A 71,879-nucleotide genomic window follows, 5' to 3' on the forward strand; every position below is an offset into this window, starting at 1 on the left:
TTACCAGGACGACGTTGGCTAGCCATAGTGGGTACTTGACTTCCCTTATGAATCATGCTTCTAGTAGAGCTTGTACCTGGTCTTCCACAGCTTGGGATCTTTCCGGTCCGAGCTTTTTACGCCTCTGCTGTACTGGCTGAGATCCTGGATATACTGCCAGTTTGTGGCACATTAGTTTAGGGTCTATACCCGGCATGTCTGCGGCCTTCCATGCAAAGAGGTCGATGTTATCTTTTAAGAACTGTATCAGGGACTCCTTTACATCTCTTTTTAGGATTGCGCCAATATTGGTTGTTTTATGTGGGACATCTCCGATCTGGACTTTTTCTATCTCGCCTTCAGGTTGTGGACGAAGTTCTTCCCGACCTCAAATTCCCCCAAGTTCGATGGTGTGGATTTATTATCCTTTGCCTCTGAGGTTTAGACTTTCGTTGTAACAGCGGCGCGCTATTTTCTGGTCTTCTTTTATCGTAGCAATTCCTTCTGTAGTTGGGAACTTCATGCATAGATATGAAGTTGAGACTACTGCAGCGAGCTGATTTAGCATTGTCCGACCTATTAGGGCATTGTAAGATGAACTCATGTCATTCACGATGTAGTCTATGTTGAGTGTCCTTGACCGGTTTCCTTTTCCAAAGGTTGTGTGTAGTGAGATGTATCCAAGTGGTTGGATTGGAGTGTCACCTAGTCCAAATAAGTTGTTCGGGTATGCTCTGAGCTCTTTTTCCTCTAGGCCAAGTTTGTCGAAGGCGGTTTTAAACAAGATATCAGCCAAGCTTCCTTGATCCACCAGTGTGCGGTAAAGGTTAGCGTTGGCCAATATGATAGTGATGACCATGGGATCGTCGTGTCCCGAGATGATACCAGCCGCGTCCTCTTTAGTGAAAGTTATAGTAGGGATGTCGGGTGCTTTTTCTCCTTCCTTGACGTGATATACTTCTTTTAGGTGTCTTTTGCGAGATGATTTGGAGATTTCTCCTCCTGTAAATCCTCCATGTATCATGTGGACATGTCTCTCTGGGGTACGAAGTGGCCGTTTAGTTCATCCAACTTCTTCATCTCTTCTTCTTTTTCTGGGTTCATCTGTTTTGCTAGCTAAGTACCGATCTAGTCTCCCTTCTCTCACCAATTTTTCTATGACATTCTTCAAGTCGAAGCACTCGTTGGTGGGATGTCCATAGATTCGATGGTATTCACAATATTCTGTCCGATTTTTGCCTCTTTTTTTGCTTTTAATTGCTCGAGGTGGTGAAATCTTCTCAGTGTGGCATACTTCTCGGTAAACTTCCACAAGAGACACCCGAAGGGAGGGTGTAATTGTGGTATTTCTTAATCTTCTCTCCGTGTTGGTCTTCTTTTTTCTTGGACTCTTTATCCTTATCCCGAGATGAGTAGGAGAATCCGGATTTTGAGGTCTCTCCTATTCGGGAGTTTTCCTCCATGTTGATGTATTTCTCTGCTTGTTCTTGCACTTCATTTAGAGATGTGGGATGTTTCTTTGATATGGAGTGACTAAAAGGTCCCTCTCGTAGGCCATTGATGAGGCCCATAATGGCTGCTTCTGTTGGCAGACTCTGTATGTCCAAACATGCTTTGTTGAATCTTTCCATATAGTTGCGAAGACTTTCCCGATCTCCTTGCTTGATCCCCAATAAGCTTGGGGAGTGGTTGGTTTTGTCCTTCTGTATGGAGAATCTGGCAAGAAATTTTTTGGCTAGGTCATCGAAACTTGTGATGGATCTTGGGGGCAGACTGTCGAATCACTTAATTTCTGTTTTTGTTAGGGTTGTTGGGAAGGCTTTGCATCGAATAGCGTCTGATGCATCGGTGAGGTACATTCTGCTTTTGAAATTACTGAGATGATGGCTTGGATCTGATGTGCCGTCGTAGGGGTCAGGAGCTTTGAAGTCCTTTGGGACTTTGGCTTTCATAATCTCTTTAGTGAATGGGTTGTGATCTTTGCAGGGGTTATCTGCATGACTGGATTGTGTAGTCTTGGTTTTTAGATCGGCTTCGAGTTTTAGGAGTTTATCCTCCAACTCTCGGCGTCGCCTAGTTTCTCTCTGGAGGTATCTTTCAGCTTCCCATTGATGTTCGGCCTCTTTTTCGAGCTGTTTGAGGTAATCTTGTTGAGCTTGTAGGGCCTCCATAATTTCTGTGTTTGGAGATTTCTTGTCTTTGTTTGGTTGAGGCGTATCCTTTGGTGTGGTGTCCGCGTTCTTGTGCGGCATCCTGTCTTCTAGATCAGAGTCGTGGTCATTGTCAAGGTTGTCCGCCATGATGGTGGGATAACTTCTAGGTTCCCCGGCAATGGTGCCAATGTTCCGAGGGTTACCTGAAACTGGAGGTCGATCTCGGACGAGATCTTCTGTGCTGGTCGGTGCTGATGTGTCCGACTTGTGGGTGGTGCTGATCCTTCGTCACCGGAGGGTGGTGGTACCTGCAAGGGACTCCGATGCTTAAGTTAGCAAGGGTATTAAGTAGGTTTTTAGTAGAATCAGAGTATGAGTTATACCTGGGTACTCCAGTGTATTTATAGTAGAGTGGGCTGACCTTTCTAGATAAGATAAGTTAGTTATCTTATCTTTATCTTTAAGGGAAGTCATCTTATCTTCAGGGGAACCGCCCTTATTTTTCTAGGCTTTAATTGCCTTTAGGTTGGGCTGTGTCCCTTAGTTTGGGCCTTCTTGGGCCCTTGTAGCGATTTGGCCGACCTCTTTTAGAGAAGAGGTCGGGAAGCTGACCTGAAGAGGTCGGTTGCTTTGCCTTCGATCTCCTCAGGTCGGATAGCTCGACCCAGGGTATGAACAGTGCTAGTCCCTTAGACTTTTTTCTTAAATTTGTTTGGGAAAAGTCTATGTTTGCATTGTATCATTTTTCAGAGTTAACTATGTTTGATTATAATAATATAAAAATATTTTTTATTTATTACATAAAAATATTTTTTTAAAATCTTAAAAAATTTTAAATTATAGCCTTTACTAAAAATTTATTAACTACACTAAAAAGTAAATTTTTTTATAAACTTAATAACGTCCAAACACCCACTTATACACATTATGAAGTAAAGTTACTAAAGTGTGTTGCACCTTCATTATTTATAAAAATATTAAATTAGCATGCGAATTTGACTAACAGCAGACCGTGGGGACTGGCGTGAAAAAATGGTTTAAAATGGCATTTATGCCATAATTAATTTGCATAAAATGGCAATTTTGAGAGATTTGGGCGTTTTTAACCGCCATTATTGGTGCCCATTATTTAAAATAATCCAAACTCTTATTCAACCCTAAAATTACACACCAAAACAAAAACGACACCGCCATTGTGTTAGAGGAAGGACGAAAATAACGTTGTCACTGCGATCTGCTCCGGCGACGATCTGCTCTAATGCTGATCTTCTCAGCGGCGTTCTCCTCCGACTAGAATCTCCTTTCCATCGAGATTCTGTTTTGTGAACCGAAACTCTCTCCTTATCTCCTTTAGTGACGATCTCTCCAGCGATGATCTCCTACGGCGATGTTCTCCTCCGGCGGCGCGTTCTCCTCCTCTGTCAAGATTTTTTCCAGATTTGTGAGCTTCTCCTCCTTTTTCGAGCTTATGCTTTGCTAGCTTCTCCTCATGCATTAACGTGCCTTCTCCTCCTCGATCTATTTCTCAGTTTGCGTTCTAACTTCTCGCCTCTAGATCTGTAACTAAATTCACATCCTCTTGTTCTAATTACTTCAATGATTGCAGGAATGATGCATAGGACGGATCAATGGCGGTGTGAATTTGATTCACAAACATTTAGAAATAATGCACTGATTGCACTCTATGTGTTTGTTATTTTGCTTCTTAGAAATTATTTCTGTTAGTACTATATTTGGTTGTATCTCCTGGTTTAAGGCTTGGAGTTTGTTCTTTGTTGCAATTGAGTTTCAAGGATTTCGTGATTTAACTTGAATTCTGCTTGTTTAAAACTGGATACGTTATTGGTTGCTTGAATTTTTTCTATGTTTCAATTATTGATTGCATTTGGTGCTTCTTGGAAGAAGGATCAAACATTGTTAACGCTGTTGGTCGCCAAGGTTGCCTAGGTAAATACTTAACTTTCTATTTGCCTGTGTATGTCTAGTTAAGTTTTAATTCTCATGTTAAACAAGTATTCATTAATACTGCTACTTCATATGATGAGGAACACATAGATTCTTTGTATTGCTCAGAACCACATTATTTTGATGATGAGGAACATGATCATGTGTTTCTAGAACAAGACATGTTGTGTGATGATTCAGAGTTGAAAACTCTTGTATCAAAATAACAAGAACAAGAGAATAATGGAAGAAGAAGCAACCATGGTTGAAAACTTTTTCATTCTCTACTCTCACAGCTTCTCTTGCTATTAACTACCTTCACAGATTCCTCTTCACCTTCACCGTGAAGAAGAAGCAGTCATGGTTGACTTATCTTGCTACAGTTGCTTGCATCTCTCTTGCTGCTAAAATGGAAGAGACACAAGTTTCACTTCCTCTTGATTTACAAGTATGATTAATAATAATAATAATAATAATAATAATAATAATAATAATAATAATAATAATAATAATAATAATAATAATAATAATAATAATAATACATTTTATTAATAATAAAATTTGATTTATGAAAATATGTGTAGGTGGAAGACAACAAATATGTGTTTGAGGCAAAAATAATAAAGAAAATGGAGATTTTGGTACTTTCAACTCTTGAGTGAAAGATGAATCCACCAACACCTCTCTCTTTCATTGTTCATATCACAAGAAGACTTAAATGTTTTTAGTTCCTCAACACATGTCAATCTCTTATTCTTTTTCTCTTACCAGGTAATAATTAATCTCTTTCTTTAATTTCTATATATACATTTCTTCAACTTTTGATATTTATTTATTTATTTTTAATGCAGATTTCAGGTTTATTGGTTATCTTCCTTCTGTGTTGGCAACTGCTACAATGATGCATGTAGTTAACAATAATATGGAGCCTTGTTGCATCTGATTACCAAAATCAGTTCTTGGGTATTCTTGTTTAAAGACCTGCTTATTACTTCAACACACTTTTGAAAATTTCTATAAATGATAAAGGAGTCAATTAGAGGTTAGTTAGGAAGCTATATATGTTATATCACTACTACATTTTGAGCATTTGGTAACATTTATTGCTTAACATTTGTTAAAGTATTAGTGATTATTATAAAATTATATATAAAGTAACATTTATAATGAAATGCTAGTAAATATATATAATTTTTTAAAAAAACTTAAAAAATGTTACCTATTCTAATCCTGGAAATCAAAATCGGAGACTACCCTAATTGCTGAACGGAAGAAAGATTAGGGAACCTGCTCCAAATCTCGTTCTCCTTCACACTCTCGCTCTCAATCTCTGCTTCACACTCTCGCTCTCCTCTGCTCCTTGAATCTCTCTCTCATTTCAACAAATTCTAGGGTTGGGTTTGTTATTCTCTGTTTTAAGGTGAGTGATAAACCCATATTTCATGAGTTATTTTGTGCTTAGTTTGAGTGATTTATTCAATCCTTCACCCACTTATTCATATTAATTGCATGGTTTTACTTTCCCTTCCTTATTATGTGATGTATGTGAAAAACATGTTTCCTAAGCTTTAAAATTAATTATTTTAATTACATTTACTTCCATTCGATGTCGTGATTAGTGTGTTGAGTAGTTTCAGATTTTCTAAGGCAGAATGACTAAAAGGATGGAAAAGGAAACGTACAAAAATGGAAGAAAAGTGCGAAACGGAGTTTTGAAGAAACTGGCATCCACGCGATCGCATGGACGACGCGATCGCGTGCCAGAAGCGAAGAAGCAGCGACACGGCCGCATGACTGACGTGACCGCGCGCCTTAAGTAGAACGCATACGACGCAGACGCGTGACTGACGCGACTGCGTGGCAAGGAAAAGCTCCAAATGACGCGACCGCGTGACCCACGCGGACGCGTGACAGAGGCCACGTATCAGAATCAGAATACGCCCCCAGCGATTTCTGAAGCCCTTTTGGCCCATATCCAAGTGCAGAACACACAGACTAGAGGCTATAAAAGTGGGGGAATGCATCCATTCAAAAGGGAGCTCGCATCCTTACTACTTTCCATGATTTAGATTTAGTTTGAGAGAGGTTCTCTCCCCTCTCTCTTAGGATTAGGATTTAGGACTTCTCTTAGTTTTTAAGAGTGACTCTCGATCCAGGTTTTATGTTTCTTGTTTTAAGCTTCCCTTTTCACTTTTATTTATTTATTCCAGCACTTAAGTTGATCATTTACTTTTATAATTTAATTTATGAATTATTCCATGTTACAGATTGTTATTTGAATTAATGATATTTGAGGTATTTCAGTTATTGATTGCTTTCTCTTTAATTTGTGTTACCATTGCTTTCCATCTAAGGATATTTTTATTCCAGCAATTTTACTTTTTCCCCTTTTGGTCTTGGTTAAGAAATCAGTAACTCAACATTATCAAACTCAACATAACTGATAATCGCTATCTTGCTAATTGAACAGAACTTCAATAATCCCAACTTTTCTTAGGAATTAAATAGGATTCGAAGGACAAACTAATTAGTCCCTTGACTTTCCTTTGCTTTAGTAAAGGTTAACTAAATGGAATTTAGATTCAACTTTCATTATTGTTGAGAGAGATAATTAAGTTGGACTTCCAATTTCTCTTACCTTGCCAGAAGTTTGTTTTACAGTATTTATTTATTTTAATTGCCATCTACTTTACTTGTCATTTAAATCACTTGCTTCTCACCTTCTAAACCCCGATTACAACCTTTATAGCCAATAATAAGAACATACTTCCTTGCAGTTCCTTGAGAAGACGACCCGAGGTTTGAATACTCGGTTAACAATTTTTAAAGGGGTTTGTTACTTGTGACACCCAAAACGTTTGTACGAAGAGATTTCTGTCGATTTAGAGACTATATCTACAATGCGACTGTTTTTATGAACTTCTTTACTGGCAAAAATCCTAACGTCAAAATGGCGCCGTTGCCGGGGAACTGCTAACGTGTGCCTTATTATTGGTTATTGTAAATATTTTTCTTTTACCTGTTTATTTATTTCTGTTTTTCCTTTTTTTTATTTTTCATTTGTTATCATGAACTCTCACCCCTCTCGCTTTGAGTTTGGTTCTAACTTTGTTGAAGGAAATAGAAGTTACAGCAGGAATATGCATCAAGGTCAGACCAATCAAGGATGGATGGAGCCAAGAGGATCTAATCAACCCTTTAGGCAGCAACACCCTCCGAGATATCCTGGACAAAGACCATTCTACCGTGCATACCCAGCTAAAAGATGTGGTGGACAACCTTGTAACTACCGACAAGCCCCACCCCGTGCATATAAACCATCCTTTCAACATAACCTCGAACCACCACACTCACAAGCTTCTCTTCACCATTCGCTACCATATGATCCTTCCTTACCCCAGTACCAATCCAATCACTCCCAATCACCACCACTTTCCTATGTATCATGCCCAAGTCCAGCAACCCGAGAAGCAGAGGTTCGCCTAAACGAAACAGTAAATAAACTTCAAACAACCATTCGACAACTGGAGCAAACAATAATTCAATGGGTTTCTAGGCGCTCAAATACACAAGGATCAGCCACAGCCCCATGTGAACAGTCTAACGAAGAGCGTAGCATGAAGGAGATACCAGAAACTCCAGTGGACAAGACAGAGAATGAATTCGTACTAGAACAAGTAGAAGAAGCTGTCATTGTTCAAGAAGAAGAGTTGGTTGAAGATCTAGGAGATGCTGAACCTCCATGGGAATCCAGAACTGAGGAGAACTCCGTCATGGACGCTACAGTTGATGCTAAGGAGGATATTGTACAATCTCCAAGGCAAGTTGTTTATGAAGAATCAGACGGAATAACCCAGGACACAGATTCCCTTGATGATGATAGTCACAAGTCTAGCTCTCTTAGTAATAAACTTGCATCCGCAAGTGAATTCTCTGAAATTGAAGAATCTTCCCCAGATGAATATGAAGATGATGCAGAGGTAGATTTCTCTCAACCTCCAATCTATGACTCAAGTGATGAGGAAGACATAGAAGACTTTGACCAGGACACAGATACAATTGTAGAACCTTGCAAGGAAGTGGAGGAATTCACGGAAGAGCACAAGGGAGTAGAACTTGCAGAACCACCGGAAACACCTATTCCAAGGCCATTACCACCTAATACAAGCTTCAAGTGGGTACAATTCTTAACCTATAACTTTACTTATTCACTTGAATATGGTTTGCTTGAAACAGATGGCCAGCTTAGAGCTCTCTGCGGCTTTAAGAGTAAGAGGGAAATGGCTCCTACTCAGAGTTGGTGCACAAGGTTCAATAAGGTTCCACGCTTCACCTCGAAGTACACGGATTGGTATCATGCTCAATTGCATGGATCACAGAGAACGTTTGGTCACCATGGTGAGATTCTACTCTTTAAACCGCCCGGATGGAGACATGTAGATCAAAACGGAGGCGGATTTAATAGCAAAGCTTGGGATCCTAGAATCTATTCTGACATTCGTCACCCCGGGAGCCTGAAAATTTGTCTGAAGCTGCTCAGATGCTTTATATGCCTAGTATGGGACCCCAGAGGCTATTGGCATTCCAAGCACTGGTGGAGATTTTTGGACGAATTTAAACATAAGCCGCCATAGCAGGAAGCTCCTCCAATGTCCAACTTAAGGACTTTAACTAAAAGTGCTAGGTGGGAGACAACCCACCATGGTATGGTCGCTTCTTTTTCAATTTATTTCTTGTTAATTGCTTTCATTTTTATTTCCTTTTCATTTTACTTCATTGAACCTGGAATCATGCATAGCATTCATGTTAATCATTGCATTCTGCATTTATCATACATATAAAAAAAAGGGGTGCACGACGCAACCGCATGCCCCGTGCGATCGCGTCATATGGCGAAAACACTATCCACGCGGCCGCGTGACCTGGAGATCGGTGTAAACATCCAACGTCCAGAAAGTTAGGCTGGAATCGTGCGGCCCTTGTGCGTTTTGCACAAATTGGCCCACGCGATCGCATGCCCCATGCGATCGCGTCACTTGCACAATACCAATCCCACGCGACCGCGTGAGCGACGCGATCGCGTTGCATGGATTGCACATCACCCCAAAAGGAGACAGAGAGTTGCGCTGAAACGGTGCTGGAGTTGTGCGTTTAGCACAAATTCCAGCGACGCGATCGCGCGACCCACGCGATCGCGTCATCCCCTTTCCCACTCCTTTCATGCGATCGCGCGACCCACGCGATCGCGTCACCCCCATTTTCACACCCACCACGCGACCGCGTCCCCCATGCGATCGCGTGGATTTGAAAATATAACCCCCCAACCACGCAAACCCTATCAGTCGCGCAGCCCCTACCCCCTAACAGCAGCAACCGTCGTGCCCACCGTCGCCAGCTGCCGGCCGGACGTCACCGCCAACCACCGTGCTAACCACTGGATGCCACCATCACCACCACCCAACCACCTTCCTGCCTACTCTCCTTATTCAGCCTTCCAGGTTCCGCAACACGCAATCCCTTTTATCCGTTCGTAGTTTATTCTTATTTTTCCGTTTTTGTTCATGTTAGGATAGTTAGATATGCATGTTGTAGTGGATTTTAGGTTGTTAGGTAGATTAGACTGTGGTTAGTGGCTCTAGGTCTGTTTATTTGCACTGTTCTTGCTTCTGTTTTATCATATTTGCAAATCTGCTGTTGCTGTAATCTTGTTCATATGCTGTATTTCTGGTATATTGCTGCTCTTTACATTGAATTTTCATGTTTATCTTATATATATGTACCTGCAGCTTGACTTTTTAATTCATATGAACTGCCTTGTTAAGATTTGTTGGCCATGAATTGATTAAATTCCTAATGTTAAGATCTACTTAATTCAATCCCGAGAATCCCGAAGAGGATACTGGTGATTTCAGAATTGCATCTCCAGTTGCTAAGGCGCTCCTTTTTCTTTCCCGGCTTCATTTCCGAAATTCATTTAGTTATCCTAGCAATATTTTGCACTAGAAAGCAAAGTGTTAGTAGTTAGTAACTAGAATGAGAGAAGCAAGACTTGGATATGATGTGACATGTTACGACTATTGTGATATGATATTGTCATGCCTGTTCTATTTCTGTTTCTGTGTGTTTGTAAACTTAACTAGTTAACTAACCAATTTTGAGTTTTTGCTATGGAGACAGCAATGACATGAATAATGTTCAGCTAAATGATGATGTTCTTGGCCTGATTGTGTTCAAATCAGACCTCCATGACCCTTCTTCATCTCTTGCTTCATGGAAAGATGATTCAAGTGCTTGTTCATGGAACCGGGTTCAATGCAATCCAGCAACAGGAAGAGTCACTGAGATCAATCTTGCTGGGTTGGGATTATCTGGAAGAATTGGAAAAGGCCTTGAGAAATTGCAGCATCTAATGGTATTGTCTCTTTCTCATAACAATTTCAACTTACTCCTTCACTTACACTTTCCAACACCATTCAGAATCTTAATCTAAGTCACAATGACTTCTCTGTCAAATACCAACTTCATTTCTCAACATGAGTTCAATTAGGTCTCTTGATCTTTCTCACAACTCATTCTCAGGACATATCCCTCAAAGTTTCTTTGATAGTTATAATTTTCTTCACTACTTTTCTTTTTCCAATAACATGTTTGAAGGAGGAATCTTTAGATGTTCTTCATTGAATAGCATTGATCTTTCGAATAACCGTTTCGCTGGCTATATTGATTTTGCTGTTGTTTGGTCATTGAGTAGGCTTAGGCAACTGGATTTTTCCAGCAATGCCTTATCAGTTTCGAATTGAAGGTTAATGACCCAATATTTTTGAGATTCTTTTCATGAGTTTTCTTTTTATCTAATTTTTTCTGCTCAAGCATGCAGGACAAAAATAAAGGCCAAAAGTTTAAAATAAAGTAAGTTTGAACTACTAATTCACAAGCTCATATGTTGCTCTTTTTATGCTCGTACCTTAGATTAGATTATATATTTATCTCTTTCAATGTTGCTGATTTGTAGCAAGGATGAAGAAGACGAGATCATTGTAAATGTGAAGTGCCACTATGCTTAAGCAGAAACTGGTAATTGCATTTTTAATCTTGGTAATTGTGCAATTACAAAAGTAAATGTATAGAGTTGAAGACATCAATCTTTATCCTATTAAAATTTGTTGTGACTTTTAATTGAACTGTGTAACATCCTTTTTTTTAATTGGCATATTTGCATCCTTTTTAAGCTTAACGGTGTTTGTTGCGCCTCCGTGTTCTGTTCTTGTTTCCCTCCATTGCTGATTTACTTTTGAGGTGCTATAAATGGCAATTCCATAACGGAAGCTCAACAAATTGTAGGAGAATCTACACAGATTATAAGGGGAATCCTGATAAAAACCCGTTACTCATCAACACAAGAAGTAACAGTCTTCCTTTTGTCAGTTTTCTCTCTATGTTTCAAATATTCATTTCAATTTCTATGCTTTGTTCCACTAGAAATAAGTTTACTTCACGGCACGGTCACAATCTGATGAGCTTTATAGTTTGCCCTTTTTCTTTCTTACTCATGCTAAAAAGATGTATCTTTTATTTTTATTTTTATTTTGAAGAAGTATAAGGGTCTCTTGTTGGATTTTCGCTCTCAAATTTTGTATACAACTTATCTATTTGTATATATGAGTTTTAGACTTGAGTTCTGTTGGGTTTGAATTTTTCTTGTGTTTTAGATTGTAATAAGTGTAAGTACTAGCATAGAAATTACATTTTCAGTATATAACTCATGCTAAATGAATGAAGTTCTTGTTTGAAATAATTAAATTAAATTTGGGTTCTAAATCTCATGTCATGCCATTTCAAGGTTCATTTATTGCTCTTCTGCTGGTGTCTATCTCAAATCTGATCTATTGCCTCATGTCGAGGTCAGTTTACACTTTACAAACATTCTGTATTAGTGCAAGATCCAGAAAAGGATCACACCTGAAGGATGTTAATTGAATACTAATACTTTTTAAGAAAAAATGATAGGTTGATGCAGTTGATCCAAAGAGCAGGCATAAGGGAAAGCTTGAGACAGAGAACTTGCTGCAATCAAGAGGTGTTAACTGGACTTCATTAAGGCTCTCATTTCTAAGGTAGCATCCTCATCCTCCATATTTACTATTAGTATTTAGTACTACTACACTACCCTGTATCTGATTTGCAACTTACAACTACATTTCGACTCCATTCTAGTGCTAAGTGCTAACTTACTTTAATTACAGTAATTAATTAATAATTAATTGTTAGTACTCCTTATATAATTGAGCTGCTCCATTTTCATTGAATATTATATATATGCTATTGTTTGTGGTAATCAAAATTGATTTTGTCATTTTATGGTTTGTATTTGGTTCTACTCATCACGTGCACGGCAACACCTTAACTGCAACTGTGATTTTTGATGAAATTCCAGAAGACATTAAAAAGGTTTTCTTAACGGGTGCTACTTCCAAGCTCGGCAGAGCTATTACGTTTTATCTCTGTCGAAAGAAAGTTAAAGTTTTGGTAATAAGCTTTTTCATTTATTCTCAATCTGTTACTGCCTCACATCTTACAATTTTCATTATTAGTGTTTTAAATAAAGGTAAATTAAATTTATAATATCAATATGTCATTAATTAGTTGTACCTCTTAGTAATCAAAATATGGTAATTAAATAAAATGAAGTTATTAACATACACTCACAAGAATTTGAGTGTATATGTTTAGAGCAACGCTGATTGATTTTCATAATTTAGCACAATATAGGATATGCTAAGTTATATATTTTGTGTTTATTTTGTTAGTAAATATATTTTATATAAAAACATTCATAATATAAAAAAATAAATATATCTATTTTATGGAAAATAAATAGTATTTAAGTGTTATATACAAAAAATAAATATTTATGAAATGTGTTGAAATGAGAAGGAACTGAAACTGAAAGTTTTTATTGACTACAAAGGATAAAAGTCTTTAGCTATATCCTCTTATATTTTTGCTCTTTATTCTTTCTTGATATTGTCCCTTTTTTATTCTATCTTAATTTGTTTTTAAAATGGTTGAGACTAGTTGACAATAAACAGTTATATTTTACAAATCTTTTGGTGATTTACTCTTTTAAAGATTAATAATAAACTTTCTAACTACATTAATACAGAGGAATAGGACCACGATTACTACTAACCCAACATGATATATATTATATACCTAATATTTTTTATTTAATTCACTATTAATTTTTAATCTTTTATACTAAAATATTGACTCAATAGTATTTTTCAAAATTTATATCAATAAGCTATACGTTTCTTTTTCTTATTGGTGTCTCAATAAGTTACATTCTATTTACAGAGATAGAGATTTTTTTTTGTCTAATTTAGCACATTCAAACCTTTTTAATCCAAAAATTATTTGCAGCCATGCATATTTATATACTTAAAAATTAATCCTGTGATTCTGGTTTATATACTCAAGCCAACTGCTAAATATAAAGGTTCCTGATGTTTATTACACTTATTACACTTGTATAGAGGATAGGAAAGCTCATTTGAAAGTTCGATGAGTGATCCACAACTTTAAACTGTTATGGACTTTGCCACTCAATTCACTACTAGTTTGTCTTATATTACTTTTCTTGTAGTTTTTTATCTCCTTCTTTACTATCATTGATCAAAGAAACAAACATAGGAATTTATTTGCTAGTATATATAATATTTGGAAGTTAGACATGTATGACTGTCTTGAGTGATAAGAAAGGTTCCATTTCCATTTCTTGCATCATTCTCCACTTGAGTATATACATAAGCTGCTAGTTATTCTACTCTCTGGTCTTTACTGAAGTTGAAATTGCTACAATGAATTACTGGTGAAATTCAGTGTTCAATCTCCACTTGAATACTTGATCCTCTCAATTCTATAGAGAATTCTTACATGACTTAATAAAAAAACAAAAATTAGCATGCTGTACTTGTCGTTTTCCCTGTATTTGCCATTGATTACAATTTTCTGATAGCTTTGGCGAAGAATTAGTTGAGGACTCCAGAAATAGAAAGATTTCAATTACTTTTACTATTTTCAATGTAATTTTTTTCTTATGGTTCCTTAATCAGTGCCATTAAGGGCACTAAAAAGATAACAAATAAAAAATAAATGTTATACCTCTGTAGAAGCTCATTATGCTGCTGTGTATGAGCTATAGAAAGTTTCTTCTTTGTAAATGCTACAATTTACGGCCTATTATGTCTAGCTGAGGGAATAAGTAGCTTAAATTTCAGTTGGCATATAAAAATTTCAGGGTTTGAAAGGTAAATTCAGCGTGCTTGCTGTATTCGGAGAAGTAGAAAAGAAGAATGTATGGATTGCAATCTTTGACGTGGAGGATCCGAGATCAAAAGTCCCACATTATAAAGGAAAGTTTTCGAAATCTCTCCTGAACTAGTCGTCACAGCGATGAGCTAGTCAAGCAGATAAATACATTTTTCTAGGATTAGTATAAGGATTAAGTTTTTTATGTACATAGTATTACTTTTCCTTTTCTTTTTTATATGGAATGTTCATAGAGTTTAAGTGCTATAAGTATTTTTTTTTCTTTTTTCTTTTTATTTGCATCACGAAACAAACTTGTACAATGATTATTGATTAGTAAAAGAGGCTATAAAAATTTTATTTTGTGAAGTTAATTAAATATTTCATGTTGTAATAATTAATTTTAGTATATTTATATTATGTATAATATAAAATAAAAAAATAGTATAATATAACTAAAAAAATGTTACTAAAGAGCTTTTGTAACATTTTTTAAGTATTACAAAAAATATCTATGGCAATATTTTTTAAAGTGTTACAAAAAATATCTATGGTAACATTTTTTTAAGTGTTACATAAAATATCTATTGTAACATTTTTTAAGTGTTACAAAAAAATCTATGATAACATTTTTTTAAGTGTTATAAAATATATCTATTGTAACATTTCTTTAAGTGTTATTAAGAAAAGTCTATTGTAACATTTCTCATAATATTACTATAAAATATCTATTGTAACTGTTACGGTAGGTAACCGGAGATTGATGGGCTGGATGGCGCTGGTCGGCCCAATCGTCTGAGGGAGGAAGCCTTTGTCAGGGTCTGCGCCTTGGGGGCCTCCGTCCGACTTGTTTGTATGAGTGAATGGGGGGTGGTACCTGCAAAGACACTCCGATGCCTAAGTCAGCAAAGGGGTTAGCAGGTCTAGGGAGTATTGGAACTTAGAGATACCTGAGGGGTGTTAGTGTATTTATAGTGGTGAGCCAATAACCACCGTTGGAGTAGTGCCACTTTTCTAGGGTGTTAACCGTCCCTTTATCTTAGGGAAGTTAAGATATTGCTTCGTGAAGTGGTTAGAGAGATTCTAGGGGTAGTTACTCATTCAAATGAGTGCCTATCTGCCAGTTAATCCTCGTTCTCGACTTCTTTAGAGCAAGTCGTGACTAGGTCCGACTTCGTGGCGGCTAATCTGGCGAAAGGTGAGGCCAACCCTTTGGGTTGGACCTTTTTATTTGGATCCTGGGCCTTATTCGTTGGGCCAGGGTATGAACAGTGCCCCTACTCGAGCCCAATTTCTCTTTAAGATTTAGGTTCGAGTATACTACTCGGGGTTGTAGCCGACTTGTTGGGGGACCGACGTGATGTTCCGAAACTGACGTGACTTTTTGTGACCTTTTGGTTCTGACAGTTACGTCTAATCAAGCGTCGTGTCCGTTAGGGATGTGCGTGGGGATTGATGGTCTTGGTAACGGTGCATTTTCATTAATGACTGCCCCGTTTTTACCATTGTGCCCCCAACGTGCTTATAAATACTTTTTCCTCTCTTTCATTGTTTCGTTTCTGCGATTTTTCAAATTTTCCCCTTCATTCGTTCGTGCTGTGTTGTTGCATCTTCGAAGGCTTTTCGTTTCCTTCTACCCTCGTTTTCGGATAAAGGTTAGTTCTTTTTGTAACGTGCTTTTCTATTTGCATGCCTTCATTTTGTAGATAGGTTGGTTTGTAGACTTCAGTTCCGTACTTCCTCCTTTAGGGACTATGTTTTTGATTTTCCTTTTCTTTTTCCCTTGTAGGTTTTTTGCTACCCTTTTAAGAAAAAGAAATGGCTTCCGTAGATATCCTTTCTCAATGGGTTGATGTCACGGTCCTAGGGGAGGAACCCTCGGTCGATACTGAGTTTATCACCAACCTTCGCACTCATCACATAATTTGTACTTCTGAGGATGACGAGCCGAAGTATGAATTGGTAGTCCCGGGTCCTGAAGACCGGGTTTGCTTTGGGAGAGTCAATGAGGCGGCCCCTCATTTTTTCTTTATGTATGAGTGCATGATCACCCGTTTGGGTGTTTTTCTCCCTTTTTCAAACTTTGAGATATCTGTTTTGCATCACTGCCGAGTTGCCCCTACCCAGCTTCACCCCAACTCTTGGGGTTTTTTGAAAATTTATCAATTTATTAGCCAGGCTTTGGAGTTCCCGACTTCTTTGAAGATTTTTTTCTATCTCTTCCATATGACCAAACCCTTCAGTGGGCTAAACAATAAGCAACAATGGGTGTCTTTTCGAGCCATACAGGGTCGGAGGGTTTTTACCCTTTTTGACGAGTCCTTCCATGACTTCAAAAATTATTTTTTCAAAGTACAAGCTGTAGAGGGTCACCATCCCTTTTTTCTGGATGATAATTCTTCTCCCTGATTTCCTTTATACTGGCTGGAGGCCTCTCCCTGTGAGAAATATGGTCTGGATGACCTGGATGAGGTAGAAGCAGCCATTGTGGGGTTCCTCCGAGAAGTGTGGGGGAGGGCCCCATACTTAGACACAAAAAAGTTTCTCCAGGGGTCTCCGACCTTTGTCCAGGCACAGCTAGGTAGCTTTTATTTGTTTGTTAGATTTCCGACTTGTCTGACTGACTTATCCGACTTGTCTGATTTGTCTGTTATTGTTTTTTCAGATATGGCAAAGGCAAATGCTCAGGAGTCTTACCAAAGGGTCCAGGAGGCTAAAGCAAGATCTCGTGCCAGGACTGGTGGTGTTAGGGCGGTTATCTCTCCTCCTCCTCCTCCTCGGAACGTTGGGACTCCCTCTCAGCCCATCGTAATTTCTTCTTCAACTTTCTCTCAGCTACCCCCCTTTGCTCGACCTTCTTCTGAACCAGAGAACAAGAAGCGCAAGACTTTAGAGTCTGGTTCTTCTGGTGAGGTGAAGGCGGATGCTCTTGCATTCGTCCGAAAGAACATCTATCCTAATGTTCGTATAAGTATGGATGATGTTTCTGTTCGGCGCCACCTTACCACTCTGGTTGAGGAGAGCCTTAAGGCGGCGGGGGTTTGTGGCAAACTCTTAGATATTTTTGAGAAGGCTCCTCTCAGCTCTTTAGGGATGACCTCGAGGGTCGAAGAGTTGGAAGGTAGGCTTCTCATATATCAGGAGCATGAGGGGAAGTTGAAGGAGGAAGTCGCCAGGCTGAGGGAGGAGAGAGATAACCTCCGGGAGAGGGAGAGGAAGTTGCAAGCCCAATGCAACATGGAGGTCGGTTTGAGGAAGACAGCACAGGATAGCTATCAAAGTTTGTTTGATGATCTTGTGTCTGTGAAGAATGATCTGCTGAATTCTCGGAAGGCATACGCCGAGTTGGAGGACTCTATTGCTGATGGCGCTGAGGAGGCTTGGAGGATCTTTAGGGAGCAGGTCGGAGTCATTGCTCCTGACTTGGACCTCTCTCCTTTAGATCCCGATAAGGTTGTCATTGATGGTGCCATTGTGGATCCTCCTGTCCCCGAGATTATTTCCGAGTCAGATTTGAAGACTCGGGGGCAAAGGATTATAGAGTCTCCTCCTCGCCCTAAGGATGCCCCGAGTTCCTCCACAGTTCCTCTGACTTCTTCTTCGTCTCCTGTGGATGCCTCTCTTCCCGGTCCTGGTGGCGCTCCTTCTTCCTCTGGTGGTGGTGGCCTATCTACTCCTCTTGCAAAAAAGCGATTTGTTGGCTATTTGGGGCCCGGCTTGTGGGTCCCCTCTTTTTAAACTCTTTATTTGTTTTGGTAGTATTTGAACAATTTTTTGGCCTTTTGAGGCCGTAAACAAAACGTTTTTATAATACCCTTTTTAATAAGGGTTTAAGTTAAAATGCCCTTTTTTGGATAAGGGTTTAAGTTAAAAAAATAAATTCCCTTTTTTGGATAAGGGTTTAAGTTACCTTGTGTGTGCATGCTTTTCTTATTTCGAATTTCCCTTTGATCTTTTCTAAAAAACCTTTTCTTTGGCTTTCGTCTGCCTTTCTGAACTTTTCAAGGATCTTTAGGACAGCCTTTTAATCTTTTCTTGGATTTTTTCCTATCTCTCTTTTGTTATTCCTAGTACCCAATTTCGTTTCATTGAGTTTTTATGACTTAGGTTATTTTCGCGATTCATTTCTGTTTTACTCGGTTTCTCATTCCGACTTATGAGTCGGGATGTTTCCGAGTTTATCATGATCAACTTCTATAACCTCTTTACGCCGACTTGTACCTCGTCGTTTTATCCTGACGACCATCTAGGTCGGTTCATGGGATTTTCACGTTTTGTCGAGCTTAAGTCGGCGCGTTTCGTAGAAAGGAATGGAAAACAATAGAAAAGGAATTTATAAGAGATATTTGTAAGATGAAAAGATCTTTATTAATTGGGGGGGGGGGTACTTCATTGCTACTAAGGGTTTTTGACAGTCTATTTCCCCTAGCCCCTACTATGGTGCCTCGTTAAAAACCCTTCTTCAGAAAAAACCCTTTGGTTTTGGGAAAAAATCATGAAGTTGGGAAAAGAGTACATCAGGGAGTAGAGTTCGCTTTTAGCTATAGTACCTTTTCATATTACAAGCATGCCACGACCTTGGTAACTCAGTGCCGTCCAAGTCGGTCACTTTATAATAGCCTTTTCCTAAGATCTCATTGATTTTGTATGGTCCCTTCCAATTTGCAGCGAGCTTTCCTTCTCCTGATTTGTTGACTCCAATGTCATTTCTGATCAGGACCAAGTCGCTTAGGGTGAATGTTCTTCGGATGACTTTTTTGTTGTATCTTGTAGCCATCCTTTGCTTCAATGCTGCTTCTCTTATCTGGGCTTCTTCTCGGACTTTGGGGAGCAAGTCGAGTTCCTCTTTGTGCCCCTGTATATTCCCGATCTCGTCATGGAGAATCACTCTTGGGCTTTGCTCGCTGACTTCTATTGGGATCATGGCTTCTACCCCATAAACTAGTCGGAAAGGAGTTTCTCCAGTGGCGGATTGGGGTGTCGTCCTGTAGGACCATAACATTTGGGGGAGCTCTTCGGCCCAAGCTCCTTTTGCATCTTGTAATCTCTTCTTTAGCCCTGCCAGTATGACTTTGTTGGCCGCCTCGGCTTGCCCATTGGCTTGCAGGTGCTCCACCGAGGTGAACTGGTGTTTGATTTTCATACTGGCTACTAGGCTTCTAAAGGTAGAGTCGATGAACTGGGTTCCATTATCTGTAGTAATGGAATGAGGTATCCCATATCTTGTGATGATATTTTTGTAGAGGAACCTCCGACTTCTTTGCACGGTGATTGTGGCCAATGGCTCTGCTTCTATCCACTTTGTGAAATAATCTATTCCCACGATTAAGTACCTGACTTGTCCTGGCGCCTGAGGAAAAGGACCTAATAAATCCATCCCCCATTTTGCAAAGGGCCATGGAGAAGTGATACTAATGAGCTCTTCTGGGGGAGCCACGTGGAAATTTGCATGCATCTGACATGGTTGGCACTTTTTCACAAATTCTGTGGCATCTTTCTGTAAGGTTGGCCAGTAGAATCCAGCTCGGATCACTTTCCTGGCTAATGACCTGGCTCCAAGATGGTTTCCACAGATCCCGCTATGCACTTCCTCTAATACCTCAGTGGTTCTTAAGGTCGGTACGCATTTTAATAATGGTGTTGATATCCCTCTTCTATAGAGAATATTTTTCACCAAGGTATAGTGTTGGGCTTCCCTTCGGATTTTCTTTGCCTCTTTCTCCTCCTTGGGGAGGATGTCGAATTTCAGAAATTCGACTAAGGGGTTCATCCATCCGAGGTGTAATCCGACCACTTCGAAGACTTCTTGTTTGTCTTCTGTTTTTACCACTGAGGGTTCCTGGAGAGTTTCTTGGATCAAGCATCTGTTATTCCCTCCTGGCTTGGTACTTGCTAACTTGGATAGGGCGTCTGCCCTGCTATTTAGATCCCGAGTTATGTGTTTGACCTCGGTTTCTGCAAAGCGCCCAAGGTGTTCCAGAGTTTTTTCCAAGTACCTCTTCATGTTTGGGTCTTTTTCCTGATACTCTCCACTTATTTGGGAGGTCACCACTTGAGAGTCGCTGTATATCATCACCTTTGTAGCACCGACTTCTTTTGCCAGCTTCAATCCTGCAATCAAGGCTTCATACTCTGCCTGATTATTTGAAGCTGGGAATTCGAACCTGAGGGAAACTTCTATCTGGGTTCCCCTTTTATCTACCAATATTATGCCTGCACCACTTCCTGTTTTGTTGGAGGATCCATCTACATAGAGTTCCCATATAGTTGGTTTATCCTCTTGATCTCCTGCGTATTCTGCAATGAAGTCGGCGAGGCACTGGGCTTTAATCGCCGTCCGAGTTTCATACTTCAAGTCGAACTCGGAGAGCTCTATTGCCCATTGAACCATTCTTCCCGCAACATCCGTCTTTTGGAGGATTTGCCTCATGGGTTGGTTCGTGCGGACTCTTATTGTGTGAGCTTGAAAGTAAGGCCGTAGCCTTCGTGAGGCTACTACTAAGGAGTATGCAAACTTCTCTAGTTTATGGTACCTTAGCTCAGGGCCTTGTAGAACTTTACTGATGAAGTATACTGGGTGCTGACCGGCCTCGTCTTCTCTTATCAGGGCCGATGAGATGGCCTTGTCTGCTACTGATAAGTATAGGACAAGGTCTTCTCTAGCTATAGGTCGTGTCAAAATAGGAGGTTGGCTCAAAAAATTTTTGAACTCCTGGAACGCCTCCTCGCATTCAGGAGTCCATTCAAACTGGTGTCCCTTTCTCAGTAGGGAGAACAGTGGAAGGGATCTTAGTGCTGATCCTGCCAAAAATCTGGAGAGAGCTGCTAGCCGGCCATTCAGTTGTTGGACCTCTCTCAAACAAGTTGGACTTTTCATCTCCAGGATAGCTCTGCACTTGTCGGGATTGGCTTCTATCCCTCTTTGTGTTAGCATGAATCCTAGAAATTTTCCTGCCTCCATCGCGCACTTTAGTCTCATCCCGTGCGACCTTATGGTGTCAAAGACTTGTGAAAGGTCAGGCAAGAGGTCGACTTCTTTCTTGGTCTTTACCAGCATATCGTCAACGTATACTTCCATTAGGCTCCCTTGGTGAGAGGCAAACACCTTATTCATCAGCCTCTGATATGTGGCCCCTGCATTTTTCAGCCCAAATGGCATGACCACGTAGCAAAAATTAGCTCTGGGCGTGATGAATGATGTTTTTTCCTGGTCCGGCTCATACATCGGGATTTGGTTATATCCCGAGTAGGCGTCCATGAACGACAAGTATTGATATCCCGAGCTGGAGTCCACTAGGGTGTCAATACTTGGCAGTGGATAAGGGTCCTTGGGACATGCCTTATTTAGGTCGGTGTAGTCGACACACATTCTCCATTTACCATTTTCTTTTTTGACTAGCACTACATTGGCTAGCCATGTTGGGTATTTGACTTCTCTAATGAAACCGGCTTCTAGGAGCGCTTGTACTTGCTCCTCTACTATTAGGGCTCGCTCTGGGCCGAGCTTGCGTCTTCTTTGTTGTACAGGTCGTGACCCCGGGTAAACCGAGAGTTTATGGGACATGAGCTCGGGATCTATCCCAGGCATGTCGGAGGCCTTCCAGGCGAAGAGATCGGAGTTATCTCTTAGGAGCTTAGTCAACCCTTGTTTTAGGGTTTCCCCTAGGTTGGCCCCTATGTGAGTATTTCTTCCCTCCTCTTTGCCGACCTGTATCTCCTCAGTTTTTCCTCCTGGTTGTGGACGCAGCTCCTCTCTAACCTTTGCGCCTCCGAGCTCTACTGTATGAACTTCTCGGCTTTTTCCTCTCAGGTTTAGGCTTTCATTGTAGCATTTTCTTGCCAATTTCTGATCTCCCCTTACCGTTGCTATCCCCGCTGAAGTCGGGAATTTCATACAAAGGTGAGGGGTGGATACCATCGCTCCGAGTCGATTAAGGGTAGTCCTGCCAATTAAAGCATTATATGCTGACCCTACATCGATGACTATGAAGTCTATGCTCAGAGTTTTTGATTTTTCCCCTTTTCCAAAGGTGGTGTGGAGGGGCAAAAACCCTAGTGGCTTTATTGGCGTGTCACCTAGTCCATATAAGGTGTCGGGGTAGGCTCTTAATTCTTTCTCATCCAACCCTAGTTTGTCGAAAGCGGGCTTAAAAAGAATGTCCGCTGAGCTTCCTTGGTCTACTAGGGTTCTGTGGAGATGAGCATTTGCTAGGATCATAGTTATTACCACTGGATCATCGTGTCCCGGCATTATTCCTTACCCATCTTCATTTGTGAATAAAATGGTGGGGAGGTCGGATGACTCTCCTCCGACCTGGTATACTCTTTTGAGATGTCTTTTGCGAGAGGATTTGGTGAGTCCCCCTCCCGCGAATCCTCCGGAGATCATATGAATATGTCTCTCCGGAGTCTGCGGTGGTGGGTCTCTTCTATCCATATCGTCTCGCTTTCTTTTTCTATGATTGTCCGACCTTTCTATGAGATATCTGTCGAGCCGACCTTTCCTAGCCAGCTTTTCTATCACATTTTTAAGGTCGTAGCAGTCGTTTGTGGAGTGACCATATATTTTATGGTACTCACAGTAGTCGTTGCGGCTCCCCCCTTTTTAATTTTTAATGGGTCTGAGGGGTGGTAGCCTTTCAGTATTACAAATCTCTCTGTATACGTCCACTATAGAGACCTTTAGAGGAGTATAAGAGTGATATTTTCTTGGTCTATCGAGGTCGAGTTCTTCTTTCTTTTTGGTTTCCCTCTCTCTTTCTTTCGTTGAGGGAGGGTGCCCAGGTCGCCAACTCAGGTCTCTTAACTTAGTATTTTTCTCCATATTGATGTACTTTTCAGCTCTTTCCTGTACATCACTTAGAGAGATGGGATGTCTCTTGGATATGGACTGTGAGAAGGAACTTTCTCTGAGCCCATTGACTAGCCCCATTATGACTGCCTCGGTGGGCAGGTCTTGAATCTCTAAACATGCTTTGTTGAACCTTTCCATATAGGCTCGTAGGGATTCTCCGACCTCCTGCTTTATTCCCAGGAGGCTTGGTGCATGTTTAACTTTGTCAATCTGGATAGAGAACCTCATCAAGAATTTCCTTGAGAGGTCTTCAAAACTGGTGACCGACCTCGGGGGGAGACTGTCGAACCACTTCATCGCTGCTTTTGACAAGGTTGTCAGAAAAGCTTTGCATCGCGTAGCATCGGAAGCGTCAGCCAGATACATCCGACTTTTAAAGTTGCTCAGATGGTGCTTTGGATCAGTGGTTCCGTCGTAGAGGTCCATATCGGGGCTTCTAAAGTTTCTCGGAACTTTTGCCCTCATTATGTCCTCAATAAAAGGATCTTCCCCTCCTAAGGGGGACTCTTCTCTACTATCACGGGAGTTCCGACTTTTGAGGGAGGATTCTAGCTTTAAGAGTTTTTCCTCTAACTCTTTTCGTCTATCCATCTCCTCTCTTAGGCGCTTTTCTATCTCCCTTTGTCGCTCCCGTTCCTGTTCTAGCTGTTCCAAACGATTTTGGTGAATATGGACTAACCCCATGAGCTCAGTTGAATGGGATTGTCCGTCCTTCTCTGACTCACGGCCTTCTGAGGAATTCACCTTCGGGGTTTTGACTCCGGAGGTTCCTTCTTTGTGTTGATCGTTGGTTTCCTGTTAGAGGGTTAGGTCCGCGTCACTATTTCTGGTGTCCAGATTCTCTTGTTCAGAATTTGTTTCCACATGACCCTCCTCAGGAGATCTGTCCGCCATCACTGGTTGATCTCTCGGGTCCCCAGCAACGGCGCCAATGTTACGGTAGGTAACTGGAGATTGATGGGCTGGATGGCGCTGGTCGGCCCAATCGTCTGAGGGAGGAAGCCTTTGTCAGGGTCTGCGCCTTGGGGGCCTCCGTCCGACTTGTTTGTATGAGTGAATGGGGGGTGGTACCTGCAAAGACACTCCGATGCCTAAGTCAGCAAAGGGGTTAGCAGGTCTAGGGAGTATTGGAACTTAGAAATACCTGAGGGGTGTCAGTGTATTTATAGTGGTGAGCCAATAACCACCGTTGGAGTAGTGCCACTTTTCTAGGGTGTTAACCGTCCCTTTATCTTAGGGAAGTTAAGATATTGCTTCGTGAAGTGGTTAGAGAGATTCTAGGGGCAGTTACTCATTCAAATGAGTGCCTATCTGCCAGTTAATCCTCGTTCCCGACTTCTTTAGAGCAAGTCGTGACTAGTTCCGACTTCGTGGCGGCTAATCTGGCGAAAGGTGAGGCCAACCCTTTGGGTTGGGCCTTTTTATTTGGATCCTGGGCCTTATTCGTTGGGCCAGGGTATGAACAGTAACATTTTTACTAAATATTATTAAATCTTTTGAAAAATATTAATAAAACTCTTTAGTAACATATGGTATATTTAACATTTGTTAAAATGTTACTAATATATATAGGTAATATTTTAATATAATTTGGTAACATCTTTTAAATGTTGGTAAAACTCAATTATATAGTGGTGTATCAGTTAATCTTTCATGATTTAGTATGTAACACCTAACACGGTTAGTATATAAGCCTTACTGTGATATATGTACATTTTACATGAGATAAAAAAATTTTATTACAATATTTTCTTTTAAAATTTCCAAATAAAATACCCTTGGCGCTATAGATAGTTCGGTCTTGATGCTAGTTTGAGTAGTAGAATAAGAGATCCTTTGTATAATGAGACATTGATGGCCTCATTTCATATGATGGATGAAAGGAAAATATTACTAGAAAACTAGAAAGTTCAAAGTATTCTAAACTATTGATAGCGGCTATATATAGATGATTTTTTATTTTAATTTTCTTTCTGTTCATTTTTTATTTTAATGAGTGGCTCTCCATAAATAATGAAGCTCAATTAGTCATTTGTTAAGATTATTGTTGGGTGGAAAAAAAAATAAAAAACTCTGTTAAAAGATGAATCTTCTATAAATCTATTAAGAAAGCAAAAATAACAATCTAATGATGAAAAAGGCTAATTAATTCCTATTAAAAATCTCTTGAAAAGTGCAAATAGTTAGTGTGAGTTTTTTCTTTTGATTGAATAATTTTAGATTAATAATTTTAGATTCAGTTTTTTATTTTTTATTTTTTATTGTGCTCATAATTATATTTTTGTTGTAGGGATTGGATTAAGAAAGTGAAATTCTATCATCAAGAGAGTTAGGAAATAGATCTTTTGGAGCGAACAACAAAGAAGCATGAACATGCATGATAAAGATTTTATGTATTAAGAAAAAAAAAAATATATATATATATATATATATATATATATATATATATGTATGTTAAGATAAATTATTAAAAAATATTATCTTTGATACTTTGTTTTTGGATTATGATATTTTATTTTTGGAGACCATGTATGAATTAAAAATCTTGTTATAATGTTTGATTTAAGGTTATACCTTTTGGTTATTATGAGATTTTAAAATTTGAGTTCTAAAAATGTCACTTTAAATAGGTAGTTTCAATCCCATTTTAAAAAGTATAAAATTGCTATAATACTTAGGTAAAAATGACCGTTAAAAATCGCCATTTCAAACAAAAACGATGTCATTATATCCTGGTAAAAACGGCGGTTAGAAAATGTCGTTTTAAACGAAAAGGATGACATTAAAATCCGGTTAAAACGGCGGTTAGAAATGTTATTTTAAATAAAAAAGATGCTATTAAACACAGTTAAAAATGACGGTTAGAAACACCATTTTAAACGAAAAGGATACTATTAAATTCTCGTAAAAAATCGGAAAAAAATCGTCATAATAAACAGAATGGCGCCCAGAATTCTGACGTTTCTTGGAGGCGCCATTTTTTATAATAATGGCTTGTAACCGCTGTAATTTCTATAAAAGCGAGAACACCGAAAAAACCTAATTTAGCTCCACGTAAGATAGCCAAAGTACGATTGAGCAATCGACATGATATATTTGCTCACATTCCGGGCGAAGGTCATAATTCGCAGGAACATTCTATGGTCTTAATAAGAGGAGGTAGAGTGAAAGATTTCTGGGGCTAAGGTAACTCAAGTGGGAGAGCCGTGTTATGGGTGACCTTATTGCACGGTTCAGAGAGCACTTGTGTATGTGATGCAAGTTGCTAGATACGGGATCCTCGTAGTAGGCTGGACCCACATCCAGCCGAGCCATTTTAACTTTTTTTTTTTTTTTTTTGTAGTGAGAAACCTCGTAAACCATCCAGTCAGAAACTAAAGAGACACAGCATTGCAAACTTTTAGTTTCTTTCTATGTGAAGAGGCAGTGAGGGAGAGTAAGTTTAGTTCTATAGTGGTCGATCGTGTGTGCTCGTCTGCCTACTTTTCCTCTTCGTTCTGCACTTTATCTTATTGATGGATGATTATGATGCGTTTTGGTTGTTTCAATCCAGGGAGACTATGTTGTTCAATTTTTTCTGTGATGTAAGCAACAACGGAACTGTATTACTAGAAGAACTAATTAGCAAATCTTTGTGCCTAAAGCAATCGAGACTCTACAGCGAAAATGCTATTGAAGAAGGGTTGGTGGTTGACGGAAATGGAGTGATCCTTGTGCCTAATGTCTCCAACTATGTCCTCTCTCAGGTTATCCTCTTCTTGGAGAAGAAACGCCATTTCCAGGAGGCCGTCGACGCAGGTGCCACCCACTACGAGGGCTGGCCCACCACCTTTTTCAACCAGAATAGCCACATTCTCTCTGATTTGCAACAGGTCAGCTCTCTTCCCATCTTCCCGCATTCGTGTTCTATTAGATTCAGTTAGAGGTTTAACTGTAATTAGTTTGTGGGTTAGAGTTTGTTGTTGAATTAGGCTCAGTGTAAGAATCTGTTGAAGCATGTGTGCCGCTGTAAGCTTATTCGGTTATTCCTTCAATGAGAAATTTTTTTTCCTTATTACTCTTAAATCTTAATACATATGAATTCACAGGCTGCGCAAGATCTTCAAATCCCAAGCTTGATGGAATCCATCGCAGCAAATCCAGAACATGGTGTTGGTAAAACCGTTGGAGAGAATTTAGGGAGGAATCAAGTGAGAGAACATAAGATAAAGACATCACGTCTAACTCAAAATCTTAACGTGTTAAGTTAATGTCTTTCTCATCTTATAAACTCCTCACTCTTCCATGCTTTCTTTGATGTGGAACTAACTTCAACATTTCTCACACTTGCAACACTAACACATGATTCAGTCAGATTGGCGATTCCGGCGATTCCGGTAGGGACCATCACAATAAATTTAAGACTCTGATGAAGTCCCCTCACTTTAGTCGGGTCTGCCTTTTTCTGTACCAGGGCGACGAGCGAGTGCGATTTCCCGAAGTCTCCCTAGCCACGATGGAAAGGTCTTGAAGATCGATAAGAGTGATGCCATAGATGAATCGTTATTTTTAAGACGCTGTGTTAGGTGTAGTATTTGGTGGACCGTGATCCCTATGACCATTGATAGCCATGTACTCTCATCAATTATTAACTTCTGTCATAATGCATGGGATTTCCAACAGATATATGGTTCCCGCTGGCTCATGGAGGGCCTTGCGGTTGTGGATCATTTTCGGGGATGAGTCATAGAATTTGTCAAGAGTAACATAGACATGCTCTCTGAATTGTATGAGGTTAGTTAGTTTCTTTTGTTCTTGTCATGTACCATCTCTTTCTTGTTTCTTGTTCTTGATATTACATGTTACATATATGGCACGGAATTCAGATATTAATTGGTTGAGATTAGAATAGAATAGATGGATGTGGATTTTACTACTCTAATGCCTATTTTAATATTTTTAAATCTAGAAATATGGATGATAATAGATAGCCACATGTATACAAATATAATTGCATCCCAGTGCGTGGACACAATGTAAAGACGTTTTTGAATCCATATAGGATTGTGTTAGGCCTATGATAACCCACATAAAACTTTGTTGCATCCCAATGCATGGCCATGATACAATGATGTCTTTAGATTCATGTAGGGTTGTGTTAAATTTGTGACTGCTAACATAAAACTTTCTCACATCTAAATGCATGGACATGACACGCAATAGCCTCTTTGATCGATGCAGCCAACTTTATTTAGTGGAAAAAGATTCTGTCAAGTAAGAATTTTTTTTTTTCATAAGACCCATGATTCTGATGCTTGTTTTATGGTATGTCACTTAATTAATTCATCTGAATGTACCTAGATTTTGAGCTCGGTTTATAACAAATTCTGAATTTTATCCATTGTAGCGTGTGTATCATGATGTATGTGGTTCTCATTGTTAGATTGAGCATCTGCTTCATACTTGTCTTCGACAGGAGCCAATTTCCTTTGCTAATGTACATGCTCCAAAATTTTTCTAATCTTTTAATTTTCTCCATGTTAATTTGCAAATTAACTAAATACTGTAACGGTAGTTGTTTAGGCTGCTGACTTTCTTAAAATACCGAGCTTGTTGATGCTTACAACTGAGGAGGTGACAAATCTAATGACGAGGCCCCTTAATAAGGCATCGGTGTTATCTGAAAAACTATCATTTTCACGAATTCTCTCATCCTTTTTCATTAAATTCACAGAGTAGGGTTGGCCATCAAGTAGGAAATTAATTTGCTGTTGTTAATCAAAGGACTACTTGATTTGTTTGTTCACCATTTTTATGTTTGATTTTTTTGGTGAACTTCAGTTTATTTTCTATTTGAAGGTTATAGTAACAACTAATTGTGAACCCATTTGGATATTGCTCTTGTTATGGAGCATTATTCTTCAAATGAATATGTATATATGTTTATGATTTTGATGGATCGTAGTTAATTTTTGCATGGTTAGTTATTTTCTGATTATAATATTTTCTTTTAAAAGTAAAATGGTGCTGGCCTCCACTCCACTCCCTTTTTCACTTTTATGGTCATTTACATGACATCAATGTTTATCAAGCGGATAAAGATATATAATTATTATTTTTTTTTTACTAAATATTAATTGGTTAGAACAGTGTAAATACTAAATAATTATATGAATTGTATTTTAAAACTAATATTATAATCAACCTATAATGTATTTTTATTGATATTTATTAATAGAATTTTATATGAACTCGAAGCATGAAGGACGAGTTATAGTTTATGCAATATCTCAAATTGAAAGTTTATTATTAGTACATACAATGTTTTTCTAAGAAATAGTTTCATATAATATCATTTTTATTTTTATTTTTAACTATTTTAGTATTTCTCTATTTACATTGAAAGTTTATTTTTCATGCAATAAGAGTCAGTAGTAAAAAAAAAATTAGAGCTAAAGTATAAATAACATTCGAATTGAAATGTAAAGTACAGAATAAATTTCAGTGTTAGCGATTTTTCCTTGTGAATTTTGTAATTGAAAAAAGAAACTAGTGAGAGAGAGAGTGAGAACTAATACCAATAACTAGTAAGCACAGAGAAAAGCCAAAACCAAATCCTAATCAAAATCCTCATTCATTTCTCAGCCATAAAAAATTCAATCTCACTAACTTTCGCGTTGTTGCACACTACACACACTCTTTTACACACTCAATTTAAACTAAGCATTTTTACAAACACAAAGCAGGCATAACGAGTGCGGTATTCAAACAATCAGATGCATTTGCCATCACTCCCCCACAAAGTTTTAGTATGCATTCTTTTCAAGATCTACGCTCCCCTTGCTCAAATCTCCCTCTCTTTCTCTTTCTCTTCCGTCGCCCTTCACAACCGTCTCGGATTATTTTTAAGAAGAGAGAGGGGAAGAAAAAGAGAGAGGAAAAGAGAGGAAGAAGAGAGAGAGAAGGGAAAGAGATGATACATACTCGAAAAGATAACTGGAGTATTCTAAGACCAAAAAGTAGAATGGAAATTTCATATTTTCAGAAGACCCTATTACTAGAGCATATGCAAAGAAGTTTAATGAGAGCTTTGAGAACTTGGCAGCACTTATGCATGAGGAGTTACATCAAATTCTAACCAAGGAAAAATAGACGAGGCTCATTGGCCTAAGTCAGGATAGTAAGAAGCTCAATAATGCTTTTCAAATTCAGTAGGAGGCATAATTTATCATTAATTTTCAAATTTTTAGGTCTTTGTTTTAGTTTGTTTTGCAGTTAAAGTTTGTTATATGATTTGTTTTAGATCTAATTTGTTTAGTAGTATTTTTAGGAATTTTAAATTTAAATCAAATTTGATCTAATCCATTAAGATCAAATCTGATTTAAATTAATTATCTTATCTTTTAGTTAGTTTGTTAGGGGGCTATTTAAACACCTTTGGTGAGACCATTTACACAACTTTTGATGAATAAATTTTCAGTTGCTTTAAGCACGTGTTATTGTGTGATTAAGTAAGGTGAGTGATTTGCTTCGCCTGTTGCATGAAGAAGATTGAAGGATCCAACCTAAGGTGATTCTGCATGGTGGTTTCTTCAACTTCATCCCTCTTTTAGGTTGTCAAGGATAAATTCTTTGAAGGTTTAGTAGGAAATCCTTTCCGGTGACCTAAGTTGCTAATAACAACTATCTTAGAGGTCTAATAGAAAAATATTTATCTATCTTTTTATGTTTTCGCTGTGTCTTTGGGGTGTGCCAATATTCTTTTTTTTTTTTTTGTCATTCTTTTCTTAGCCCCTTCCAACCCTTTCATTGGGGTTTTAATGATTCGAATTTATTAAACCCCCTAAATCCCTAATAATTTATTATCAAAGAGGGAGAAAGAGGGGAGGCAGGAAGAGGAAGAGAGAGAATGTAAAAACTAATTTTTTATATGTTCAAATTAGTTTTAACCTATAAATCAGTTTAAATTAATTTTTCAATTAAAATTGGTTTATTTTTATGAGCTGGTGCATTATACTGTAAATTGATTTAAAACCCATTTCTTATGTGATAACATAGTTTAGTTCAGTTTTTAAACCATTTAAAATAGTTTAGTATAATTTCAGTTTAATTTATAAAAAACTTGAACCATAAACACTTCTAGACAAGATAAAGATTGAAAATAATTACCTTCATCATTAGAGCATAATATGTATTAGAGGTTCTCTGACAGATGAGGATTTTTCTAAATTTTTATGCTGAGCATCAATTCTTTAATAATATATAGGAATAGGATTCAACATCTTCTGAAAAAAATTCACAATTAACAAGGATTAAATTATATGTGAAATATATTATATAACATCACGTTTTCAAAATAACATTTAAATAAAATTGTTTTGGAAAGGATACTCTTTTGAACTATACGTCGGTCTCCCACTACTCCGAGGCATCTGACAGCTCGATCCAAAATTGGAGTACCCACGTGAACTCGGATCCAAGCGTGGTACTTGCAAAAAGGACTCCGACGCTCAAGTCAGTGAAGACTTACTTAAGAAAATGAGTATATAATCAGTAGGATGGTGTTGAATGCTCTGCTTCATGTCGTCGGCCCTCACCCTGATTTATAGCTTGATTGAGGCTGAATTAGTCATCGGTTTGAGCCAAGATTTTTGTGGCCGACTTTAGGGCGAAATTTTGGAAAGAAGTTTGTTAGGATAGAGTTGCTAATTTTTTAATGTTAGTGATCATGCCGAGGTATAACCCGGTTCCTCCGATGTGTTAAGGGTACAGTACATAGCTCACAAGCTTGACTTGAAAAACGTAGTTTAGCAAGTTGAGCTTTTTGCTGTGTGGTTATACCTTGGTCGTTTGAATAAGTACCTTAGCCCCCAAGCTCAACGCGCATTGCTGCGGTTTCACGCTTGTTTTTTTTTTCGAATTAACGGAAAAGATGAGTTTTAGTGATACTTTACCTTGTTAATTAGGCTGCAATAAATTTTTGGTTAAAGTGAAATCTGAAACGTTTTGACGCTTGGTTAAGTGGACAGTTATTATTTGAACTACCCACTAACCTAGTGGATTGTAATTATGCTTGATTGCCGTTTTCTTCTTGGGAAAAGTTACAACGCATAATGCAAGTGATTTTCGCTTAAGTGTTGACAATGACTTGTCTTCAAAAGGTTAGTTCTTCTGTTCTACTTGTTCCTATCTTTCTGTTGCTTTTGCCTTTAAAACTGGTTAGGGAAAAAGAAAAGAAAAAAGAGAAAGTAAAAGTGGTTGAAGTAAATAAGGAAAATCCATACCATTGGATGCATGTGGATGTAAAGATTCGTGCTTTGTCTTATTCTGACGCCGAGTCACTTCGTGAGCTCTAAGCTCTGAAGCTTGTAAAAGATGGTTCTGGGGTTAGTATCGAGCTTCTCCTTTGTACTAGCGAGGAGAGAGTTTGTGAAAGACGGGGGGAGTGAGAGTATTTCTATATATACATCCTTTGTTTTACTGAGCTGTTCGTGAGATTCCCTTTCTCAAATTTTGAGTGTAAGGTTTTAACTCTACTTAACTGTGCTCCTTCACAGTTACACCCTAATTCGTGGGCGTTTCTGTGAGCATTTGAATGTCTGATGGAGTTTTCTGCCTCTTTAAATATTTTCTTCTCCTTGTTTCAATCGAAGAGGGTGCGAAAGGGTTTGTGGGTATTTTTGAGTAGCTTTCCTGGATGCTCTATCTTTTTTTTATATAAATCTTCCTTTAAGAACTTCAAGTCCATGTTTGTAAAGGTTCAGTCTTTAGAGACTGAATATCCTTTTTATTTAGATAGTGAGTTGATAGAAAAATATCCTCTGTATTGGTGTCCGGAGCCAATGTAGATTCTTGAGGATGCGGAGAGGAGTGAAAAATATCTATTTTTGGATTTTCTGATAGAAAATTTTGTTGCTGGTGAATGCTTATCTATTCATAAGTTATTGCATTTTGAAAAGGAGAATGATAAAGAGGGATTAAAAGCTTATATAGGTAATGTACGCCTATATGTTTGGTTTGCTGATTTCTGGTTTTATACTTCATTGTTGTTTTCGTCTGTAGGTGGATGAGTACCTCATCTGAATACCTCTAGGTTGCACTCCTTTTTACATAAGAAAAAAGTAAAGGGCGGCAGTGTTTCTAGAGTGGTGAAGGAGGCTGGTGGGGATGCTGCACATTCTACTGCCAAACCTACTGCGTCGTTGAAGAGGAAAAGAGATGAGTCAGATAAGTCTTTGGAGGTTATATCTGAGGGAGATAAGGGTGTTGCAGGGTGTGATAGGTCGGTGTTTGAGAGACAGAAGAAACTTCATGGTTTTATCGAGGGGGTGAATCCACAGTCTCTCTGGAGCGACCAATTTCCAATTGGCGAGCTTGCTGATAAGGTTTTCCATTATCCTGGGGATATACGGCTGACTCGCCGAACTAGTGTGGAAGGGATGGGGAAGTTCATCCAGGTTAGTGACATTTTTGCTTCATTAATTTAGCTTCTGTATATTCATTTTTCATTTGTTAACTTTGTTTTGTAGATTGTGGCTTCACGCTTATTATGTGTTGGCCGAGCAACCGAGTTGTTGGGAGGGGAGCAACAGGCCGCTACAGATAAGGTCGTTGGCTTAGAGCAATCTGTGAAGAAGATAGAGGATATTATTGTTGATGTGACTGCAAAGATGAAACGTGGGAAGGAGGAGATTGTGAAGCTTCAGGATCAAATTCGTCTTCTTTAAGCCGAAATTAAGGAAAATGATAAGACGAAGGGCAAGATGACATCTCGTATTCATAAATTGGAAGAAGAAGGCCTGGAAATGTTTGCCACAGGGTTTGACCGTGTTGTTAGTCAGGTCTCTGTGTTTTCACCCAAGTTTGATGTTGTCCAACTTGATGTGACCAAAATTGTGATTGATGGAAAGCTGGTTGAGGATGAGGCAGGTGAGGAACACGATGAAAATGTTCCTCCCCCCTCTTGAAGAATTCAAATATTATAATTTTTAGGATCTTTAGTTTGAAACTAATAATTTGGTAACCGACTTTGGATCGGCTTATTTTGTGAATTGCTAATCCGCCTTATAATGTCGGTTTGACTTAAAAGTAAAATTGACTTGTGAATGCATGTTTGTGAATATTGTTTTCAACTTGCTTTTTTGTTGTTTTGAATGATTGAATAAATACGTCAATGTAGGAAATAGAAAAAGAAGAAATGAATGCATTTTTATTCATATGGAAAGGACCTTTCAGTTTTGAAAGGTGTGGAGTGGTTGGCCTCGTTAAAACCTATCCGAGTAAAACCCTCCTTAGACCATCTCCAGTAAAAAACTTATTCCAGTCCCTATTTATGGCCCAACTGTCATAAAAAGTAACTCCACATCAACTTTTGCGTCATAAACAGTAAATAGGAACTCAAAGTATCTCTCTCTTCTCCATTAGGAGGAACTAACTTTAGCCCTTGTTGTGGTCCTACTTAATTAATTAATTAAAATACTTAAAATTAATGTAATTAATTTTTTCAATAATATTATTTAAATTTATAAATTTAAAAATAATTCACTATTAAAAGATATTAATATTAAATAAATTCATATATAACAATAATACACAATATATAATTCGGGATTACACTAATTTGTAAAATTACTTAATACAAAAAAAAACATAATTAAGCTCTATAGTTGACGACAAGCATTGTGAAATTACCATATGTGTTCAATCAAGTCTTCTTTCAATTGTCTATGCTGCTGCCTATTTCGAAGTTGGGCATTTCTTTGGAGAAATTGATGGTATGGTGCAAAATCTTCTACTCCCAGCCGAGGTTGTGATAAGCCATTTTCGACATCATCATACTCTAAGCCTTGAGCAAAATTTCCTGCATAAGTGTCTCTTTCATCCTCAACAATCATATTATGCAATATAATACAAGCTCTCATTATGTTGGCAAACTTCTTCTTTTCCCAAAAGCGAGATGGACCACGTATAATTGCAAAGCGTGCTTGCAACACTCCGAATGCTCGCTCCACATCTTTTCTTTGCCCTTCTTGGTATTGTGAAATAACTTGCGTTTCTCTCCTTGTGGCTTTGAGATTGATTTGACAAATATGGCCCATTCAGGATAAATACCATCTGCTAAATAGTATCCCATAGTATAATTATTACTATTAATAGTATAATTTACCTCCGAAGCACGGTTATTTAGAATATCATCGAACACTGGAGAACGATCTAACATGTTGATATCATTATTTGAACAAGAAACTCCAAAGAACGCATGCCATATCCAAAGGTCTGAAGATGCTACAACCTCAAGTACTATGGTTGCAACCCCACGATAACCACTCATGTACATACCTTTCCACGCCTTTGGATAATTTTTCCATTGCCAATGCATGCAGTCAATGCTACCCAACATGCTAGGAAAGCCACGACCCTCCGCCATTTGTAGCAGGCGTCGTACATCATTTGGATTTAGTTTTTGCAAGTATTCATCCTCGAACACTGAAATGACACCTTCAACAAATTTTTCCAAGCATTCAATTGTAGTGCTCTTGCCTATGCGCACATAATCATCAACAGCATTAGCTGCTATGCCATATGCTAACATCTGTATCGCAGCGGTACATTTTTGGAGTGGTGACAAGCCTCTTCTTCCAGTTGCATCAACCCTCTGTTGAAAATACGGATAGACGTTTGAGAGAGCGTCTACTATCCGAAAGAACACATGTCTTCTCATTCAAAATCTCCATTGGAAAATGTCAGCATTATACACCAGTTCATCTGCAAAGTAATCTTGGAAAAGGCGATCATGTCCTGCTTCTCAATCTCTGTTGATCCATCTACGAGGAGTTGGGATAGAGCTTCTATTGATATCTTCTTCTTCTGAATCTTCGAGTAAACACTCATCGATCCAATTATCTATGAGTGTGTTATCTTGCCGTCTTCTTTTGTCATACAAAGCCTCATTAAACATATCATCAAAATTTCTAGCCATATGTAGAAATGTAATTTTTAGTTCTCTTTCGAGGTGAGAAACAAGAGTTGAAGTGGAGTTGCAGAGTCATTGATAGTTGATATTTATATGTTTATCTGCAATAAGTACCTACTCCTCAACCGCTAGTTTTACAACGGCTACTTAACGAGTAGTTTTGCAACGGCTAGTTTTGCAACGACTACTTAACGACAAGTTTTTTTTTTCTAAATTTAAAACGGCTAGTTTTGCAACGGTCACTTTCATGAACAATAATGGCACAATAATATTGACTAATTTAAAAAGTTACATCAGAAATAAATAAAACAGACTACATCACATACCAGTAATACGCAATAAAAATAAGAACATACTACATAACTCTACGAATACAAGGAACCATTAAGTAAACCACTTAGCGATTATTTTTTCACATGCAATCTCATGAAGAGCTCGTCGTTTTTCACTCATTGTAGATGTGTTAGCATTAAGTATTTGCATATCGATTTTTTTCCCTTTCCTTAGCCATCCTTTCCATTTCCCTTTCTTTTGCATTTATCTCCATTTCTTTAATATACCTCTGAGTTTGTAATTCTTGTTCTTTCATTGCCGCTTGAATTTGTAACTCCTTCTATTTGATTGCCATAATCTTTGCTCTATATTCCCTCTCCTCTTCTCTTTCTTTTTCCCTATCCATTAGTTCATTTTCTCTAACATTCTTAATATCTTCCATGAGAGATAATTTTTTAACAACCGATGATTTCTTTTCGCTAAAATCTTTAGACATTTGTGCTTTTTTCTTACCTTTTCGCTTGCTCTTCTTTGATCCTTGTGGGCAAACGGGAGAGTCCACACCGGGTTCGTCAGCCAACGGTGTTTCTGGGTTTGATGAGGATGAGTATGCTCTAGTTGTATTAACTTTGGTTCTCTTTGAGCCGCCACTCTGTGTAGGTAGTTGGCTTCTCCATTTTGCTCTAAACGAAGCATGTTCCAATGCCTCTCAAAAGTAAATTTTTTACCATAATTTGTGGAATAAAGTTTATAGGCCAACTCCTTTATATCATCAACGTTCGAACCACTCCTTATGTTTCGACTAGCTTGATCGTAGCAACCAGCAAATTGTGCAGCAGCCTTGTTGATCTTATACCATCGTTTCTTACATGCAACTACCCCCTTGTCATGTCGGAGCAAAATTCTTCATAATAGCTGTGAATTTGACTCCAAAATATTTTTCCCTTTTGATCGGTACCAACTATAGGGTCAGTTGAAATATTTAACCATGCACTGATCAGCATCTCATCCTCTTTCCAATGCCAGTGTTGAATACTATCTTGCCTCCGATCTTCAATATCATCATCATTGAGGTGATAGCATCTAATCCACGAGGGTTGGCAAAATCTGAATATTACGAATTTGGATTAGATTGTATAGGAGTCTGAGAGGATGGGTTAGAAGAGCCACCAACATCAGATGAGTTATGTCTTGATGCACTTAATTGAGTTGGAAATGGCAAGGAAGTTGGAGTAACATTTTCGATAGAGGGGTTAAATATGGATGAAAATAGAAAATGTGGTGTTTGTAAATTTTGATTTTGCGATTGGAATATAGGAAATTGATTATTATAAGGAGCTTGAAAATTGAAAATAGAAAGATTTTGTGGATTTGGATTTTGAAATGTATTCGGTAGTGTGAAGTTTGGATTTGGAACTTGAAAGTTTGAGGTTCGAGATTGTTGGGTATTTGGAATTTAAGAAAAATTTTGTAAGTAATTGAAAAAAGAGTTGAGTTGGTTTGGATCCATTTTTTTAAACAAAAAATAATATCAGCAGAACCTTAATTTCGTAAACTTGGAAGAAGATGAAGAAGAGTAGTAGAAAGTGTGAGAATAGAAGTGTATCTAAGTGGTATATATAGAGTAATAAAATATTAATTTATTAATAATAATGATAACATAGTAATGGCTAGTTTGCAATGGCTAATTTTGTAACAGCTAGTTTTGTAACAGCTAATTTTAATAATGTGGTTAGTATTTTAAATTTTAAAAATAAAAATAACCAACCCAACCAACAATTATTTTGGAAGGTGTAAAAATTAAATTTATTTTTTAATGTAAATAAATTAATTAATTATAATTTAATATAACAATATAAATAATATTCAATATTAATTATGACATAAATAATTAATATAAATTATTAATTAAATAGAAATTTAATTATTTAATCTAATTAATTATTATAATTATTAATAAATTAATTACGATTTAATTATTATTTAAATAATTAATATAAATTATTATTTAAATAAAAATATAATTATTTAATATAATTATTTATTATAATTATTACTAAATTAATTATAATTTAATTATTTAATATAATTATTTATTATAATATAATTATTTGTTTAAATAATAACTTGCCATTTGGCAAGTTATTATTGGTTATCCCAAGTCCCTATTCAGAGAGACTCATTTCACTTGAAAATCGTGTGAGGACCCTTCTCCACTTCCCTTCAACGGTTGGGAACTCTGTCAAAAAAAGTGTTATTGGAACTGAAGCGTTGGAGTTGCTCTTAGGAAAAATCCTCGTGATTAGGAAAAAGAGCACCTGGTCACTTCATCTTGTTTTCAAGGAGAAGTTAACAATAATAAATCTTCAGAGATGAAATGTTCCACGTGTTGGGTAGGGCCGTTCCATCCAGTGTTTCAAGACAATAGGCTCATTTTCCAACAACTTTTGAGATTCGAAAGGGACCCTCCCAAGTAGCAGCTAATTTCCTATGCCCTGGGGGTTTTCAAACTTCCTCTATTTGCCTTAACACCAAGTCTCCTTGTTTTAGTGTTCTCGGTCGCACTTTCTTATTATATTGTCTTTGCATAGCCAATTGCGTAGATCTCTGTCTGAGTTCGGTTAGGCTTCGTTCTTTGTTTATTGTGTCAAGCTTGGCCGATCTAGCTTCTATATTAGCGCTTTCGTCAAAGTATTCAGTTCGAGTTGAACCCTGATCGACTTCTATGGGAATCATGCAGTCCGTGCCGTACACTAATCGGAATAGAATTTCTTTTGTTGTGGATTGTGGTGTTGTGTTATAGCTCCACAATATTTCTAGTATGAGTTCGGCCCAACGTCCCTTAACATCTGTTAATTTTTTTTCTTTAAGGCCTTATCCAACGTTATTTTCGCAAGTGGATGTGCTTCTATCCATTTTGTAAAGTAATCAATAGCTACAAATAGGAATTTTACCTGTCCTGGTGATACCGGAAATTGTTCGAGAATGTCTATTCCCCATTTGTGAAAAGGCCAAGTGACATCCGAAGTATGCAACAATTCGGCCGGGCTATGAATGAGTGGTGCGCATTTTCGACATGCATCACACTTTTGTACCTCATTTCTGCAGTCTTCACGTAGCGTCGGCCAGTAGTATCATGCGCATAAAATTTTCGTGGCAAAGCTCCGACCTCCTGCATGGTGGCTGCAAATGCCGTCATGAACCTCGGCAATGGCAGCTTCTGCTTCGGTTTGGCCGAGACATTTAAGTAACGGTCGGGAGAACCCTCGTTTGTATAGGTCATCTCCAATTACAGTGTAACTGCTTGCTTTGTGCCTGAAACACCTCGGATTTTCATTTTCTGGTATTTCTTCAATTCTTAGATAGTGAATGAATGGGCTTCGCCAGTCCTCTTCCTGTGACACACTTAAAAAAGATTTGACATCTAAACTCGGTTCTGTTAGTGTAAGATGGGACAATATTTCTGATGAACCAGTTACTCTGTATGTAGCTAGCTTAGATAAAATATCGGCCCTACAGTTTTTTTCTCTAGGTATATGGGTTATTTCAAAATTTCTAAAATGGTGTATCATATTTTGTGCCGAATTTAAATATTTTTCTAGGAGTGGATCTTGCACCTAAAAATGACCAATTACCTGTTGTACCACAAGGAGAGAGTCACAATATACTTTCAGGTTTTTTACTTCTATTTTCTTTGCTAGCCTTAAGTCTGCCAGCAGTGCCTCATATTCGGCTTGATTATTGGTTGCTTGAAAAAGAAATTTGATTGACTGTTCGGCATGTACTCCAGCATTGTCTTTTAACAAGATCCTGACCCCACATCCGCTTTCATTCGATGCGCCATCTACATATAGTTCCCATTCTGTGACTGTTCCTTCTGTATTGGCGAATTTTGAAATGAAGTCAGCCAACGCTTGGGCCTTAGGAAATCCTCGTGATTGATATGAGATGTCAAATTCTGAGAGTTCTATTGACCATTTTGTGAGCTGTCCTATAAGATCTGGCTTTGATAATATTTGACGTAGGGTCCGACCAGTCTGAACTATTATTCGGTGTGTCTGGAAATAGTGTCGTAGGCGCTAAGCTATGACGATAAGTCCAAATGCTAGTTTTTCTATCGTCGGGTATCTTGTTTCGGCATTTTACAGTACCTTGCTCACAAAATACATTGGGTGTTATTCTTTTCCTGTTTCTGTTACAAGCATGGAGCTAACCGTGTTAGTTGAAATTGAAAGGAATAAGTAAAGGGGTTTACCTTGTTGGGGCTTCTGAAGTATGGGTGGTGAACCTAGGAGGTTTTTGAATTTGATAAAGGCTTTTTCACATTCATCTGTTCAGACAAAATTCTCGGACTTTCTGAGGGTGTTGAAGAAGTGATATGACTTGGCAGCTGCTGTGGGCAAGAATCGGGATAGGGCCACTAGGCAACCTGTGAGCTGCTGCACTTCCTTGATAGACCGAGCTAATTGCATGTTTATCATGGCCTAACATTTGTCAGGGTTGGCTTCTATCCCCCTGTTTGTTAATGAGAATCCGAGAAATTTTCCTCCATGTACTCCGAATGCACATTTATCTGGGTTTAACCTCATGTTGTACATTTCCAGTTGTTGGAAAATCTCATTAAGGTCAACTTTATGCTGTTGAACCGAGCTTGATTTGACTACCATATCATCAACATATATTTTGATGTTTCTGGCAATCTGATATTTGAAGACCTTGTCCATTAATCGCTGATAGGTAGCTCCTGCATTTTTCAATCCAAAAGGCATGACTTTATAGGAAAAATTACCTTGGTCAGTTACGAATGCTGTTTTTTCTTCGTCGTCAAAGTGCATTAATATTTGATTGTAACTAGAATAGGCATCCATGAAACTGAGCACTTGGAACCCTGAGGTTTCGTCTATGAGTTTGTCAATATTTGACAGTGGGTAAGAGTCTTTTGGACAAGCTTTGTTTAGATCTGTAAAATCCACGCACATATGCCATTTTTCCGAGCTCTTTCTTACCATTACTACGTTTGCTAGCCACGACGAGAAGTGAAGTTCTGTGATAAAACCTGCATCAATTAACTTTGTGTTTCTGCCATTGCTGCATTTCTTCTCTCCGTACCCAAGTTTTGTTTCTTTTGTATTATGGGTCGAACATTAGGGTTGACCGCTAGCTTGTGGCATATGAAGTTCGGATCACATCCTGGCACGTCTGCAGGTTTCCATGCAAAGAGGTCGGAATTTGATCCTAATATTTCAATCAAATCTTGTTTTGTTCCTGCAGAGAAAACAAAACCAATGTTAGTACATTGGTCGGCTTTCCCTAGTTGTACCTTTTCATGGTCATCTGTTGGGGCTGGACGACTGTTATTGCTCCTTGGATCCAACTCAGCCAATGTTGGGATGCTCTCCAAGTTGTAAACCGAATTGACCCTTGGGATAATCTCCTTTGGGATGGTTTTCAAACCTGCATTATAGCATTGTCTAGCTTCTTTGTGATCGGCATGCACCGTTGCCACTATATTGTCCTGCACAGAAAACTTAACACAGAGGTGAACCGTAGAGACAATAGCTCCAAAAGAGTTAAAGGTCGGACGTCCCAAAATAATATTGTAAGGGCTAGTATAATCAACTACTAAAAATTGAATATCTAGGGATTTTGAGTTCGGAGACTCTCCTAGCATCATTCTTAACCATACATAACCTAATACGGGGACGCTCTCTCCGAGAACCCTACTAATTCTCCATTTGTGGGTTGCAGTGCTTTGTCGTTGAATTGCATCTTCTTGAATGTGAAGTAGAATAATACGTCGGCACTGTTCCCTGGATTGAGTAGCACCTTTTTAACTATTAGCTCCCCCGTTTGGGTTGAGATTACCACCAGATCGTCCAAGTTAGGGCACTACGATTTGAAGTCAGATGCGCTGAAAGCAATTTGGGCAGCTAGGGCCGAGGTGTGGGTCTCTTGACGAGATCCTTCCATTGTCATCATGGCTCAGTAGCTTCTCATCCTGAAAAACCACTTGAAATATAATTTATTCTTCCTTTAGAAGCAGTAGTTTCAACTGGTCCATGCTAAGCTCCTTTTTCCTTATGATCAGAGTTATAGCTCGGTTTGTCAGTGTCTTTGGTTGCTTCCTTCTGGCTTCTGGAAGTGACATATTTATCTACTAGGCCTTGTCTTGCTAGTCTCTCCAACAAGTCTTTGGCTACTATGCATTCGTCAGTGGTATGGCCATACTTCTGGTGAAATGCGCAATGTTTGCTTTTGTCTACATACTTTTGATCTTGATATATGCTTGCTTTTTTCGGTGGTTTTATTAATTTGTTGTGTAGTATTTCTTTGATGATGTCCTCTTTTTTGGTGTTGAACTTGGTGTATGAATCAAACTTTGGTGTCAACTTGAAAGGCTTTTTGAAATCCTTGCTTTGAGACCTGGGAAGTTTCTCCTCTTCCTTTCGAGATGATGGTCTTTCATTTCTCCAAGTTTCACATAATTCTTCAATTTCAATTTTTCCATTTTCTTTGTCCCTAAATTCTTCCAATGTCTTCGACTTTGCAACTGCTATTACTTCCTGGAATTTTCCAGGTCGGAGGCCACTCTTTATTGCATGTAGCTGTACCTCTGGATTGAGGTCTGGGATTTCCATGGCCACTATTGTGAAGCGCGTCATGTAGTCTTTTAGACTCTCGTATTGTCCTTGCTTGATCGTACTGAGATAGTCTGAATCTCGCACGTAGATTTTGGATGCTGCGAAGTGGTTTATGAACAATTTGGCAAATTCGTCGAAGCTGGATATCGAACCTACAGGTAAATTACAAAACCATAATAAAGCAGCTCCATCTAAAAAAGTGGGGAAAGATCGGCACAAGATGGAATCGGATTCACTATTGAGAAACATCATATATTCGAATTTTGTGACATGAACTTTAGGATCTCCGATCTCCTTGTACGGTGTCAAAGTCATTAGGAGTGTAAAATTCTTAGGCATTTTAAAATTCACTATTTCTTTAGAAAAAGGGCCAGTCCGTCGTCTTTCTATTTTGGGAGGTATTTCTCCTGTTTTCACGTTCGAATCTGATTGGTGTTCCTCGTGGAGGTTGTTATTGACTTTTTTATTATCGTTCTTTTCTTTGCCGTTGTTCTGCATTGCTGCTAACAGTTCGGCCATTTGTTGGTTTTCTGCCTGTAGAGCAGCATTGGCAGCCAAGAGTTCGCCATTGATTGGGTTGACTTGCGGAGTTAATGAATGATCCGTCATAGTTTGGCTTCTGCAAAGAAAAGAAGATACAAGTCGAATCTAGTAGTGTTAGATCAAAATTAAAAATCGAGGCGGGGCCCCACGGTGGGCGCCAAATATTCTGGAAAGGATACTCTTTCTGAACTATACATCGGTCTCTCACTACTCCGAGGCGTCTGACAGCTCGATCTAAAATTGGAGTACCCTCGTAAACTCGGACCTAAGCGTGGTACCTGCAAAAAGGACTCCGACGCTCAAGTCATTGAAGAATCACTTAAGAAAATGAGTATATAATTAGTAGGATGGTGTTGAATGCTTTGCCCCATGCCGTCGGCCCTCACCCTGATTTATAGTTTGATTGAGGCTGAATTAGTCGTCGGTTTCAGCCGAGATCTTTGTGACCGACTTTAAGGCGAGATTTTGAGAAAGAAGTTTGTTAGGATAGAGTTGCTAATTTTTTAATATTAGTGATCGTACCAAGATATAATCCAATTCCTCTAATGTGTTAGGAGTATAGTACAAAAATAAATGTGAAATAAAATAATTTTGCATTTATGCTGTACTATTTTAATAAATCCTTTTCATCATCGTTTATATTTTCTAATAATTAAAACACGTAAAAACTAATGATATACCAAATTATTCATATTAGTGTATAAATTCATTTTTTGCATTAACATTTATACCAGTTAATTTCTTTATTTTAAAGTATTAAAATATTAGTTAAAGATAAATATACATATATTAAGTTGTGTTTGTCTATAAATACATAATACTGAGATAGATACAAAGATAAAAAATAATGTTCAACAGATAAATATGGATACAAATATTATGTCCAAATATATTGAATTAATATAATTTGTATCTTTTTTAACAGAAAAAATATAAAAATACTAATAAAAGATACAACTTATTTTTTTTATTATTCTTATGAATTTTTTACAATTATATTTTTTATTATTATATATATTTTTTAATTTTGTGTATAAAAAAATGAAAGTAAATTGAATTCTTATAATTTATTCATTTTTGGTCTAAAACTCCAAGCTGCACATGATATAAAAGGTGGGCTAGTGGGCCAGATACTTTGAGAAGGAAAGTTATTGGGCTCATTCTACAATTCTTTTTATTTTGTATGGGCTTCGGCTTAACCCAAAACATTGACAAATAAAAACAAAAATGGAGGGCCGTTGGCCCCGATATTCACCGAAAAAAAAAAAATGGAAGCTGCTGGTTTTTTTTTTTTTATTTTAAAAAATTAGGAGAATAATTAAAAGAATGAATTAAGATTTTTTAATATATAATTAAGTCTAATTTTGATGCATTGAACATGTTAAACGCCTTATAAAATTTTTTAATTATATCCATTCTTTTAAATAACCATTCACGCCGTTAATATAAAAGATAGTTATTTTTACTGTCATGACAATATATAATTAGATGTATATATAGAATTGCTTTTATTGTATCAACATTAAATTATATATAACTTCTCTAAAAACAAATATTGATGATAAACATTATTATTTTATTAGTTCAAACTTGTATTAACTAGTCAATCGAGATTTATGTATGGATTTTCATAGAAGAGTAGTTAGAGTTGGTCAATACCCAATAGATGAGCAAAAAAAAACTAATATAATGTACATAAAACATTATCATGTGATTAATCACTTTATTGTCTTCAATAAGCACTTCATTATTGTACAATTGTGGTGCTTGGCCTTCTTCCGACTCAACCCAACACAGCCAAAGAAACATGAGGAGTAAAAAAAAAATTGCAAATACCCCATGTTCCTAAATCTGAACCTATAAGTCTATAATAGCAGAAAGATAATTAAAAGAAACAAAATGTCCCAATCAAGGAAAATCACATGAACACTTACAGAGATGAGATCAGAGGCGTTGGTTGAAGGATTTTTCTATTTTTTTTCTTTTTTCAGTTTTGTTTTTGGATGTGTGTGAAACCAGAGCATTAATAACAATTATGTGGGAAAAAAAAAACTTTGAAAATATCTATACATTGTAAAAGAAGATATTTTTGAAACATCCAAATCTTTGTCCGATTACTTAACGGTCGCATTTGAATCACATCCAAGTAAAAAAGTTGAAAGTTTAATCATCAGTTAAAACTAAGGATGATTAAACTCTTTCTTTTTTGCTTTATCTATTTTTTTACTTTAGAGAATCCTTTTTAGTCGTTGAATTTGGATGTTGATTTTGTTGTATGTCAAGATATCGAGATAATACGCGTGTAAAGGAACTCGTTCCACGTGTCGGGCAGGCCGGGCAGGCACCAATGAATACAATCAGCAAAAGTGGCAGGGTTAGCTTGTTGCTCTGCAGTTAACAACTTTCCTTGGCGTATGGTGTAAATTGATGTATGTGCATCTTTTCTGAACTCAGATAATGTTGTTATGTTAATGAAGTTCACTGGCACCTTCATAGATTGTGTTACATTGTTGGCAATCACAAAAAGCCTTCGATCGGTTCCAACTTGTGGGCTTGATGTGTTAAGAATTGGTGTTGTTTCTTTAGCACATTTTGTGCCATCTGGGTTGTTCCAATCACCACTCCTTCAATAAATAATAATATAAAATCAAAATGGGTTAATTAGTTTATTAGGAGTTTACTTAAAGATCTTACATTTGTATTTAGTTATTCACTCAATTTTGTCATCTACAGTGCCAACATGATACACTTATTAGATGAGAGATTGGGTTTATAAAAAAAAGACCATGTATATATATACCAAAAATTAATCACTAAATTAGTTATCATATATTTGTGTATAAATAAATAAATAAATAGTTTAATTTATTTTTTAATGTATATTTTATATTTTAATATATATTTTATATTAATAATTAATTTTAGCGACTGATTTTGATATACATATAATATAATTATTTTAGATATAATAAAATATAAGATATCGTTTCTATTCAATTTATAGATATATAATTGGTGTTTAGTCAAATACTTTTTATCACATTTATTTTGCAATACGTAATTTAAAATATTTTTTTGTAACTTTTTTTTTATCACTCATGAGGAATGAAGATTAAATTCTTAAGCTATGTATAATTAGTTAGATAAAAAAAAATGTTTTTTTTTTCTTGGACAATTATTGAAAGTTATCTCAACAACCTTTAGTTTGTCATTTTTGTTTGATAGTTTTTATGTTTAAAAAAATAAATAGACAAAAACACACATGAAAGAATTTGAGTAAATAAAAGTGCATATTAAAATTTATAAATATTAAAGTACACTAAAAAAAATTAGTTTTGGTGGACAAAAATATATTTTAGAGATTAGAAAAATTTACTAACGACGTAATATTTTTGTTCATAAAAAATAATTTTTTGGATATACTTTGATATTTATGAGTTTTTTTTTATATATTTTTGTCCATCTTAAATTCTTTTACGCGTAATTTTGTTTATTTATTCTTTAAAAAGCTTTAAAATGTGAAAGATAAAATAAAGTAAAAAAAATGGAACTCGCACCATTTTTCCTCCCACAAACAATTAGTAGACAACTTTCGAATTGTACATATAGTGATATAGCATTGCCCATTAAAAAAAATATATCAGACATGACTTTTCCATATAAAAATTCATTACAAACGCAAAAATTCTCATTCTATTTAATTTAGGAGGGGTGTTAGGGGCAGTAACATTTATATTTTGTAATTAATTAATCATTAATAATATATTTTTTTTTTTTTGGTGACTTCATTAATAATATTTTTAATAGTGTGAGATTAAATTCAATAATATAAAATTATTCAATTTTCTTAATTAAATGCTGGCTAACTTTTTAAAAAGTCCTAAACTTCTTCTTAATTTATATATGCCCTTAAAAAAACCAAACATACCCTAAAATTTGTAGTAAATAAACAATAAGTAGAATTTGTAGACACAACGAAATACTATAGTGGCTGCCCAACCAAACTAACCAGAGATCCAAAAGCAAAAACACTAACCAAGTAATAATAAAATAAGATGACAGTTAGGGTGGTCTCACCTAATGAGTTAACAAATATTATATTATATATGGCATGTGAGAGTTACACTATCCTCATGGGAGATTGCAGGTTAAGATCCTTTTACCTTTAGTGCCAGCTAGCACATTGGTATTTAATTTAATTTGTTAATACCTAATAAGCACTTCAAAAGGATAAACTTTGGTATCGTATGTTGGGGGAGAACAAATAAAATACCCCACCGAAGGTGATGAAAAAGAAGGAAAAGAAAAAAAAGAACAGAGAACAAAGGCAAGTAATTGCAGTGGGTACTCAAAAGAATTGCATTTTGATTGTTGACCCCTATAATCACCTTTTATATATAATCTATACATATTATATATAATACAGTTTCCCTTTTATAATGGTCATCTTTTCTTTTCTTTTTTTCCTATTATTTTTCATACTTATACTAATATATTATTATAGTTATTAAATCTGATCAGATTGGATGTGAGTGAGTTGATTCGATTAATCGGGTGAACTATATCTATACAAAATTTTAAATCTATATATACTTATATATTATCATAATTATAAAAGTTGTAAACGGTCTCCTAGAATTTAAAAATATTTTTTTAGTAGTACATAATAATAATATTTATTTATTTTCATTGTATTATTAAATTTGATTCATTGTATTAAATTATTATGAAATTTATTTTTGTTATTATATTATATATATTTTATCTCACATCAAATTTTTTTTTTTGGATCTATCTTTGTAATTACACACAACCCTTAATTCACTACATTAGGTTTAATTTTGTGTTTTTGTATTATATAAAATTTATGCATTTATATATAAAATTGAAGGTTTGACGGGTATAGCATGTTCGACAAAATGCTAGTAGCAGTAATGATGATCATGATAAGAGATAAACTATTAAAAAATAAACAAAAAAAAAATTCAAAAGAAGAAAAGGATAAAATTGTGTCACCGATTTCTGTCAACCGCCACAAACAAAATGAGTTGAGTAATAATTTTTCTCTCAAAACGTTTAATATTTTCAGGAGAATTTTTGTTATTTCCTTGTTTTGAAATTTTTTATTGGTGCCAAAACATTTCAGGTGTTATTTTAGTAGCTTATCAAAAAATAAATTTAAAAGAGAAAATTGAGAATTGAGCATATTGATTTACCTTATGTGAAGAGGGGACATGCTGTTGAAGAAAACTTTGGTTCGATTTGGATCAATGTTGTCCTCCACCCATTTTGACCATGTCTTTAAGACTCTTCTATATGCAATTGGCCTTGCAACTTCATCATACTCCGTTGACCCTTCATCAAACGACCCTCGTCTTTTGCATTATCACCAACATGCCAAACACAAAATCCAATTCACAGATTGCTTCAAACATAAATAAGGAAATAACTGACTATTTAAATATTAGTAATACCCTTCGAACATATTAGTAATGAGAGAAATAGTATAAAGAAGGACTATATTATTGTAATCAGAAAGAAAAAATAGATCAATTGGATAAACTTTAGTTTATTAGGAGTTTTATTCTCTTTCACTTGAAATTAAATAAAGAAAATTGTGTTTTGTTAATTCATTTAATTTCTTTCATTATAGTCAATCATCAATATCTTCTTCAACTTCAGTTCATACAATTAATTTTACACATTTTTTTTTTAATTTTTATCTTTTTAATGCTAACATACTGTGTTAAATTTGATGAAGAATTAACAATATATTATTGATGATGACTAAACATTATTATTAGATTAAAATTTTAATTATGTATGTAATTAATTTATTAAGTGTGCAGAAAATTAAACTAATCAAACTGATCCATTAACAAGCAAACAAAGCCCACAATAATTCAGATCCATAAACTTTAAGAAAATAAGTGGTTGAATATAATTCACACTATTTTTATAAGCTCAATTGATGGTCCAAATCTATTCACTTGAATTGGTGGTTAGCTAAGTAATAAAACTCAAATTACATAAGAATCAAACTACACACTACTCAACTAAATTCTCTTTTTTCTCTCTTCTCTCTTTTTCATTATCCACGTGAAATTACAGAAGCAAAGCAAGAAAAGAGAAAAAATTCTTATTAGGACTTAATCAAAGAACAAAATGTGTGTTACCAAATCTAAACAAGAAAAGAAAGTTAAAGAAGCTAGGCTAAAAACAAAGATCATATCTAAAGCTTCATCATAGAATTTTTCTTTTTTTGTGCAGCATTGAATCTTGTGAAAGAAAACTTCCTCTTTGCATATACCGAATTGAAAAGCTCAAGAATTTGAGGGTTATGGAGCTTTGCAAGAATCAACGGACAAGAAAGCTACTTGGAATCAAAGCACAAATGAAGACCTCAGATTTTTGAAACAATATGAAAAAAGATGAGAGAGAAGATAGAAAGTATGGATGTATATTCTCTTCCATCACTTCTGCGCAGCTGATGCTACTACTGATTTTTGGGGAAAAAAAATCAAATGTATTGAAACAAAGTTTTAAACTTTGAAAGCTTTACTCATCTATTAAAGGGGTAAATGACCAAGGATTGGATCAAGGAGTGAGAACAAAAAGTTTAGGTTCTCATAGCTTATAGAGCTATTCATTCTTCTCTTTTATGATTCTCTATTGAATATTCCGTTTTCTCAATTTAATCTTTCTTTGTTTCAATGGTAAAAGGCATTTACTGTGAGGAATGTAAGAAAAAATCATTGAGTGAAAAAAGGAAGAGAGAGTTAGACTTGGAGAAAAGTCTATGTTTATTTCCTAGTTAAATTTGGCTTAGCTAGAAGTTGGATTTGTCCCAAATAAGATTAGATTGGATTAAATCCTTGAAAAATTGGTGAATGTAATCTTATTTAAAGATAGTGAAATTCTATTATTGTTGTGATGGAGACTGGATGTAAGCTACATTGCATTGAGTAGTTGAATCTGGCTGTGTCACTTCTCATTCTCTTTTTTGTTTTTGGTTTTATACTTTAGGAGACAAAATAAAATAATCTTTTACTTATTCTATCCAGCTAGACTTCACAGCTATATACCTTGTAAATAGTTCTGTTTTGACTTCTTCTTTAATAAGAAATAAAATAAAAATATCTCTTACTTTTTATCTGAAATAACTCTACAAAATCTATAAGTTTCATCTAATTTTAAGATTACTCAAATAAAATTAAAAAAGACTTAAATTCAACTTCTCTTTCTTTAAATCTCTGATATCCATCACACTAATTAAAATATTACTCGCCACTGTTGTTACTCATAACTGCCACCTTAGTAAAATTAATTCATTAAAAAAATTAATTTTATTTTCGAGAATAAATATATTTTTCACCGTCATTTGATAAATTTCTTCATTAGATTATTAATTATTTAACTAATAGATAAAAAAAATAAAAAATTATTTTCACTAATTTTAGCACTACATAATTAAATTTCTATCTATAATATAAAATGTAATAAGATGAAATATATCCAAACACAATAATGTGTCCAAATATATTGATGTTATTGACTTATTGTGTCCGATTCTATTAGTTTCTAGAGTTTATACTTTCAACTAATTAATCACATTTTATAAAGTTTGAATTCATTTTATATTGATGTGATAAGCAATTAGCAAATAAATGACTAATTTACTAAATGACAATGTAAAAGAATTTAGGCTGTTATTAGTATATATTTAAATTAGACCCTGATTTTTAAATCTTCCAATTCAATTATATAATGACATTATTAATTAATTAGGAGAGAGAGAGCATAGAGTATTGTTATGGTGCTTACAAGACTTTCATAGTTGGTGTGTTCATCCACCATATGTAAGTGTTAAAAACAAGGTAGTCCACATTCTTCCAATTGGCACCATGCTTCTCAATTGATTCAGGCATGATGATTCGGTTCAATATGCTATGCATCTTTGGATCATCTGAGTTTGACTCTACAATGAACGGAGCCCAGTAGAACTCCACCGTTGCATTATAATCCTGCACACACACAGTAATAGCTACATTATTGTGATAAGGTCCACTGGTCCACCAACATGATAAGGTCACAATATTCCAAAGCCAGAGCATGCATACAATTTTGTAATCCAGCAAAATTAATTCATTATTGTCCCACCATTAACATTTGACATGCATTACATAAAAATATGATTCTAAATTTTTCTTCACAAAAAATCATTATGTCAAATAAATGAATAATATATAGCGATAAAACTGGCCTTCTATGTTTTTCTTATAAAAAATCTTCAATAATATTAGATGTACATTAAAATGCGTTAAACTAAATATATATTTAGAGTAATGGTAAAGGATCGTTATAATTATTATTTTTAATAATTAATTAATTATTAATATTTAAAATTATAAGATAAAATATATTATTAGATTATTAGTTAAATTAAAAAAATTAATTTAATAACTAAAAATAATGATTAAAAATAATAAATTTTAATAATTTTTTAATATTTTTTATATATTTTTATATACAAATAATAATTAATTTTAATAATTAATTTTAATATATATATATATATATATATATATATATAATATTTTTATAAATTATTTTTATATAAAATAATAATTAAAATATTAATACACATTATATTAAGCACTTAAATATATTAAATTATTTAATATTTTTAATTATTTTTTTTATATAAAAAATATGTTTACATGAGTATTTATTATAAAAAATGTTAGGAGCTCATAAAAATTTATTATTTTTAGTTATTATTTATTAAGTTAATTTTTTTAATTAATAATTTAATAATTTAATAATATATTTTATATTTTTATTTTATATTTTTTAATATTAATGGTTAGCCGATAATTATGTTAGTAGGAGTATTGGAGAGTGGATTTTTTTAATAAAAAAAAATTGAATGGTGTCAATTGTTTAATTTTATTTTTTATTATTTTTTTTATATTTATTTTTTGTTCCACTTATAAAATTAATAATGAGAGATTATATTTTATTTTTTATCCATTTTTGGAGTATTGATTATTGATAATTATGTTAAAATGAGTGAGTAGAGCAAAGACCAAAGAGTCAAACCTGGAGTTTGAAGACAGAAATGGAGCCAGTCTTGTTCAAGGTCTTTTTGCCATGAGGAACAGCAGACTGGACCAAACAAATCATTGATTCCCACTGGTTCCTGTTCAATGAGTCTCCAACAAACATGAGCCTCTTCCCTCTAAGCTTCTCAAGCAAAACTCTCGCCTTAAACCTTAATACACAATAATTTCACACACAAAAACACAATTATTAGTTGATCCACAATAACCGTCTGGTTCAATTCGCAGAATGTTTTTGCACGTCCCTAGAATAATAGTTCAGATTCTAGGAATATAAAAACATTCTGCTAATGAAGGAATTGAATTAATTAAGTGGTTGTGTATTATTGTTACTTGGGCAAAGAGCAATCTCTGGGTTGCCATCTCCAACTCTGATACATGGAATCAGGTCTTCCGTTCTTGATGCAGGTAACTTGTTGAGTGAGAAACTCGCATTGTTCTTCTTTATACAAAGGGTGACTCACGTTATCGAAAACCCACTCACCTGTGAACAAGTCACACTCTTTCGGGGGCAACTCAACCGTTTCTTCTTCTTCTTCTTCTTCTTCTTCTTCATCTTTCTTTTCTGCCATAATAACCGGCAATTCAATCTTCTCCTTCTCGTCCATCTTCTCAAGCTGAAGCTGAGCTCTATTAACAGTTTCTGTGACATTATTATTGTCATTGGAACCTTGTTGGAGTTGTTGAGGCTTGAAGAAGGAGAATTCAGCGAGTGACTTAAGGTCCTCGCTGAACATGAAGAAGACGCCGAAAACGAATATGGAGAACACTATCATCAACACGGAGAGATTATTATTGCTTCCGCTTTTTCTTGCTTTCATTGTTTCAGAGCTCGAAAGCGAGTTCTTGCGCCGAAGTTGCTGCATTTAACACAAAGAGAGAAAGATGAATATCACAACAATTTTGAAGAATTCGAAGGGGATAGAAATATAGAGAAGGACATTTCATGAGGATTGATGAAATCATGAAGAAACAAGAAGCTTCTTTCTTTAATTTTATTTTTTGGTTGGTTGAATAATTTAGTATTAATATTGTGTGTTTGTTTAATTTGGGTTCGGTGAAATGGTGTTGTCTTTGAAGGAAGTAAGGACAGAGAAGGTATATTGGTGAAGAAAAATTGTCGTTCTCAAAACACACATATACACACACACTAAAAGGGGGTCAAAGTTCTTTATTTGTTTCTTTAATTATGTTAATTTATTTATCCTTTTCTTTTTTTCAATATATAATTTGTTTTTGCAACCACTTTTTCTTGTATTTTAAGAGCATACTTGAGGAGTGATTTCAAAGACTTGGAAGAAGTTAGTCATAGTCTAAATCAGTTGAAGGGAGTTTGCATAGTGTGGTGGAGTTGAAGCTTCTTTGGTAGACACAATGTTGTTGTCTTTCAGGTTCACATTCATGGTTGTCAGAGGTTTCTGTCTATTTATTCCTTTTATTTCTTTTAGATAAGGCCTCGGATGAGGAGTATACGTAAAGTTTTTATTTTTTATTTTTATATTAGAGTAAGGTTTTATATAGTCATTTATCTATAGAATTTGATTAGAATGCTTTTACATATAAAGTTTTAAATTTGAGAAATAATAAAAATTTAATTTAAAATTATTTTATTTTATGTTTTTAATTAAGATAACTTACATAAATAAATTAAATGATATCAAATATTACTGATGAACAAGTGTTTTGAAAAAGAGTTAATTATATTTCGTCCTTACTTTATTTTTCAATTTTACTAGGTAGACAAGGAAGATTATGAACAACTCCAATTACCCTTTCAACACCTCCCTCCCTTTTTTCCACTTTAACCATCCACCTTTCTAATCTTTTTTACAGCAACCCTAACACTCCAAAACCCTGGTAGCATCGTCGTTTCTTGCCTCTCCAGCAAATCTTAGTGCCGTCAGTTTTCTTCGCTGTTATTTCCGTCGGTACTGTGCCAAATTCCATATCAAACACGGCGTTGCTCCTCTGCCACCATTCCCACCATCCCTCTCCTTTAAACTCTCACGTATGGTGTCACAACGCCGTCACCTCCCACCAGTGCCATAGATCACCAACCAACGCCATAGCAGCAGAAAGAAGGAGTCACACGCCAAAGGCGTCGGTACACCAGCACCCAGTCGGCCCTACCGTCGCCCATACTATGCCGTCGCCGCCAGCTACAGTAACATCATTGTAAAGGTGACGTGCGGCTTATCCCATTGTGCCGCTTTACTTCTTCACCCATTAGTCTGCAAAAAATTAGCTAATAGTTAGGGTTTCATTTTTTTATAGCATGTTTATGTTATGCATTAGGTTTCTGGTAATAATTACATCATTTTAAATTAGATGTTATTTTATTTGGTTGAATTAGTGAATTTTTTTTCATGTAAACCATTTTAAATATCTGAATAATTGGTATTGATGCGTGAGCATCTCTTCTATCTTTTCCTAGTGAATTTGTATTTGAATTACTAATTTTAATCAAGATTTAATTACTTTTAGCCACCATGAATGCTACTTTGAGTTGTGTGCAATTTCTGTTTATTTCAGGTAGCATTCGGATGGATTTGATGGAATTTTGTAGCAGAAAAGGAAGAAAGCGAATGATGCTGTCAACCCCGACCTCCTTGCACTCAAACAAAAATAACTTGAACTACAGAGGTCCAATTGACGTAATTTTAGCGGCATTGGAAAGCTAACTTCCAGAGTTTTCCAACGATATATAAGAGTATACCCTTTTCTTCCATTTCATACGGACCACTTCACGCCAAACTTGAGGAAGCTCAAGTTTGTGGCGCCAACTCAAAAGCCTCCAAGGAACACATGCGTACACTTCCATGCCAAACTTGAGTTCCCTCAAGTTTGGCGCCACAATCAAGAAATGCTAAGGAATGCTTGCTGTCCACTCCACACCAAACTTGAGTTTACTCAAGTTTGGCGCCACACCTATCAATCCAAGTGGTCCCACGCTTTCAACGCTACACGAGATACTGTTACATTTATCTTGATTCAAATTTAATTTTTATTTTAAAATAGGAAAAGATATTATTTAGTTTTTAGAAAATATAATTTACATTAATTAGGATTAGATATAAAAGAGAAAAGAATCAGCCCTTCGAGCTCTTCTCTTCTCTTATACCTCATTCCGCACTTTACAATTTTTCGGAATCCTAGTGTTCTCTTATACCTCATTTCCGCACTTTACAACTAAATCTCCACTGTTAAGGTTAGGAGCTCTGTCTATTGTATGGATTGATACTATTATTTTTCTATTTTAATTCATGTACTGATTTCTATTTCAAGAATTATTTTCATTCTTTATCTTATGAATTTGGGTGGAACGGAAGTATGACTCTTGTTCTAATTGAGTTATTGCATAACTTGGAAAAGCTCTTTATTTGAACAACAGCTTGAAAATAATTTCTCCTAAACTACTAATTATCTAGACTTAATGGGATACGTGGCATATAATCCTCTTATATTTGGGTAATTAGGGTTTCTGTGGCATATGACTAGAATTGAACTTCACCCTCTAATTGGAATTAAGTGACCAAGGAATTGGCGGTTGATGAAGGTTAGAGGAGACTAAAAAGGTCTAAGGAATTAGGGTTTAGTCACATATAGTTTGCCATGAATTGAATCTTGCATGATTAAAATAGTTAATAAGAAAAGTCAATCCGAAAGATAGATATCTCTGAAGCCTTAACTGTTTTTGTCCATATATTTTACAACCCGTTTGCTCCTTGCTTTTTGATTTTCTAAATTTACTGTTTGATGCAACTGAGACCTAAATACTATTTTTTATTTGTCTAAATAAGTAAATCACGCAATCATTGTTGTTTAGTCCATCAATCCTCGTGGGATCGATCCTCACTCACCTGAGGTATTACTTGGTACGACTCGATGCACTTGCCGGTTAATTTGTGAGTTATAAAATTCGCACCAAATTTTTGGCGCCGTTGCCGGATATTGATTGTGATTAACAACTACTCGTTGTTTCATTCCTTAGATTAGATAATTTTTCTTTTAATTAGTTTTATTTTAGTATTATTAATTTTTATTTTTTTATTTTTTTTCCTTTAATTCTTTTCCTCTTTTTCGCTAGTATCCCCTTTCCCCCTGTTTCTTTCTTTTTCTTTTCTTTTATTATTTAGTTTTAATTAAAAAAAAGAAGACTTTCGTTCTCTTTCTGTTATTTATTTCTTTTTTAATATTTCGCTTTTTTTTCTTCAATGGGCGTTTCTGCTTTAGTTTTAATTATATTTGTCCCTAGCTAATTTTTGAATATTACAGTATTTATTTTTCCTTAATTTTTGAAATTAAGTTTGGTGTCCCTGTAGTAATTTTTCTTTTAAAAATATTTTTTTAAAAAAATCCTAGTTTCTTTCTTTGATTAATTTTTGAATTTATAGTTCACTTTTTTTCATTTATTTTCGAATTTTTTTTATTTTTATTATTCTTTATTTTATTTCTTTTCAAAAAAAATTATGTTTTTTCTTCTTTACTTTCCTATTTATCACATGGTGCGTTTAATTCTTTTTGGTGTTTTGTGCTAAAAAAAATAATGGAGAGAGATCACATGGGTTACTACTCACACCCAAGGAGTGATTCATATTATTGTGGATGGAGGAACTACCCGAATGTTGGTTGGCAAGGTCAAGAGCAAAAGGATTTCAATGTCCCATATCCTATCCATCAAGAACCACCATCTCCATATACATATCAAGAACCATCCTCCTCTTTTTACTTATATCAAGAACTATCATCTTTCTACTCATATCAAGAGCCACCATCTCCCTATTCATACCAAGAACCATCCTCTTTTTACTCTTATCAAGAACCATCATCTCCTTCTTATTTATATCAAGAGCCACCATCTCCTTATTCATATCAAGAACCATCATCTCTTGAGCTTCGCATGAAAGAATTCATACATGATATGAAGATGAGTGTAAAAAATATAGAGACATATGTGCAGTTGATCATCAAGCCCCCAGAAAGAGGAACAAGCAAATTTCTTCGCAAGAGATACAATGCAAGATCCTATGGAAGAAAGTAGGAAATCAATCAAAGGAGTTCATACTCCAGTGAATTAGAAAACTCTCCACCCTCACATATGGAAGAAGAGGAAGATGTACAACAAAGAAGTAAGATGCACAAACAAAGGAGGTTGTAAGGGATGAAAACAATTATGGGAATCTACACTCCAATGAAGCAGAGAGTGGCATAGAGGGTGAGTTTCTTGAACCACTAATTCAAGAAGTTCTTGATGAAGGGTACACTTCAACCATCACACAACACCCAATTTTTGAAATAAAAAAAAGTGAAGGAAACCAAGAAAAGCACTGAAAAAGGGATTGTGACCAAGAAACAGAAGAAAATGTCCATGAAAAAGAGAAGGTAAGCAAAAAACAATCCAACCTCTATCCCAACAAGTAAGGTGAATCAAGCTAACCACAATAAAAGAAAGCTTGTTAGGAGGAATTTATATCAGGGGGCACTAATTTTCACCTCTCCTCCCTTGGAGACATTTCTTTTAACCAACTGGAAGAAGAGGAAGAAAATTCAACAATCAAGTGTCAAGCTAGTGACATTAAAGAAGCTCTTATTGGGAGGCAACCCAACTACTAGTATCCTTGGTTTTGCAGTTATTTTGGTTTTAATTTTATATTTATTTTGATTTTAGCATTATAGTTATTTTAGTTCTGGTTTTAAATTACTTTATCTCAATTGTTTTTAGAATTTTTCTTGTTTTACATGTGTTTTGGTCATGCAGAGTGGTTAGAATAGGAACAGGAGCAATTAAAAGGAATTTTTGACACCTTGGAGTTTTTCTCTGCTGGGGACAAGCAAACTTTTAAGTTTGGTGTTGTCACTTCACTTGTGGCTTTTCTGTTTATTTTAATGGCACCAAAGGGAAGCGAATCATCTTCACAGAGGAGCACAGCCTGAAGAATGAGACAGCCACTAGGATAACTGAGGTGGTTGAGTTCCTTTCATTCTATATTTTCTCCCATTCTTATTATGTTATATTCCTATTTTCTGCTATTTTACTTGGTTTCTGCATGATCCTTTGTTATTTCAATTCCTAGGTTCTAGTTTGATTTGCTATTTTTATTCTGTGATTTGCTTTTAGTTTAAAAAAAATTTGTCTCATGTACCGCTCACTGATCTTGAATCGAAAAGAAAAGAAAAAAAAAGGATGTATTGCATGAGAAATAGAGTTTATATCAAAGAATAGTCTTATTTACTTAAATGTGGTGGTATTATTTGTGATTTTGAATGCATGATATGAACAGTGCATATTTGAATTTGAATCAAACGATGTTGATGTATGAGGAACAAGAATTTAGAGAACTATTATGAATTCTCTAAAGTTAGTGAAAGCTTAATCCTTGAAGCAACATAAACAACATATAAAAAAAATTTAAAAAGCAAGGTCCAAGGCTCTGAGCATAGGGATGTCAATGGGGCGGGGGCGGGGGATGCCTCCCTGCTCCCCGTCTCCGCCCTCAAATTTTGTCCCCGTTTCCGCCCCGATCCCTGCCATGGGGAGATAATTGCCCCCATCCCATTCCCTGCATTCCCCGTGTTCCCCGCAGGTCCCCATTTTCCATCTCTTTATGTTGAACATTTATATGAAAATTACAATAAAAAATTTAAAAAAATATAAAAAAATCACAAAACATTATTACAACACACAAACATACATATCTTATCCAAGATTACAACTTACAAGTCAAGAAATATAAAATAACAAATCATAATCCATAAAACGAAATTTTAAAATACAACTTTCATTCTTAAAAAAGCCATAAAATAAAGTCTTCAACTTCCAACAAACAACTCCATGTTCTCTGTTAAAATACAACACAAATATGAATATGTTAACATACATCATAAATAAAAATATCATATATTTAATATGAATTTGACATAATAAAAAAATAATTACCTAAACTCCTAAATCCCCATATCCATCACATAGCCCAAGGAATTGGAATTTTCGACCCTGATTTATCTATATTATATCAACCAACAATTTATGAGAGTTAAATTTAACATGAAATTGAACTTTAATACGAAATAAAATTTGAGTTATTAGTACTTTTACCTGAAGAGTGTATCCAATGCTAAGTGCAAATTAACACCTCAACAAGTTCACAATCTAAAAGTAGACTCTGAGGCAACAGTAGAATAGGAATGGCTAAAAAATATCTTGCAATCTTTTGTAAAGTTGGATATTTCACTCCAATATTTTTTCAATAGCCTAAAATGTCAAATTTTTTCAAATTCATTTTATCTATCATAACACTCTCTTTCAAATAGAAATCCAACTCAGTTTTTGCAGCACAATCTTCAAATGTATCTTCCACAAATTGCAAGTAGATAGAGTTAAAATTTCTCTTTGAAGATCCTTCATCATGTCCAACATCCAAAGTAGAAGCTGAATTATCATCATTTGTTGCTCTTCTTTTAACCCTAGCCTTTAGTTGATATTCACATACTAATTTTTCCATCATTTTTTTCACTTTGCTCAGATGATTCTCACTTTGAGATCAATATATTTTAGGGAAAAAAAATTTCAATAACTTCATCTTATACCTAGGGTCTAAGATAGCTCCCACAGCCATGACTTCATTAATTTGATCCCAATGCTTTTCAAACTTACTAATCATATTTGTTGCCATTCTATGAACTATATCATTGGGACTACACAACCACTCATTCAATGTCAATCTCATTTCACACACCTTGGGAAAGTACAAATTTGTCGTTGGATATAAAGTGCCAGAGAATAATTCAGTCACACTATAAAAGACTTCTAATTTATCAACAAGTTCATTTGTCATTTTCCACTCATCATCAGATAGTACAACTTTATACAGAGATTCACGGTGTCTTAAACGCTCAAAAACTTCTCTATATGGCAAAGCAGAAGCAAGCATTAGATAAGTTGAATTCCATCTAGTTCTACAATCAAGTGCAAGATTTATCCTATAATTAATATTCAATTGCCTACAAGTCTCTTCAAATTTTTCTTCCCTTTTCTGTGTTGCAACCCAAAAAGAAATATTATTTGTTGAACAGGTTATGATAGACCTGTTCCCGCCAAGAAAAAAAGTGCAGCACCAATAAATCCATGAGAGATAATTTGTAAAATGGCCCCGTTGAGCCCCATATCACTTATAGAACCAATTCCAAGAATTATGAAACCCATATGAGATACAGAAGAATAAGCTATTCTTTTCTTTAAATTATGTTGACCAAGAGATGTTAAAGCTGCATAGATTATTTGAATTGAACCTAATAACATTAACCAGGGGAAAAATATGGAATGAGTGTGAGGTAATAATTCCATATTAATTCGAACCAATTCATATGCGCCTATTTTTAATAAGATTCCGGCTAAAAGCATACAAGTGCTGTAATGTGCCTCTCCGTGGGTGTCTGATAACCATGTATGTAAGGGTATAATCGGCAATTTTACAGCAAAAGTAAAAAGAAATCCCATGTAAAATATTATTTTGAGCACCCCAGGATATGAGTGTCTGACTTGTTCTAATTGATCTTATTGCAAATACAGAACAAAAATAAAGGATCTGTCATCTTGATAGAGATGGTTTTACCCCGTCAGATATTATTTTCTAGTATCTGGAGCACGGAATATATAAAATAGATTTTATAAAGTATTACAACTATGATTCATACTCAATATTTCGACCTCGCAACCGGAATTTAATAAATTTTTATTAGAAGATACGTAAGTTAGAAAAAATAAAAAATTTTGATTCTTTCAAATAAAATTGCCACTGTTTATCTTTTTTTTTTCTATCAAAGCAAAAAAATATCTTTTGATTTTTTTTCATTCTATCCTATCTATTTCTTGAATAAGTGATAATCCAGCAGTTCTTACTCTAGAAATTTTTGGACATTAAAGATTTTTTTGAATCATTATGGTTCTGGTATGAATTTGAGGTTTTGTTTAATTGTTCATAGGGTCTTAACAAGAGAATTCTTATCAATACTAATAATAAAGAAGACGGCACTAAAAAAGTCGCATTCTACAAAAAAATCAAAGAAAAAATGAAGTAAATAGAATATTCAAGAGGCCTGTAAAGATTAAGATAAAGACGAGTGCGCCGACTTGAGATTTTGGCATTATAACCCTGCACAGATCAATTTAAGGATTTATATACTTTTCTTATCTTCAAATAAGATTTGGAATAATAGGATTAAATTAAGAAGTTTAAAACTTTTTATTATTTAATATATCCGTTTCCGTTACAACCAGTATTGGGTTTTTTAATAGAACCATATATTGCATTCATGCCATCTTTTACAATCAAATTAACAATGTGAATACAACAACGCATGTGAAAAAAATTTTTCTCTCTTAACAAAGTTAGATGGTGAAATCTTATCAAGCAGAAGATGAATCATGACATCATTTGTACTACAATTATCAACCGTTAAAGTTGACAATTTTCTATCTATGTTCCAATCATACAAGAAATTCACCAAAGCATCACTAAGAACTTTCAGCAGTATGGGGTGCAGGCACATATGCAAACCTAGAATAATGTAAATATAATAAAAAATTATGACATTAAAAAGTTAAATATTTAAAAGATGCTAAAAGCATAAATAATACCTTATAAGTCGACATTGCAAGTTCCAATCATCATTAATAAAGTGAGCCGTAATTGCCATATAGACTTTGTTTTAACAATCAGCACTCCACATGTCAGTAGTTATAGCAATGCAGCTTGAATTTTTTTCCAACAATTTTAGAAGCTTTGCCTTGTTAGCTTCATACAACTTCTCAACATCACTTCTCAATGTATTTCTTGTATAAAATTTGAACAAAGGTTGAGTCTCAGCCATAAACTCATGAAAACCTACTTGCTCAACAAATGACATAGGGTGTTCGTCCCTAATAACCCATTTTGTGAGTGCTCGTCATGCTGCCTCTTGACTAAATGTGAAGTTTTCAACCAAAAGTGAATCCGTTGGCCTTTCCGTTCCTGTAGAATCTGATGATTGTTGTACTGTTTTTAATATTGATTGCATTGATCCCCTAACAGTATGAATCGGACAAATTCTAATATGATCATGCAAGTGCTTAGTTCCTTGCTTCGTGTCACCTCCAATCTTTCTTTCACAATATTTACATATTGCCTTCCACTTTCTATCTATTTGCTCCCTCCTAAAATGTTTCTTAGCCTTAGAAGTTAATCCTTTTCTGTTAGGACTGTTTTGCACACTTTGGCTAACTTCTTGTCCTGCCTCTTGTGTTTATTTTTGTCCTTCCTCTTGTGTTCCTTGAACATGTGCTTCAATTGCTTGACCCTCATCATTTTGATTTGGTTCTGTCTCATTATTATTTTCAATAGGAGTCGAGCTAAAGATATCCATACTATACAATAAAATTTAATACAGAAATACTAAATTAAAAATTAATACATAAATAATAAATTAAAACAAGTCAAAATAAATTAAACTCAACAGCTCAGATTCAACTCAGAATTATTAATAAATTAAATTACAAAATTAGAAATAAATTAACAAGAAACAAGGATATATAAAAAAAATAGAAATAGCAAAAGAAAACTGTGGTAGATAGAATATTGCTAAGGATAATAAAAATTTATAAATAATAATAATTTATACAATATAGACTGATAGATAGAATCTAACAAAAAAACTGATGAAATAATAACTAAACAAGTGGCATAGTAGAATGAAGTTTGTGATGATGATGATGATGAATAGCTACCACAAATAGGAAGATGATGAAGAATCATGAACTGTGGTGGTGCTTTGTGTGTGGTGGAAATTATTGAGAGAAGACGATATGATCTCTTCCTATGATAATAGAAATCGCATTTTTGATTCTGATTAACAAACTTAACAAAATTAGAAATAAATTAACAAAATTAGAACAAGTCTTGGAAACAGAAGACTTCTTGAACTGTAACACTGGCACATTCAATTGAGCCATGTTGTACAAGTCTTAAGCACTGTAAAAACCAAAACCTGTGTTACAAATACATACGCAAGGCTGAATTCTTTAAAGAAATTTTAACAAACACTTAGTGTGCAGGTTTCATTAAATAAGAAAGTTTTATTATTAGTATGTTTGACATTCAAGGAAACAGATCAGACCGATGTTGGGTATTACTCAAATAAAATCAATGTTTTAAAATCGAAATTAAAATCAAGAAAAACAATACTTATAATTTTCGGTATATTTTGCTTCTATGTTACCCAAATTGACGTGTTACAGTGAGTATAATTCTAAGGGGAAAGAATCAAGCTTCCCACTCCATGACACATAGGAACAAACAAACAAAACTATATAAGCCTCTCAAATTAACAAAATCAATACAAGAAAAAATAAATTAACAAAATCAGAAATAAATTAACAAAATCAGTACAAACAAAAATAAATTAACAAAATCAGAACAAGCAAACTCAAATTAACAAGATCAGTATACAAACCCTGCAACTTAGAACTACATAATCAGAGTTTTTAACTTAAATTGAATCACATAATCAACTTAAAACAAGCAAAATAACTACATGCAGAAAACCATAAATTAACAAAACCCTAACCAAATCCAGCAACTTAGAATAACAGAAATTATAATTAACAAAATCAAACCCTAACTATTTCATAATTATAAACCCTATATGTCTAATTGCTTTAGATACACAGAAGGAGAGAAAATCTAAACTGAAGTCAAGTTGATGGGAAGAAGGAAGAGGACTGGAAGAGGGACAACCGGTGGCTGTTGCAGCGTTAGCAGCGACGCTCTTCAGTAGACGACGAGCAGCGAAGAGATGGTGGAGCAGTGGGATGCAATGCGGCGAGCAGCGAAGAGACGGAAGCAAAAACGCAGACGCAGGAATGGAGAGGGGAAGGACACCGCGCCTGAAGAGAGAGAACGACGCAGTGGCAAGTGGCGCAGGAGTGGCCGGTGGCAAGAGTGGTGACCGATGAAGGTGAATGAGATAGTAGAGTAGACGGCGCAGCAAAGTGAGAAGGGAAGAATGACTGAATGAGATAGTAGTAAACGGCGCAGCAAAGTGAGAAGGGAAGAATGAGATACTGTATAATAGGGTTAGGGTTTTTTAATGGGTGAAATTACTAAAACACCCCCTATATTAGTAATAAAGTAAGGGTATTTAAGTAACTTCGAAAATTCAGGAAATTATCGGGGATGGGGCGGGGATCCCCACTCGGGTCCCCGCACCTGTCTCGGGGGAATTTCACTCTCCATCCCCATCCCCACAGGGAAAATTTCCCATCATCGAGGTCCCATTCGGGGCGGTCCCACGGGGATCCCCGCCTCCTGGGGATTTTTCACACCCTGACTGAGCATCAATGACTAGGGAGGTCAGACATGATTAAAAGCTCAAAGAGTTATTTCCCTAGTCATATGCTTGTGGTGTGAATATGTCAAGTAAGCCTTGAGACAGAACACTAAGAGTCGAGATCAAATGTAGTTAACAGAGTATGCCAAGGCTTTGAGCACCACTGTCTGGGAGTAAATGAAAGAAAAATCAGAGCTTACAGAGAGTTCTCCAGTTAAGTGCTTGTGGTATTTTTGTGTCAAGTAAAGCTTGAGACACAACATTTAAAGTCACGGCTAGGCTCAAGGTGTAAAGCACCAAAGAAAAGAGAATTAAAGGATATCTGCTGTGTTCAAGGATTAAACTGAAGTATAAAGATTAGAGAATTCATAATATTATCCGAATTCTAACTTCGAATGACAATGAAATTCCTCTGATTCAAAGGAGAGTGAGATGCCAAAACTATTTAGTATTACAATAGAGAAACCCCACTTCAAGAAGAGACATGGGCCTAATTGAACTCTCACTCCTCATGCAAATTCACATCTTAATTATGTATTAGTTCTAGTTGCTTGAGGACAAGCAACAATTCAAGTTTGGTGTTCCAAAAACTTGGTGCGGATTTTATATCCTACAAACTAACCGGCAAGTGCACCGGGTCGTACCAAGTAATACCTCAGGTGAGTGAGGGTCGATCCCATGAGGATTGATGGACTAAACAACAATGATTGCGTGATTTACTTAGTTAGACAAACAGAAAATGGTGTTTATGTCTCAATTGCATCAAACAATGATTGCGTGATTTACTTAGGAGAAATTGTTTTCAAGCTATTGTTCAAGTAAAGAGCTTTTCCAAGTTATACAAGAACTCAATTAGAACAAGGGTCATACTTCCGTTCCACCCAAATTCATAAGATAAAGAACGAAAAAATAATTCTTGAAATAGAAATCAGTACATGAATTAAAATAGAAAAATAATAGTATCAATCCATACAATAGACAGAGCTCCTAACCTTAACAATGGAGGGTTGGTTGCTCATGGTTCAGAGAGAACACTAGGATTCCGAAAAACTATAAAGTGCGGAATGAGGTATAAGAGAAGAGAAGATCCCGAAAGGCTTATTCTTTTCCCTTTTATATCTAATCCTAATTAATGTAAATTATATTTTCTAAAAACTAAATAATATCTTTTCCTATTTTAAAATAAAAATTAAATTTGAATCAAGATAAATGTAACAGTACCTCGTGCAACCTTGAAAGCATGGGACCACTTGGCTTGATAGGTGTGGCGCCAAACTTGAGTTAACTCAAGTTTGGCATGGAGTGGACAGCAAGCATTCCTTAGCATTCTTTGATTGTGGCGCCAAACTTGAGTGAACTGAAGTTTGGCGTGGAAGTGTAAGCATGTGTTCCTTGGAGGCTTTTGAGTTGGCGCCAAACTTGAGCTTCCTCAAGTTTGGCATGAAGTGGTCCATATGAAATGGAAGAAAATGGTATACTCTTATATATCGTTAAAAAGTTCTAGAAGTTAGCTTTCCAATGTCACTGAAATCACGTCAATTGGACTTCTGTAGTTCAAGTTATTCCTGTTTGAATGCAAGGAGGTCGGGGTTAACAGCATCATTCGCTTTCTTCCTTTTCTGCTATAAAACTCTGTCAAATCCATCCGAATGCTAGCTGAAATAAACAAAAATCGCACATAACTCAAAGTATCATTCATGGTGGCTAAAAGTAATTAAATCTTGATTAAACTTAGTAATTCAAATGCAAATTCACTAGGAAAAGATAGAAGAGATGCTCACGCATCAGGTATCAACTAGAAAAAAAGCATGTGATTGTTCTTAATTGGTTAGTTTCTATTTTTTTTTCTATACTATGTGTTTCTCATCTTGGTTTGGTTTACTTAATGTTGGGTTATAATTAAATAGGATTCTGGTAGTATTTACGGATGTTCGAATTAAATGTTATGTGAACAGTTTGAACTAATGTATGCTTATTCTTATCTTAAACCATTTTATATGCATGAATATTTGGTTTCAACCAATTTACTCCATACTTATGCTAATGTGCTATTACTTTACAAAGTGGAAATAAGACGGATGTTGATTTTACTGTGTATGTGGATGGTTTTTCAATAAAAAATTAGATGTTTGTTTGGATTATGTGATTGAATTTTTTCTTGATTACATCTTTGATTTTGGGAGTTAGTTAAACAATTTGTTAAAACTTAGTCTAAACATACCAAAATTTACCTAGTTAAATTTGGTACAACGGTATGAATGCAGTATAAGTTTTTTCTTTTTAAACCATTTTAAATGTTTGGATAAAAAAGTTTCAAATGGAAAAAAAAAGTGAATGCTGCTGATTTATTTGGTATTATATGTTTCTCACTTTGGTTTTAGGGTTTGACAAAAAAAAAAAAAAAGAAAAGTTATAGCTCAGCTTGGTCTGGTTGAATTGATATTTGATGTCAATTTAGTGTTCAGTTAGTATGTACATATATCCGAATGAGATTTTATTTGAATTTGTTAAACTAGTGGATGCTTATTCTTATTTTAAACTATTTTATATCTGTAAATATATGGTTTCAACTGATTTACCGGGTGCACGGGTGATAATTTTGCAAATTTGGTAGTTGTTCCTTAAGAATTGAGGAGGATGATCATTTTGCTATGTATGTGGTTGGTTCTTTTATATGAGAAGTGCATGTTTATTTGATTAATACCAATGCTCTTTTATTTGAGTTGCTGGCTTCAGCATGCACATCCTCCGCATGTTTATTTCGTTATGTGCTTTGGAATTTGTTTAGTTTAATTATGCTTGATTAGAAATTGGATTTGTTTTAAGTCTTTGAGACTGGGTGTACGGGTGATATTTTGGTCAAATGAGTTGGCTGGTACTGAAGCCCTAAGGAAGATGTTCATTTTATCTTTTATGTGGATGTTCATTAAATAGTTAGTTTAAACTTATTTTAGTTGTTATTGATTTGACATAATTAACTTAGTTTTAGTAGTATGCATTCATTATATTTTGCTAATTAAAATGCATGGTTATTCTATTGTTCGTTGGATGCTTATTTTCAAATGAGATTGTAAAGTTCGGATTTTGTGAAACCTAACCTTTTATTGGTTCTTAACAGATCATAAATCCACCTGATTTGTGCTACTGAAAAGCATAGCCAAATGGAAAAAAAGGTAATACGCAGTTTACTGTTGTTAGCTTCGACTTCAACATGATTGTACTTGTTTTTTACAGCTACTTCCTTTATTGACAGAAACTACTAGAGATGTGTTGTTCACCTTTCTACATGAACGGTATGATCAGTCACTTGGAAAAAAACAATGGCGAAGTGAAGCTGGATAAAATCGAAGCTATAAGATTCGGATTCCTGAAGCGAATTCCCCACTGGCCTGTGAAATAAGACATCATGGTTCAGCTAGCAATGGCCTATGATGTAGGAACAAGCACATTGAGGGTAAATGTCGGCAACATTCGCATTAACGCTGAATTGATTGGGCAGGTTTTAAGCATCCCTTCTGGTGGTGAGTGTGTCTTCCATATTAAGTAGCCTTTCTTGTGTCTAGTCATTTGATTTCGATGTTTCTATCATAACGGTAATTGTATGTATTTGGATGTTTCAATAATATAGGCGACGACTTCCCCGATTTCAATAAAAATAATGCTGACCATGTGGCTATCAAATGAGAGTTCCAGAGAAGAACGACCACTAAACTGTGCAATTTCGTCTATTGCTGCCCAATGGAAACCGAAGCGGACAGGATAGAGTTCAGACAACATTTCATCTTAGTAGTCTTAAAGATGTTCCTGTGCCCAATAACTCAACAAACAATCTCGCCGTGGCACTTACCCCCGATCCTTGATATATCGAACCCGAGTAGATTTAATTGGCCGTTGAAAACTTTCAAGTGGTTGGAAAAGGCAATTGAAAATATAAAGTTAAAAAGTAGCAAACATGCTAGGGATGCATGTTCGCTCTATTGGTATGTTACGTTATTAAACTACTCTTAGGTGCAGCATATCATTCATGTTGCAAACCCATAAATTGTTACCTCCTTCTTTCAAGGTATTATACTTCCACTGACTGAAATATGGTCCGCTCGATGACTATCAAAAATTGAAGCCAAGAATCGTTGCCTGGACTGCCGCTGAACTCGAGAAAAAGGTAACTAATGTTCTTTCTGAGGTACTAACTTAACGAGTTCTTCTTTATACTACACACGACGTTTCTCCTCTATCCAGGGGGCTCACGTACGTGGACAGTGGTCGCGTACGCAAGCAGGGTAAACTGCATCCCTGCGTACGCACAACATGGCATGCGTACACAGGACCCTGTTTTTCAGCAATATTATATTTTTTTGTAATTTTAATATGATTTTAAACTTCTCAACCTCTATTTTTATTTTCTAAGACCCTAAAACTTACTTCTAATCATAGAAAGAGGGGTAAGCTTAGAGAAGGAGTTAACTTAATAGAGAAGAAATGTTTGATGTAATGAATTGTGATTGAGGAAGTGCAGAACTGATAGTTTGTAAATGAATGTGATATGTGACCCCTGGATAGTAGGCAGTGGCATTGTTCACTTGCTCCGGGTATGAGATGAGGAAGAAGAATTATGAAAACTGAGTTTAATTATGGAATTTTGAATGAATATGAAAGAGTTGAAATGATAACGAAAATGATAATAAATTTTTGAATGTGAAACCTGGGTAGTAGCAAGGATTGTGGTTCGTCCCGCTTGCTCCGGGTTAGTAACTGAGATACTTGGGAAGTAGCAAGGATTATGGTTTGTCCTGCTTGCTCCAGATCAGTGATTGTGATACCTGGATAGTAGCAGTAGTAGTGGGTTATTCCACTTACTCTAGGTTGATCTTTTAAACACCCGTCTAGGTAGTAGTAGCAGTAGTGGTTTATTCCACTTGCTCTGGGTTAAGAGGGTAGTAGCAAATGGGTTGTAGCTCAGACACACTTGCTCCGCAAGGGTGTTTCTGTCCATAGTTAGCTACCAAGAGATGTCGGATTAGCTATATAACTGACAGATGATATCATCAGCCATAGGACAGGCATACATCATATGCATATGTTTGTCTTATTTGCTTGTGCATTAATTGGATTTGCTTATGTGAATTACTATGCTTATTTGCCATACTTGCTATCTGTAGTAACTGTACTCTACTTGTATTTTTCTTTGTCTATTTATTTGTTTGTGTGATTCCACCAGAGTTATGGAGGATTAGAGAAAGGTGAAGAATTAAGGGTTTTAGTTAGAGTATAGTTAAGATTAAGAACCTTAGATAACTACCCTACTTATGGTTTCCCGTTTTAACCTTTAAGTTTTAAATCTGAGTGTCAGAGTTCTAGGATCGCCTCTGGCTTTCCCGGAACCTTATATATTATGTATGTGGGCACTATTACCATACTGAGAACCGGATTCTATACAAATGTTGTTGTTTTTCAGATGCAGGTCGGGAGGCACCTCGTTGAGCATCTGGAGTTTTCTCTACAAGCAAAGATGGATATTTTGGGAATTGATGTATTTTATTTATGCCTTGTTTATATGTTTATAGACTCTCCTATATGTATATAAACTTATGTCTAATCCTCTTAGAGGCTTTTGAAGAACTAGGTACTGATGCGTGGGAATTCGCACAACACAAATCCCTTCGGCAAGTGTACCGAATCGTTAAGTAATAACTCACAAGAGTGAGGTCGATCCCATAGGGATTGATGGATTGAGCAATTTTAGTTGGGTGATTTTTCTAGTCAACTGAATATTAAAAGGTCTTGGTGATGTTTAATGAACAGAATATGAATCCACAAGGAAAGTAGAACAACAAAATGTAGAGTACTATAAATTTAAATGCTAGAAGGTAAACGACAGATACTTAAACGGCACAGAATGTAGAGTACTAGAAATTTAAATGTTGAAAGGTAAAGAACAGAAACCTAAATGGCATGAAATGTAAAGAACTGAAACTTAGAGAGAAAAAAACTTAAATGAATTGAAGCTTAAATGATAAGAAAGTAAAGGCAAGAATGTAAATAGCAATGGAAAGTGAATTGCATGAAATGGAAAGGGCTTTGGGTGCTAGGAATTAAAGGAAGCAATAAATTCAAGGCAATTAAAGGAAACTCAAGCAAATCAAAGTGAAGAATAACAAAGAGAAAGATTCATTAGGGATTGGAGATATCATAATCCATCATGAATTAATGGGTCTCAACTTCATTCTCAATCATATGAAGTAGATTTATGGCAGATTGTAATTAATTAAGTCCTAATTTCTTGGCAACCCAATTTCTCTAAATACAATCAATTTGTCAATTCCTTGATCTAATTGTCATGAGAAGAGGTTAAGTGCATTTCTCTTATCCATAAGCCACACAAGCTCTCAAGATCTCAATTCCTCCTTAATGGTGTTGATCAAGAGAGTTATGAGAGATAGAACTTCAATACAATTTCCATGATTCCCCTTCTGAGGCTCACATAGAAATTCAATAGATCTAAACCCCCTTCCGAAGTGAATAGATCAAAACGAACATAGAAGTTATCTCTTAGCTACAACAAGTGGATTGAGAAGAAGAAGAATTTTATTCAATCATGTGAATTACAATACAGCTCCTCCCCCTAATGATGTGGAGTTTAGTTCATCATTGCTCAGCAAAATCAAAAGGAAAAGAAAAGTACATGAAAGTAAAACAAAGTATAAAAGAAAATGACTCAGGGTTTCCCAATTAAGGTCCCGGCTT

The 71,879-nt window shown here is 35.7% G+C and overlaps 5 protein-coding genes and 1 pseudogene across 8 annotated transcripts; 4 read left to right on the forward strand and 2 right to left on the reverse strand.

Annotated features, from left to right (window-relative positions):
- The first annotated feature begins 3,760 nt into the window (after window positions 1–3,760).
- On the forward strand, window positions 3,761–5,053 carry LOC107620475 (cyclin-D3-1-like; annotated as a pseudogene).
- Window positions 5,054–17,360: 12,307 nt separating this feature from the next.
- On the forward strand, window positions 17,361–18,125 carry LOC148579601 (uncharacterized). Its single transcript, XM_088490762.1, has one exon. It carries the CDS (start codon window positions 17,361–17,363, stop codon window positions 18,123–18,125), a length of 765 nt encoding a protein of 254 aa, XP_088346888.1.
- An 8,467-nt stretch (window positions 18,126–26,592) lies between these two features.
- Window positions 26,593–29,001, forward strand: LOC110267631 (uncharacterized). 2 transcript variants are annotated; one of them, XM_088484438.1, is made up of 4 exons: window positions 26,593–26,677; window positions 26,795–27,113; window positions 27,330–27,486; window positions 27,592–29,001. In XM_088484438.1, exons 2-4 carry the CDS (start codon window positions 26,802–26,804, stop codon window positions 27,648–27,650), a joined length of 528 nt encoding a protein of 175 aa, XP_088340564.1. In that variant the 5' UTR covers window positions 26,593–26,677; window positions 26,795–26,801; the 3' UTR covers window positions 27,651–29,001. The 2 variants fall into 2 exon arrangements, with proteins under 2 accessions (XP_088340564.1, XP_088340548.1); XM_088484422.1 differs by having other exon boundaries at window positions 26,608–27,113.
- A 3,362-nt stretch (window positions 29,002–32,363) lies between these two features.
- LOC148579602 (uncharacterized) lies at window positions 32,364–33,947 on the forward strand. Its single transcript, XM_088490765.1, has 3 exons — window positions 32,364–32,381; window positions 33,336–33,677; window positions 33,750–33,947. The coding sequence occupies exons 1-3, from the start codon at window positions 32,364–32,366 to the stop codon at window positions 33,945–33,947; spliced, it is 558 nt and encodes a 185-aa protein (XP_088346891.1).
- An 8,581-nt stretch (window positions 33,948–42,528) lies between these two features.
- LOC107620476 (uncharacterized) lies at window positions 42,529–43,716 on the reverse strand. The gene has a single exon (XM_016322626.1). It carries the CDS (start codon window positions 43,714–43,716, stop codon window positions 42,529–42,531), a length of 1,188 nt encoding a protein of 395 aa, XP_016178112.1.
- Window positions 43,717–45,342: 1,626 nt separating this feature from the next.
- LOC107623844 (xylan O-acetyltransferase 1) lies at window positions 45,343–54,062 on the reverse strand. Of its 3 annotated transcripts, none has more exons than XM_021113418.2 (6): window positions 54,044–54,062; window positions 53,106–53,632; window positions 52,753–52,924; window positions 51,475–51,674; window positions 48,867–49,025; window positions 45,343–46,274 (listed from the first exon to the last, which is right to left on the reverse strand). In XM_021113418.2, exons 2-6 carry the CDS (start codon window positions 53,591–53,593, stop codon window positions 45,929–45,931), a joined length of 1,365 nt encoding a protein of 454 aa, XP_020969077.2. In that variant the 5' UTR covers window positions 53,594–53,632; window positions 54,044–54,062; the 3' UTR covers window positions 45,343–45,928. The 3 variants fall into 3 exon arrangements, with proteins under 3 accessions (XP_020969077.2, XP_088363619.1, XP_088363618.1); XM_088507493.1 differs by lacking the exon at window positions 54,044–54,062 and adding an exon at window positions 53,714–53,902; XM_088507492.1 differs by lacking the exon at window positions 54,044–54,062 and having other exon boundaries at window positions 53,106–53,902.
- Window positions 54,063–71,879: the final 17,817 nt, after the last annotated feature.

This window comes from Arachis ipaensis, chromosome B10, assembly GCF_059453495.1.
Source record: "Arachis ipaensis isolate K30076 ecotype BB chromosome B10, ASM5945349v1, whole genome shotgun sequence".
Classification (NCBI taxonomy): Eukaryota; Viridiplantae; Streptophyta; class Magnoliopsida; order Fabales; family Fabaceae; genus Arachis; species Arachis ipaensis.

What these genes read in the sequence shown, in the direction of transcription:
- LOC148579601 (XM_088490762.1), top strand. Translation starts at nt 17,361, where the DNA reads ATGGATGATGTTTCTGTTCGGCGCCACCTTACCACTCTGGTTGAGGAG.
- LOC110267631 (XM_088484422.1), top strand. Translation starts at nt 26,757, where the DNA reads ATGGATGATTATGATGCGTTTTGGTTGTTTCAATCCAGGGAGACTATG. An exon ending in TTCTCTCTGATTTGCAACAG is followed by an intron (nt 27,114 to 27,329) that starts GTCAGCTCTCTT and finishes ATGAATTCACAG; the next exon opens with GCTGCGCAAGATCTTCAAAT. An exon ending in TCAAAATCTTAACGTGTTAA is followed by an intron (nt 27,487 to 27,591) that starts GTTAATGTCTTT and finishes CACATGATTCAG; the next exon opens with TCAGATTGGCGATTCCGGCG.
- LOC148579602 (XM_088490765.1), top strand. An exon ending in GGATGGGGAAGTTCATCCAG is followed by an intron (nt 33,678 to 33,749) that starts GTTAGTGACATT and finishes TTTGTTTTGTAG; the next exon opens with ATTGTGGCTTCACGCTTATT.
- LOC107620476 (XM_016322626.1), bottom strand. Translation starts at nt 43,716, where the DNA reads ATGACGGATCATTCATTAACTCCGCAAGTCAACCCAATCAATGGCGAA.
- LOC107623844 (XM_088507492.1), bottom strand. Translation starts at nt 53,638, where the DNA reads ATGCAGCAACTTCGGCGCAAGAACTCGCTTTCGAGCTCTGAAACAATG. An exon ending in TTTCTGTCTTCAAACTCCAG is followed by an intron (nt 51,675 to 52,752) that starts GTTTGACTCTTT and finishes GTGTGTGTGCAG; the next exon opens with GATTATAATGCAACGGTGGA. An exon ending in ACACCAACTATGAAAGTCTT is followed by an intron (nt 49,026 to 51,474) that starts GTAAGCACCATA and finishes ATAATGCAAAAG; the next exon opens with ACGAGGGTCGTTTGATGAAG.